Raw genomic sequence first — 72,089 nt, forward strand, 5'->3', positions numbered from 1 at the left:
ATGTCGCGACATAGCCAAGTGATGTCACGACACACCCCTAAAGCTACTCCTAAACCATGCATACTACCTTCGATGTCGCGACATAGGGACTAGGGTGTCACGACATCTGTCCTGTACGGGAATCACTTACGAGCCAGGGGTGTTTTGGTCCACACAATGGAAATTAAAATACGAAAATGTTAGATGAACTAAGGTTGGGGACGATGACAAACCTAACTTTATAAATAGGCTCTCAAAACACTTGTTTAGGGATAGCTTTTTCAGACATTAAGTTTTGCTCTATAATTTCAGTTTGTAGTTTTTAGGCTTAAGTTTATTTTTAGTTTATTTTTTTTGTTCTTCGGAGAACGTGGTTTGTAAATGTGATCAAACACTAGTGGATTTTCTATGTTTCATCCTGAAAATATAAAACAGGATTCTCTAAACTTTACTTTTGATTTGTTATTTATGCTCATCTTTATATTCAAGTTTATTGTGTTTATGAGATCCATGAGGAATTAATCATCTTATAGGGATTAGCGAGTGGAGGTGTGATTAATTAATTCTTATGTAGGGTTTTCTTAACAGATTAGCTATTTGGGAGAGGAAGAACTTACCCTGGGAAGTCATTTATGTGGGAATTAACCTAAAATTGGTATGGTATATCTGTGAACACTTTAGCCCCAGATCGGTTTGGACTATGAGGTCGAGATATAAGTAGTTCTTTCCAACTATTAGTTTAGTGGAAGATCGAGAGATCCTGCTAGAGTAATGGCTAGTTTGATTGAGTAAAAACCTGAAATAGGAATTATTTATGACCACCAAAGCAAGCTAATTACGCATGCCTAGAATTGATTAAAGTCTATAAACTAAGTTTTCTAAAGTACTTTACACTTAGTTTTTTTTTTTATTTCTATTTCATTATTTATAAAAACCCAAAAATACTTGCTTTTATGTTTTATCGTACTGTAACTTATTTAAATTACTAATTAGATTTATTTGTGTTTAGGTTAGAATTAATTTAGTACTCACCTCCCTTGGGTATGATCCTCGGAGTATTCAACTACTTTGTTGTAACAATATTACAACTTGACCCGTATACTTGCAGACATCACTTATTCCATATCATTTATGCAGGATTCACACTCTGGATGTTGGTACGTCTAGAGGCGTTCACCTAGATATTGTGGCATGTATATAAGGGCCTTTTTTTGTACAAATGTTCTAATTAGGAGTTTACGTCTTTATGAAAATGCGATACTAGTTGAATTTAAGTAAGAGGTTTTGTATGTGATCAAATTGGTGTATGTTTTGGCATTGTGTGATCATAGTATGTGTAATGTTTTTAATTGATATGTTTTGGGCATGTTAAAGGTTGCAAGAAAGCTAGTTGGAATAGTTAAGATAGTGAATGATTTGAGAAATTGTATAATGGAATAGTAGGTATGGAATATAATTGAATGCCATGTTTGTTTGATACATGTTGGAGTCATATATGTGTTTGACTCTTAAATTTTAAATTATGGTAAGTTTAAGTTGAAAAATATAACAATTTGGTGTAACTAGTGGCTAAAGGGATGAATATGCTTAAACAATACATGTTGGTTTAATTTTATCTTGAATGTTTGATGTTGTATTTCTATAGACTTGAATTAACATGGTTTAATATGCATTTATTGTGGAAAGTTGCATGAATGGTTATTAGGATTGGATTAAAAGCATGAATTGGTACCAAATGTACATTTTGATTAAAAACAAGAGCCATGTCTCGACGACCAACATTCCACGTCGAAACTTTGGTCGACAGTAGGTGACGTTGTGACGTCGATTTCATGAAGTTACGACGTGACTTACTGTGTTTGCGACATCACGATATGAAAATTGTGAAGTTGCAATGTCGGTTTGAGATTTTTAAAGCTTTACAATTTGGTAATAATTCAAGCTTGGGTTAGCAAAAGAGCTTTCGTAAGCTCGTATGAGACCTACAAATGAATATGTTGCTTAGTATAAACGTTGTTTACACTTAATACATGTGTGAATAATTAAATGTTTTATAATTGACTATAGTTGTTTCGACAACAAATGTAGCATCTTGTAACTCAGACCTGATGATCAGGTCGGGCAAGGGGTGTTACAGTCGCGACATCACTCACTATTGGCCCATGTCACGACGTCAAGGACTCGAGGTCACGACATTTCCCTTGTTTTAGCAAATAATACATTTAACACAAGTTTCTTGCTTTCAATACAACACATATACATTCATACAACTTTTTACAAACCAAAACACAATCAATCTATACCAATCTATGCTAATTCAAGTCTATGAACATATGAAATCAAATATTTAAGATAACACCTAACAAACATTTATTATTTAAGTAGACTCATTCCTTTAACAACCAACTATACCAAATGGTCATATTTTTCAATTCAAGCATACCGTACTTATGCAATTTAGAAGTCAAACACTTAAATGACCCTAACATGAAACAATCAAGGTATACAATATGTTATATCACATGCTTAACAAATCAAATAAACCATTTCCAGACCTATTCTCAACTTAGCTACCCCAAAACAACCTCTAACATGCCAAACCGTACAAGTTTAAGATCATTATTCTTAATAGCATTAAACTTGACCAAATCATGCATCAATTAGGTTATATTCCATGTTAAACATACAAGTTCAACCATCAACTGTTAGAATTATAAAATAAATTAGAAATAAAACGTAATAAACCAGGATCTATCATGTTAAATCATCAAGAATAAATCAAGAATAAAACTAGATGCGTAAGCGTACCTGAATCCATGAATTACTTGAAGTTTTTTTTGGATCTTGGGGATTTGATCTTCCAAATTAGTACACAAGAAATTCAAAGAATATTTTTTCTTTATTTCTTAAGGATGAGATTTTAGAAAAGATATCTTGTGTGTAATTTGGGGACCATAACCCTAATATTTATAACCTTGGCATATTGATTCTAATTCCTAATTAGCCTATCATTAATTAGAATTTGATTAGAACTCAATTACTAAAGTATCTACACATGTTTGACTCATACTTTATTTAATAATTAAAACCCAATAAAACTTTAACCAAATTAGATCACTTTTAATTTGGGTTAACCTATCATGATAGTAAATAATAATAACATGTAATTTTCCTTATTATATATGTGATGTCTATATTGTTCAACAATCTCCCACTTGGACCACATATATATACTAATTATTCTATAATTACATGTCATTATATAACCTTATGAGCTCAAAAATTTAACTATCATACCCAAAAGGTATTCCGAACAATCTTGTCCATTAATTATGCTAACATAGAACCAAGGCGACTTTCGTTACATATATCATAATTAAATCCATCATTGATCACGTATATTAACACAAACAAATGACATATATCAAGTATGATGTGTAGCATGGAAATTACATGCAATATGATCTAAACATGTCTATTTCCAAGTGGTCCTCTTTAAACTTAAGTGAGGTTAGTATCAAAATAACAAATAGAGTGAATAAACTGAATACTTTATTTCTGATCAGAAAATAATCAAATACATAAATGTCTAAAAACAAATATAAAACAAATAAAATATATAAACTCCTACTAAATCATGATATCTTCAAATAATGTAACACCCATATGAGCAGTGTGCTCATGAAAGACCTTGAGTGGTAAACCTTTTGTGAACGGATGTACTATCATAGAGTTTGTCCCAATGTGCTCTATGGATATTTGACCATTTTTCATTTTTTCTTTCACAACTAGGAACTTTATGTCAATATGTTTTGACTTAAATGAACTCCTGTTGTTATTGGGATACAGCACTACTGACTTATTGTCACAAAATAATTTGAGTGGTCTTTCTACATTCTCCAAAATGTGTAGCCCTGTGACAAAGTTCCGCAACCATATTCCAAGATTTGATGCCTCATAGCATGCTACAAACTCTACTGCCATAGTGGATGAAGCTACAAGTGTCTATTTGACACTTTTCCAAGATATAGCTCCTCCAGCTAACAGGTAAATATAGCCTAATGTAGATTTCCTACTATCTTGGCACCCAACGAAATCAAAATCAAAATACCCTATGACCTCTAAAAGATCTGATCTGTTATAAGTAAGCATGTAATCTTTTGTTCTCTGGAAATATCTCATAACACTTTTGACACACGGCCAGCCCCATGGGCGTGTTGTCCAGCCGTATGTCCCTTGCACGTCAAAATTTCAAGTCAGTATGCATGGTAGTAAACACACGGACAGAGACACAGTCGTGTGTCTCAACCATGTGGAGGACACGGCCTCTGGCCACGGGCGTGTTCCTTGGCCCTGTGCCTTAAATTGGATGCTGACATCAGAAATAGGATATCAAGGTTTTTAGACACGGGCTAGGACACGAGCGTGTCATGGCTGTGTGAGGGACACGGGCCAAAGACATGGGCATGTGTCAGGCCATGTGAAAACCCCTGTAGGTTCTAATATAGAATTTAATTCACACGGCTATAGGAAACGGGTGTGTCCTTAGACTTAGGGCGTGTGTGTCACACGGGCCATCAACACGGCCATGTCTTAATGACCACATGGGCGTGTTACCTTTCTACATAGGCGTGTGCCCTGTTTTTCAAGGGTTAATTTTCTAAGTTGGATAAGGACCCGAACTGGTCCCAAATGATTTCCAATGGATGCTTGAGACCTCGTAGGCCCTAGTTAAGAAATTTAAATAAAGTTTGAAAAAGTTTTAAGTTTGATCAAGTCTTAATGATTTCGAAAACGTTGGAATGTATGTATTTATATGAGGTAACGCCTCGTACCTCGTCCCGGCGTAGGACTTGGGTATGAGGTGTTACAATGTTATAGCATGTCACATTTGTATATTGCATTACATTGGGATGGTAGTTGATATTGTTTGGAGGAAGTGTACTGAAAGGCCTCGAGCCTAATTTATTGGCAGCTTAATTGCAAACTACTGTCTAGTGCCGCATTTGATACTTTTTGAAGTGTAAGGATGGGGGGTTGATTTTATCTCCACATAGAGTGTAGGGCTGGACGAAGATGTTGTGTAGAGGCTAGCTGGATAGGATTTTGTGATTGCATATCTGTTACTGTACTGATTACTGATACTGAAATGGGCCAAGGCCTTAATGCATGACTGCTCCTGTACTGAAATGGGCTAAGGCTCTAACTGAAACTCAATCTGGTACTGAAAAGGGCTTAGGCCTAGACTGTAATTGCTTTCTGTATGTTGTTTTATATGGGATTACACATTGAGTTTTTGTAAACTCACCCTTATGTTGTAATCCCCAGACATAGGCAGATCGGAGCGGCTGAAGACTCAGCGGGGCCGCACGATCTATTTCATTTTCTTTAGTACTTAATTATGATGTTGATTTTATTTTAGGGTATTTTACTGTATCATGGCCTTTTTGGATTTTTGTTTTTAATTTAGGATTTTTATTGTTTTGGTTTATAACTGCTAGTACTAGGAAAAATTCGAGTTTTCAAAAGAAACAACGTTTTAACAAAATCCACGAGTACGCAAACGATTTTATAAGCTTCCGCAGTAAATAAACATTTTGAAAACTTTCAACTGATTAGATAACACAATTTTGGAATTAATAAGTAATAATGCAAAGTTTCTAAACGGAAATTGGTTTAAGCAAAGCTACGATTTTTCAAACACACTACCATGTGACATCTCTTGATCTGACCATAACGTCCAAGCTGGGATTGAGGTGTTACATTTAATAGTATCAGAGCCAAGTTGCAAAACTCACCTGTGAATTTGAGTTTTAAAATTTTCTTTTCTAAGAACTATTTTCTAATGATTTGAAATATTTTTACCAAATGTATGGTACATCGAGTCTCCGGCGCCGATCCTGTAAGTCTTCTAAATTGTTATATGTTTAAAAACTGAAAATACTATAGATAAGTATGTACCGAGACTACTATAGATAGATTGGAATGAAAACACTCAAGATTGTATATACTGATACTATAGTAAATCGATAGACATTGATTGACACTACGATGTTTGAAATAAACTTTATACTCCTGATACTGTTTTCATAAAATATCTGTTAATAAACACTGAAATTGTAAACTGATACATAAAACTGTTAATACAAATAAAAAACAATCAATAGACATTGATTGACACTACGATGTTGGAGCTTAATGTGGATGCACAAATTCTTGAATATCAAATGAACGGGTGTTAATCAAGATCACTCAATCAAACCATCTTGGTCGACTATATAACCACTTTTGGTTTCTGTTTAAAACCAGGTTCCTCCTTCTAAGATTAAAAGAAGCAAAAAGGTGCAGATTTTAGCATATATATTACTGGTTTCACTTAAATTTCTAGCAGAGCATCTTACAAATGATAAATGAAGTATCCCATAAAACACATCCAAAACATTGAACAATTCACCGAATAATGTACATATACTGGGGTCTTACCTCTGCACAAGTTCCCGTAAAACCGCTTCGCAGTTTTTGCTCTCAAAAATCAGAAGGTGCCCAGCATCAGGAACTTCATGATAATGAATCCATGGAAGCTTTTCGGAGAGATAACGATTTACTTGAAATGGAATGATTCTGTCTTCATAACCTTGCCAAATATGGACCGAACCCTCATTATTTGGAAAAGGATTAATTAGATCCATGGGATCAAATTCCCATTTTCCATAACTGACCATTATATCTCGATGCAGCGACTCGTAAACACCTTGCTGCTGAATCTTCTCCTGCAGTCAGACATGTCGCTAACCAACATAAGTTGGAGATACTTGCAGTGATAACATGCAAGTTAAATAACTTATGTATTCAATGGTGGAATCAAATGTCCAAGAATAACTCTTTGAAGAAGGGTCTGCAATGCGTGCTTAGGGACTTTAAGAAAAGCATTTAGTGATGCATTAATCTATAGCAGTTTCTTGTTCTTTCTAGTGATGAATCAATTTATAAGAACTTAACAACCTGACCGACACTTGGAGCTTCGGACCACTTCTTCAAGATCTCCAAATCACTTTGGCTGAAAATCGCCATATTTCCAGCCAGAATGCTTAGTGAAGGGAACCATTTCTGGGACATCCACCAGTAGAACAACAAAGGGGTGTAATGCGCAACTCGGAATGACCATTGGTCTTGTGCAAGCAACCTACTGAATGCATCATTTGATAAATTTGCAGGAAGACAAGGCCACCAGTAGTTAACAAAGGGAACTACAAGAGAAGCTCCTGCCAATCTGTAAAAATGAGAAAATCCATTGCCAAAGTAACTTCTTTCGTTTAGTAGAATTAGAAAGCAAGAATTCTGCAAAGTCAAAAGGAAGAAAAAAATAAGAAGCTTATAATCTGTAAACAAATCTAGCAACATGCCTATGAGGTATGTATTTTAAGCAACTGTAAACAGGGTATGCTCCCATTGAGATCCCAATCACATAAAACATAGAACCAATCTGCAACTTGTCAGCTAGTTCTTGAACATCATATGCTTCACTCTTCACTGAGCGTGATGGATTTGGATCACTGTCTCCATAACCTGATCTATCGAAGAAAAGGAAATAGATCCTGAGTTCCTCTACAAGTTCCTGAAAACCAAACCACAATACTGAAGTCACAGTATCTTCTTTTCAAATAAAAAACTTAAGCTTTCTGAAGATAAAAACTAAAATCAAGCAGTTGCTGAAACAACATAATGGGTCATAAACTAGTCATGGCCCACCAAAGCAGGGATCTTCCAGGGATGAAACGGAAGAAGTCTGACCCATACCCTTTCACTAATTAGCAACTCTCAAGTATTACCATATATAGTTTTACACTTACAACACAAGACTTCAAAAAATATATTACTAGACCATGTCCCCTAGAGATGATAGAAGATCAAAACATAAAACCTACTTTATATCTTGATATCGGTTTAAGGTAACAAAGATCATGTCCCCTAGAGATGATAGAAGTGCTCATAAATGTAGTGCATAGTCTGTCGCAATATTGCAAACTACCGGTCATCCTTCCATGTAAAATTTCAGAATTTGTAACAAAGTAAAAACTCCATTAACAAGTTTAGAACAAGTTATGATAAGGTATGCAAAATTGTAAATAACCAAAAGTTCATACTTCAGACGCAGGTAAATTCAGATCTTTGGAGCTGCCAAAGCCATGAATGACAACTATTTTGTACTTAGCCTCTTCCCTGGGAACTCCAGCTTCCCTGTAAGCCAAATGCCTCCCATCACTGAGCTTAATTCTGGGAGAAGTGACAGGAGGTCCATCGGGTGAGCCACATATCTTTGGAGGGGGCGGCTTTAATGCTCGATAAGTCCATCCCAGGAGGCCCACTGTCAAAGCTACCGCTATAGGGGCAATCATTGCTGCAAAGGGAGAAAACACCATAAATCCATCATATCACATAATTCAAGAAAGAGGAAGATTTTTACCCGGTTTCATATTCATCCAAAGCAAGTTGAAAATATAGGGAACGTTGAAAGCGTATGAATAGAGAAAATGGTAAGCAAAACGTGCTTATGGCTCCTGGGGTTCTTCAAAAATTCGTAGGTAACAGTATCACTTTAACAGAATAATAATGGGGAAATCCTCAGCCATTGTTTTGTGCTTCTAAGTTTCTATGTTTTTTTCTTGAGAAAAAAGTAGATGGAATGAAAGCAGGCCACAACATACAGAGCCAAACAGACGGATTGATTTCAAGTTCTGGAAAAAATACAGCCAGCTGGCTATTCACGGAATAAGGGGATCTAAAGGGAAGCTGATTGCTTACGTGCTTAAAACATGGGTGATTTTCAAATTATAAACCCTACATAATCAAGCGAGCCTTTATCCAATAGTATATGTGAAATTTAGATAATGCAACCATGTCCTTAATGCAGACAAATATCTGTCTATTGCAATCCACTTTTTGGGGATCAATGAAACTTCCCTCAGCCAACACTACTAGAACTACAGCAGAACAGGAAGGAAGCAACAGCAGCAGCCAAAGTAGGAAAGTTAGCTACAAATTAAAACCTAATGACTAATTGGTTCAGGACCTGCAGAATTAAGAGAAAGCACAATCATAAATATCCCAATATTTCATATTACAACTTTCAAATAAGATTTATTTCCAGTAGTTCAAGTTCATAACAACCAAATCAAAATTGGAAGTTTCCTAAGTAGCCAGTAACTAACAAATAGGAAACCATTCATATCATTTTACTCATAAATACTCTAAAACAAAGAGTTGATCCGAAATAAATAGATAATATCCAGAAATTCCAAGAAACAATTAGATAGGAAGAGATGAAGAAATAAAAGGAAACTAAAAATCCCAACCTGGAAATGATCTGGATTTGACACTGTTAGCTGTGGTGTGAGCTCTGGCAGATGCAGCTGAGACCTTTTTCTTAATCCGGTCAGGACTTCAAATAATTATAAGAAAGCAAAATCCCATTTGCTGAAAAGGACCCAAGTCCTTACTGTTTTTGATAGTGCCAAATGATATTTGTCATTGCAAGAAACGTGCCATGCGTCCGACAAAAACGAAACTAAAACTACTAGTCTCCAAATCTGTCATTTTGACTGTTGTTTCAAGCTTGGAACTTTGTAGGATTGTGCACCAGTGAGTCAGAGATTTTAAGGATAATAATCATTTTAATTTGTTTAGAAAAATGAGGTGATATTACCCCTACCATTACGTTCTCCGAAATTAATCATGCCAAGGTTGATTTGGTGAAAATTCGAAACTTTATCCTGAGCAAAGTAACTGTTGAAGATATGGGTGATAGATGATTCTGGTTTGTTTTTGTTGCTATAATTTATACTTGGAAGTATATGATTTCCATCCGTAATTTTGTTTTAGAATGTAATATGTTTAATCACTAAATTTTCTATTTAATTGCTGTATTAAAAACTTCAAGTTTGAAAATGCAAGTGTGGATATATCATAATATACTTATATTGATGGTATGATTTTAGATTTATTAATATTTTTCAAATATTTTATAATTATATGTATATAAATATATTTATATGTAAATACAAATTTTAAATTATATTTGATATACCCTTCATGCATAACAATTTGTCAAGCCGTTAATTAATAAAATAAAATAAAATTTAAAGACTTATAAATAAATATTACTAAATTTATTTAAACCTAATTAAAATTAATTAGGATTTTCTTTTCTTCTTTAGATATTTTTGAAGTTATGAATTTACCCAATCGGCTTCCATCGCTACAGAAAGAGGAGACACTTGCTATTTTGATGGAGATAGAAACCTTTTTGAAAATAATGATTTGGATTGGAAAGAAGCCAATAGCACTAATTTCTGTAATATTTTTAGGGATCACTTTAGTATTATAAGATAATTCAATTTTCAAAAATTGCAGGAAGAGGATGAGCTTTTCCTTCCATCTACAATTATCGTCGTCTCTATTTTCAACCGATAAATCTCCTTCAAAGGTAGTCAATGCAGTGCTCCAATTATTGTCGCCATAGCTCCTATCTTTGGCTTCGATTTAGGCTACTGCTTTGTTGCCACCCAAAGCTATCGTTGTTAGTATCAAAATATTGCTCTTTCAAATTTTCACAAATTTCCTTCAAATATATTGCCAATTACCTCACATGTTTCAACTATAAATTATTAATTATTATACTTAGCTACTGTCAATTGGACTTCAATGTGTTGTAGTTAATTTCAACATATTTTCTTTTTAGATTACTGTCTTTGAATGGGAGGAAATAAGGTGAAGGAGTGTTTGGTCTTGAATGAAGTCATGGGAGAGTTAAGAAGAAAAGAAAATTGTAATTAGGTTTAAATAAATTTATTAATATTTATTTTTAATTCCTCTAATTTTCTTTTATTTTGTTAATTAACAAGGTGATAAATTATGGTTTATTGATAATGCATGGGACTCATACACTCACCCTATATCAAATATAATCCTATTTAATATTGTAGATTTTATTTTAGGTTTATTACTTTTATTTTAAATGTAATTAATTATTTTAAGAATTTTATTATTAGATTTAAATATATAATAATACATTACTAAATAAAAATTCATATTGAGGATGAAATGCATTTATATAGAATTTTTATTCGAGATGTGTTGGGTTAAATACAAATTAAGCAACAAATACGAACGAAAATTCGAAAAAATTAGATACAAATATTTACGTACGAAAACCCCTTCGAAAAGAATCAAAACCCACAGGTAAAGAAAATTCCACTAAAATAACAAAAACTGCAGAGGAGTGCAAGATGGAGAAACAAACAAATCTAGAACTCAAAATTACAAAGTTTTCCCGAAATTCCCACAAACTCTCTCTTAATTTTGTTGTTATTATTCAAAACTATCTAGGGTTTTTAAAAGGCCTTTTTAAGGCTAAAATTCATGCGAAAATATGATTAAAATATTCCTAAAATAATCAAAGTTAGACTGGGAAAAGAGAACTGAGTTTAACTAGAAGAAGAACCATGGTTTCGTAGGGAACACGTCATCACATCATGATGTCGTGTTTAGCTCGTAGGGACGCCATGCATTGCGTCGTCGGACGATGAATTCTTCTTGTTGGGACTTCGTGTGTCGTGTCATCAGGACTTCCTCTCTTCCTCGTAACGACTTCAACTCTATTTCATACTAAATGCAAGGCACACTCCATAAATCTCCACCTTAACTCATATTTCCGAAATGTCTTTTTTGTTGAGCCCCGTTAAGGGCCTAACTTGATATTTGTCAAATGTTTACCAAGTTTAAGCAATGCTTGAACTAGGAAATTGGAAGACTTTTTGTCATCATGTTTGCTGGGTTGTTTTCTTTGCCGATTTTATGAATCTAAGCATCTCATTAAACGATCAACTCTCAAACAAAATGGTACCAAATATCCATATGTTTGTTCTTTCGTGATGCCTCTGATCATTGGTGAGATGTATGGCACTTTAACTATCGTAATATACAACAGCTGTCGTTTTTATCAACCAGCTCCCCGATTAGACCTCTTAACCAAATGGCTTCTTTCACAGCCTTTGTGGAAGCCATATTCTACCTCTGTAATTGATGATACCACAGTGGCCTGTAAGGTGGCTTTCCAGCTAATTATGCAATTACCGAAAGCTAACAGATAAGTTGTGAAAGACCTTCTTTTGTATAGGTTTCTAGCATAATTCGAGTCCACATAGCCGACTAGACCTACTAAACATCTTCCGAATTCTAAACAAGTATTGGAAATCCCCCTCAAATATCTAAGTATCCACTTAATAGCTTGTCAGAGTAATTTTTCGAGTTTGGCCATGTACTTATTTACTACATTAATAGTATGTTAAATATCAGGATAAGTGCAAGCCATTGCATACATTAGACTTCCGGCTACATTAGAATAAGGAACCAAAGACATGTATATTTCTTCATCTTTGGTTTGTGGTGAATCTGAAGCCGAAAGTCTGAAGTGTGTAACTAAGGGAATACTAACTGGTTTAGAATATTGCATTCCAAACCACTCGAGAATTCCTTCTATGTATCTCTGTTGTGACAAAAATAGTTTCCTGGAGTGTCTATCTCTCGAAATTTTCATCCCTAAATTTTTTTTGGCTACACCAAGATCTTTCATCTCGAACTTAGAATTGAGCATGGTTTTTAATTGATCAATTTTGGATGGGTGGTTTAACAAGCTGCCAAGTTTTGTTCTTTTGAAGGAATTCCATCTCCTCTTCCATATCAACGAGCCACTTATTGGAATCAAAAGCCCGAACTGCCTCTAAATACTTCTAATGGTAGGCTGAATCAATGCTCTTCGCAACACTTAGAGCATATGCCACTAGATTTCCTTCACAATATTTTTTTTTGTGGTTTTATCTCTCACCTTTTTCTGTATTGGGCTAACTTATAATCTTGAAGGGTCTCTGATTGGGATGGAGAGGCTTCGAAAACCTGCTATTGCTTCAAAAAGGCGTCTGTTTCATGATTTCTATGTGATATTGCAATGTGACGATCCTCCTCGTCAAGACGTTACCTCTGTTCATTGTTATGTTGCAATGTCGAGCTTTATGACATAAAGGCGTCACTTTTTTGTTTTTTTCGGTTCCACCTTGCTTGAAACACTCGGCTTTTATATATTATTTTGACCTGGTGAACCCCTTTTTTGATAGAATCATCGATGTTTCATCAAACGTAAAATCTCTACTAACGATGATCTTACTCATTTCTAGGCACCATAACTTATAATCTTTTATCCCAGCAGCAAAACCCAGAAAAATACGAACCTTTTTTTGACAAAATCATCGATGTTTCATCAAACGTAACATCTCTATTGACGATGATCTTACTCGTTTCTAGGCACCATAACTTATAGCCTTTTACCCCAGTAGCAAAACCCAAAAAAATACACTTCACAACCCTTATTTTCAAGCTTTCCCTGACTAACTTAAGCATAAGCAGTACAATCGAATACCTTATTTTCAAGTAATGTTATGTTCATTCGTTCGGCAACTTTTTTTTGTTGCAAGGCACCTACAATTGTATAGTCTCTCAATTCCTTCTCGTTTGCAAAAAATCGTTGAACTCACTGAATATAACTCGAGGCCATTATCCATTCTTAGTCGCTGTACAAACTTCCCAGTCTACTTTTCAAGTAAGGTCTTCTACTACTTAAAGATCCCTAATACTTCATTCTTGTGTTTCAGGAAATATACCCAAACTTTTCTAGAGTGATCATCAATAAAAGTTAGAAGATATCTGCTATCTCCATTGAAGATGACTGGAGCCGGACCTCATAAATAGAAATGAATGTAGTCAAGGGTCCCTTTAGTATTGTGCATCGCCGAATCGAAGCTAATTTGAGTTGCTTCCCATAAACACAATACTTGCAGAAATCTAACTTTCCAACTCTGAAGCCTGTAAGAAGACTTCTTTTTGTTCAAAACGATCATACCTTTTTCACTCATATGATTGAGTCGCATATGCCACTACTAGGTTGACCCAAAATCTGTAAAAAGTAGATTTTCACATTGTTGCGACACTAAAAGAGTCTTCATCGTAACATGGTCATGATCTCGCCTTTACTTCCATAATTGTTACCAAACTGGACACTATTGAACCTTGCAAAATGTATAGGCTGCCAACTTTCTGTCATCTCATCAAAATAAGAGCTCTAGAAGATACTTTAAGCCGTTTGCTCAATAGCGAACTTGTAACCATTCGAGTATAGAATACCTAAAAAGACGAGATTCTTCTTTAAATCAGGCACATGCTTGACATCTGATAATGTTCGATCTTGTCATTTATCTTAATATGAATGGTACTAATGTTGGTTATTTTGCAGTTTAGTTATTTTCTATAAGCACAACTCCATCTTTAATCGAATTTTACATGAAGAAGCAGTCCCTGTTAGGATACATATGGTAGGAACACCCTAAATCCAAGATCCACTCAGATGTGAACTTAGATCTTTCGATTGTTGACACCAGCAATAAATCATCACCTCTGTCCTCAACTACACTAGCATCGGTTACATCAACTTTCTGCTTCCCTATCTTGTTGTTTTGGGTGGCCCTCTTATTTTTGTTCTATAGTTTATAAGATTCTGACTTAATGTGACCCATCTTTTTGCAATAACCACACTGCTTGTCACAATTTCTTAATTTTGATCTCGCCCTTGATCTTTTTTTGACTTGAATCCTTAGATTGTTATCTTCATCTAGCAACCAAAATCGAGGCTTGCCCATTTGACTTGTTCTTTGAACTTAACTTATTGTTGAGTTTATCTTTTTTTAATAAGTTTCCTTCATGTCCTCAAACGAGAGTCTCTCTCTACCATAAATCAGGATTCCCTTAAAAGTTTTCTATGAAAGGGGTAAAGAACAAAGCAATTACATAGTTTGACCTTCATTGTCTATATTGGTCTCGACATTCTTTAAGTTATTAAAGAGAGTAAAAAATTCACTGATGTTAGCCCTAATAGACTCACCTTCTCCCATACATGTATAATCATTGTTTTAATACCAAGCGATTTGCGAGGGACTTTGTCATATAAAGGGCTTTCAATTTCCTCCATAAAATTGTTGTTGTCTTCTCCATAAGTACCTCTTACAATACATTGTTAGTGAGGCACAACTAAAGTGTTGACAGTGTTGGAAAAAACTTGGTTTGAAAACCCTTTTTTTGCACAGTAAAAAATTAAAATTTTGAAAACCGACCTAATTTGTAATATTTATAACAATAAACCTTAACTGAATTCGTACATGTGTTTTCAACTTAGCAGACATTCTTTATTTCCAGCTTTCAACCAAATGATCTTCTTCACTATTCTTGTACCATGAATTTCTTCGAGTGTGGGTTCGAACCAATTGAATCGAAACACAGATATAGAAAAAAATTTCTATTATTTTGGAGTGAAAACAAAAATTCTCTCTTCTTAATAAAAACCAATAGAATTATTATCCTGAAAAAAGTATATATAATAGTTGAGAATAAATTCTCTTTATTTTTTGGCAGAATAACAATCTCTCAAAGTTGTGTTTATGGCTCTACCGGTTATATTTATTTGTAAGAAGAGAAGATAGAACCCTTGTTGAGTTGTAGTGGTTTATTTCAAATAGAAAAATAACATCCTACTTAGAATAGGACTAGAGTGGATGACACACTTTAGTATTACTATTAGGGTTGTCGCCCCTTTCATGTCTATGAAGGGTTTTTGGGCCTCTTTCACAACGGGTCCAATTACAAGTACTTACTAGGCCTTTTTAACCCAAAACTCTATAATGTAATCCAACCCAATTCAATTTTTCTATTTTCCCAAATAAACTTTAATATTTATATCCTCATTTTTCCCTTAGCAAAATTTTGACAATTTTACCTTGGTAAAATTTTGACCATTTTGCCCCTAGTAAAATTTTAAGAAAATATGTTCAATATTTCACAATTCAACATGTTCACTATGACCGAATGGTTTATTTTCATTTTCAGGATTCAAAACAGTCCAAAATTATAAACTTATCCTTTCGATCATTTTTTAAGTAATCCATATAGGATTGCAAATGGATCATTTCTATTTTCATTTCTATTTTTGGAAATCTACATTTCTTTCCAAATGATTTCATTTCTCTATTTCAGAGAAAACCATAATCATTTTTGAATGTTTCCTATTTCTCTTTTCCTATTACACAATTTATTTATAGTTTCAATGAGCTAGCGGAAGGTTTGATTGGACATATGTAGTTGAGGCTTAAATGATTTATAACTAAGTTTTGATTTTTCACTTATTAATTATAAACTCATTTAGACACGAAATTATTCCACTATAGTATCTTGACTAAGCTCTCCCAAATGGCATACCATTATGAAAACAACTACTAAGTGCTTGTCTGATGACCTTGTCATAAATGTATTACCCTCATAGGATATTCTTGATCTTTTGGGGATAAAATTTGTTCTCCTAATATGATTCTATTTTATTTCATGGTAACTATTACATCTTTCTTCATGAAAAGTCAATCACTATCAAATAGTAATCAAGTCATCCACCACAAAGACGGACGACCCGTGGCAACATTTACTTTTCATCAATCATGTAATGCCAATGAAATGATATCATTTACCCATGTTTTGGGCTATGAATTCTAATATTGTAAATGAAACTACATACTGCAAAAGTTGTACACCTAACAGACCAGCTTTCGGTTCCTTATCTATTTGAACTCAGGCTTTTACTTATATAAAAGTGTAAAAGTAATGCATATAACAACCCGTTTTTAGTCAAATCAGAACAGTGGTTTCATAACCACAAATTTAAGGTTGAAATATTTATTTTATTATTATTTTATTGTTGACAACATGATAATATGTTTGTGTGAAAATTTCGTTTAGAAATTTTATCGTTTGAATGGTCAATTTGATAAAAAAGGACTAAATCGCGTGAAGTGTAAAACTTGTTCTATTAGCTAAAAGTGTCTAATAACTATAAAACCTTAAATTTAAGGTCCATATATTGTAATTAGACCATTAATTAGATAGTGGATGATAATGTCTTGGCATAATTGAAATATTGAATTAATAATAAGGTTAATTTTGTAATTTGGTAATTAAGGTTAATTAAAATAAAACAAAATCATTTTATCACCTATTTTCATCTTCTCCAACCGTTTTCTAGGGAAAAGGAAGCCATTTTTCTCCTTTACATTTGGCCAAGCTTCTTAGTTCAATTGTAAGTTCGTTTTTGTCCCGTTTTTAATGTTTTCTGTGTTTTTGAGATCGTTTTAGCTAAGTTTAGCTAACTAGGGACTATTTTGCAAAACTATTAAAGATTTTGAATGATTCCATTGATGAATACATGTGTATTTTGAAGTTTCTTGATAGATTATGAATGCCTGTTGATAGATATACAAGTTTTGTTAAGTGATTTTTAGTGAAAATGCAAAATAGGGATTAAATTGTGAAATGTGTAAAGTTAGTGGTTTAAATGTGAAATAAATCAAAAATATGGGCTTCTAGGGGTATAATAGTAAATTTTCTAGCATGGGTTAGTCTTGAATTTCATAAATTTGTGATTTTGTGTAATAAGGACTAAATTGTAAAAATGTGAAAGTTTTGGGACTAATGTGTAAAATAGCTCAAATGTATATTTTGGATTGAACTGAAAAAATAGAGGAATAAATAAGCTGATTTTGATTACTTATAGATCAAGAAAAGAGGAATTCAGACTTAGATCGGGGAAAAAGTAGAGTAATTGAATAGTTGGTCTGTTTCATCATTTCCGTACATGAGGTAAGTTCGTATAATTGAACTTAAATGTGTATTTATTTAATTGATGGATGGAATTGAGATTTTATTTATCCTATTAGTTAAATTTGGAGATCTTAAATTAAATGTACGGTTAAATAAGACAAGTTGTTGAATAAGACCATAGCTAGGCTATGGCAATCAAAAAATAATACCATAACCGGGTTATAGCATGTGAATGCAAGACCACGGTACGACCATGTCAATGTATTTGTAAGACCATAGTTGGACTATGGCATCGGAAAATCGATGTACTCGTACCGTAAGCATTTATAAGCCGGAGTGGTTTGGTAAGAGAATTGGTGAGAGATAGATACCTATCGGTACAGGTATGTACGGAAAAATGTTCAAGTAACGAGTTAAAAGAAGTTGAGGACTTATGAGTTACTATGTGGTTAAACTTTATGTTTAACTCATTGATTAATGCTTTAAATGCTATTTATGTTATCTATTTTGAAATGCTAATGAATGATGAGATTATTTCATATTTACATATGAACTTACTAAGCTTTATAGCTTACTTTGTTTATTTTTCATTGTTTTATAGTATTTTAAAGCTAGCTCAGATCCGGGGATCGTTAGGGAATTTATCGCACTATCAGACGTCTATTTTGGTACTTTTGAAGTTATGTATATATGGTATATGACATGTATAGGCTTTGGTCATTTTGGTATGTTTGATAGAAATGTATTTTGGCTATTAGAAGTAGCTTATAAATGTTATGTGGTTTGTTGTAAATATTGCCATATGATATGGTAGATGTTGAATTATGATATCCAAGTGTTTATTATGGTAAGAGGTATTTAGTTGGTTGAGATATATTTGTTGTGGATTGGTTTGGATGATAAATTAGATGATTTATAGTACATGATATATATATGTGAGTTATGACTAATAAAGCAAATTGAGTTGATAGGTATTTGAATAAGTAAATGGCATTGAATTGAGTATTGAAATGGTTGAAATAGATATAGTATGATTTGTATATTGGTTGATGATGTTTGGCTGCATATTTGTGTCTTGAAATGGTACCATTTAAGTTATGTAGGTACATGCAAATTTGGGTGTCAAATTGGCTTGGTAAATAGCCTATTTTTGTTTACACGGGCTGAGACACAGGCGTGTGTCTCAACTGTGTGTGACCACGGTTATGTTACACGACCGTGTGCCCCCTGGTGTTAATTTGAAATCAAGTCAATATGTTCCACACAGCCTCACACACGGGCATGTGACTTGGCCGTGTAGCATAAGTCAGTATACCCTATAGGTTTGGCACGGCCTAGCACAAAGCCTGGCACACGGTCGTGTATGACCATTTTTAAGGCACACGGACTAAGCACACGGGCGTATGTGTTGGCCATGTGACCCAAGTCAGAGAGTTACACGAGGTCGGACGCGGGCTGGGACACGGCCATGTGCTCCCATTTCGAATGTCCATACGGCCTGTGACACATGTGTGTCTGGTGGCCATGTGAGACACACGGTCAAGCCATAAGGGCGTGTGTCCCTTGTTTTTGAGAAAAAATTTCATTATGTTTTAAAAATTTACAATGTTATCGGTTTAGTCCCGAACCACTCCTAATGCATGTTTAGGGTCTTGTAGGCTTGTAATAGGGACCATGTGATTGAAGTTGATTGATGATTGCTTGAAACGTGAAAATTTATACAAAGTTGAATTTTTAATTATTTATAAGTTCGGTAATACTCTGTAACCCTATTCTGGCATTGAATAGGGTAAGGGGCGTTACAACACATACATAGTCTGCCATCCACTCAAGATTTATGTATGCCATACTATGAATGTCACAAGTAAATAAATCCATAAACAGATTCAGAATCTATTCTGCTGGGGTCCTGTCCGATATACTGTCAATCATATTTATATCTCTATCTTTTTTTAGTCATCCGCTTTGATGCCGAAGACAAGGCATCTTCCCAATTAGACTTAATATACCCATATTAGTCGTTCAATCGGTTTGATCATTTCCGATTAGATTAATGATATGTTTAAGATCATCTACTAATACAAGTTGTTTTTTCGTATTACGACTTGACCATGTAATACCACTTAATATTAGTTAACATTAGACAACTAGTGAGAAATATTTGCTTTTATTTTGCATTGCATGCAAAAACCATGTGAGGACAATATTCAAAGTATTAATGAAATTAATGAATAAATTTATTAACTATTCTGTTCAAAAAATTACAAGTGTACTTAGACGAAAATACTACACTTAGGATAATAGATCCAATAGATAGTGCCTTCTCATCAAGCTCCTCCCATTATGTCTGATTCGAATCGGCTGGCTTTTACCCTAGAATGACATTTTTTAGACCGTTCTAAACCAGAATCATTGTCATCCGAATTTTTAACAAACTAAAATTCGTGATCACATCAAACTTCTCATATCGTAACTCGTTGCCATCTCTGAACGGGTTGTAAGCAAAAACTGAACTAAGCGTTGATACTAGTTTGTTGGGTTAAGCTTGAATTAAGCAACAAATATGAAGGAAAAATTGAAAAAATTGGACATAAATATTTACATGGAAAAACTCCTCCAAAGAGGATAAAAAACCACGAGCAAAGAAAACTTTACTAAAATGGAAAAAACTACAGAGGAGTACAAGAGGGAGAAACAAACAAACCCTACACCCGAAATTACAAAGTTTTCCCGAAATTCCCACAAACTCTCTTAATTTTATTATTATCATTCAAAACTATCTAAGGTTGCTAAAAGGCCTATTTATAGGTTGAAATTCATGTGAAAATATGAGTAAAACATCCCTAGAATAATCAAAGTTAGATTGGGAAAAGATAACAAAGTTTAACTTGGATAAGAAACCTGGTTTCGTAGGGAACATTTCGCCTCGTCGTGATATCATGTTTGGTTCGTTAGGATGCCATGCATTGCATCGCCAGGACGACAGGTTCTTCTCGTTAGGACGTTGCATGTCGTGTTGTCAGGACATCGATTATTCCTCATCACAACACCGACTTTGTTTCATTTGAAATGCAAGGCATACTCTGTAAGATGAAAACGTGATTAAAGATTTAGTATTTTTTTTATTTTAAAAGGATGGTATTGATCCCAAAGTATAAGAATGAAATTCATCCTTAATTATTATTAAAGCTTTGGGGACGAAATTCGTAGGAGGATTTTTCATGATTCACCCTAAAACTTTTTAAAAAATATGATTTTAAAATATGTACGTTGAGATCACTCTCTAAATCAAATTTTCAAACCACCACAACAGTTTTAGAGAAGTTTGAACCTTTGTGTAATGGGCCCAATTTCTCCATGGACTAAGAACTTGTGAAGGAAACCGTAGAAGCTTTGGGAAGCCCACTCTATGGTGTTGCCTTTAAGAAGTCCAAGGCTATCACTTGGAACCAAAATGAGGTCAAAATAATTGGAGCCCAACCTGGTAATTGGACAATTACAGACAAAGATGGGGCTTGCTGTGGGAGAAAATTGAGATCTCTACTCTTGGTTAGAATGTGATCGAGAGGTAGGAATTAGGTTTGGCCAATCAAGGAAGGCTTAAAACAATCTTGCTTAAGATTTGAAAGGCTGCCAGATTTTAGGCTCGAAAATGAGAGCGACTCCAACATGCCATTCAGCGTAATAGGTTGAATCCCGACGACCACATCGCTTTTTTTTTTTAATATTTATAAAAAATATAAAACTTTATCAAATAATAATTAAAAAATCATACAACCAAGTTCATTTTGTTAAAATAAACCTAAAAATTCAGAATAAATCATAATGAACAGTTCAATTTTTTAAAAAAAAAAACTCGATTGAATCAAACTAAATCGATATCACTACTATATAATTGATTAATTTTTAATTTTAATTTTTAATTTTTAAAACACTCATCTACTTAAAATTGAATGAAAGGGTTTATATATATTGTTTATAATTTGTTTAAATTTTATTCTTTTGTATATTTCTTTGCTTAATTTTTAAAATTTTAATATATTCTTGGATTTCTATATTTCCATATTTTTATTTTTAATTTCTTTTTTATAATTTTAGATTTTTTAAATTTCTAAATTATGAAATCATAATATCTCATATGTGGAGGAAATAAGTGGCTAGTAGGAGATGAGTGTTGGATCAAATAACACGAAAGAATTTTGAGTTAGTCAAGTTGATAGTTTTATTTTATTATTTTTATTTGATTTGAATCTTTTTTAAATTAAGTCGAATAAAATGAAACTCAAGTTGAGCCAAGTCTAATAAATTTCTTCAAAATTTTAAAAAATCAAATAAATTAAAGAACTGAACTGCTTGACAAAAAATAATTCTAAGTCGTGATCTAAGTAAAAAAAAACTTTGAAGACTAAAATGAAAAAGGAATAATTTTTGGAGCTAAATCAAATAAGGAAAACATTAATTTTAGGCTTAAGGATGTTAAAAGCTATCAAACTTTTTTAAAAAAAGTAATTAAACCCAATTTTTTTTTCGCACTCACTTGAGTACTTGAACTTTCAAAATGCATAAAAAGGCTCTCAAACTTCTTCAAAAAAAGCAATTAAATCCTTACCTTTTCTTTTTCACTCAATTGGGTACTTGAACTTGCAAAATGCATCAAAAGACTTTCAAAATTTTTAAAAAACAATTAAGCCCCTACTTTTATTAAAAATTAGAAAAAACTATAAAAATAATAAATTTTAGAAAATTATTAAAAAATAATAAAATGTAAAATTATTAAAAATAGAATTTTTATAAAAATCATAAAAATGGGGCTTAATTGCTTTTTTTTTTTTGCAAAGGTTTAAGGGCCTTTTTGATGTATTTTGAAAGTTTAAGTACCTAAATGCGTAAAAACAAAGTAAAAGTTTAATTACTTTTTTGAAAAAATTTAAGTTTTTCACCCTTAAACCTTAATTTTATATTAACTATTAAAATATTTGTATAATATATATGCCTATCTATCTATCTCTTTATCAATTTATAGGTAATTTTTTATAACAATTACATATGATAACATTTTAAAGGTGAATGATTCAAAGAAGGGAAAAAGCTTGCTTTCTTTCAACAAATATATTCTCAAAAGAAAGTGTTGGGAAGGCCCCCATCATTCTATTGCATATGCACATCATTAACCAATAATTATCTTAATTAATTATTCTAATTAAATATATAATTAAGTATAAATTTTTACCCAAAGCTAGGCAGAGAATCGTGGAAAGAGCCGGCATAGGTCTCTAAAATTAATAATATCGTACATAAAATATATACATGAATTTATAAAATGAATTTTTGAAGGGGAAGTGGGTATCAAGGGTGGATATGATGCCTGTATCATATGTCAACTTACATCTCTTAAAGTTAATGGTATCAACTAATCTCCTCAAAAAAGTATACTCAACTGATTAAGCTAATTATTAGTATCTTTTGATAGCAATAACAAGTAATTAGTAATTCGCACTTAATCTACAAGATCTTTGTATAAAGCCAGTCAATATAGGTTGGGCATATTGGGAGTATTCGATACTTATTTAGTTTTTTTTTTTCAAGTATGGTGATTATAGTTATAATCATAATTATTTTAATTAACTTTTGTCATAACATAATTGAAATGAACCTAACAAACTAAACAGAAGAACCAAAAAATTAAAGTTATCACTAATCAATTCAGACTAGGTTCTAAACTTAAAAGGACCTCAAAACTAGACATCAAAACTTAAGTTCATTAAACAAAAATGGACCTGTAATGCCCCAAACCCAACCCGATTCATTGGGTTCGGATTTGGGTGTTACCACACAAGACTCACATTACGTACAATGGCAATTTACAATTACCTATTTCTTTAAACATGTACTATGGCATTTTAATCAAAAACTTGTTACAAGAAAACAAGGGTTGTGTTTAATATATATTTAATTACAATAGACTCAAATTAAATCACTACAAAATGAAAATTTATTTATTACAGATTCAAAGGGTATATTCCTAAACTACGCCATAACTCCACTGTATGGATAATAGCCCACTTCGCCATCACCTTGGTGCACTCCTGGCGTTATCCCTCAAGGTAAAGTCTTTTCTTAATTACTTGAAACTAGTTAACAAATCTTGTAAGTACAAGAGTACTTAGTGAGCTTATGAACCATATATTGATGGTTTCTTTGCAATCTTGTATAAATTGCTATGAGTCAACCATATTCTGCATCATTTACTTCGACTAATACCAACACAGTTTTGTCATTCCGTTATACGCCAGTTATTATGCCCTTATCATACTTAATCTTCCATATCTTGTTAACTGAGGAATCCATCCAAACATTTCACAGATCAGTTATCCATAATACTTACTTAATAGAACACACTCTTAGAAACCACTTCCAACAATCCATACCTTAGCCTATACTCTTATTTCTAACAATTTCTTATTGGCATTATCTTGGGCGGATACATATATTTGGAGGATACTTACACAGAATTTCATACTATTGGTTCACACTCAGACATAAGGCTGTAAATGAACCGAGCTTGAACGTACAAACCTTTGTTCATTTTCGTTTGTTTATTTTTAAGCTTGTTCGTGTTCAGTTTGTGTTCATTAAGAATTTCAAATCTTTATTCATGTTCGTTTGTTTAATGTTTATGAACATGTTCATTTAACTTAATTGAACATGTTCATGAACATTAAACAAACATGTTCATGAACATATATTTGAATATGTTCACGAACAATGTTAATAAATAATAAACAAGCAAACAATAAATACATACACATACATATATTGTTCAGATATAAAATAGTCAAATATAAATATTAATAATTATATTATAAATGAAAAAATACAAACCAAGATAGTTTTATTAGTATAACAATAAACGAGTTTTAAGATAATTTTATTAATATATACTAATGAAATTTTTATAAGAAAATATCATTAAAAATAAACAAGTCATAAACGAGTCAATAAATGAGCTTATTAACGAGCTTGTTCGTGAACATAATTGAACCGAACATACCACTATTCGTGTTCATTCGTTTATTAAACGAACATAAAAACATTGTTCATACTTGTTTATTTAGCTTAATAAACGAACATAATCAAACATTATACGAACAGTTCACGAACAGTTCATCGAACGTTTTGTTCATTTTCACCCCAACTTAGACATCCCTAATGCAATTTTGTACACATATCCATACTGATAATTATTACGTATAACATTCAGATGAACTCCACATCATGCTATATCAGAATCTCATAATTCAAAATAGCATTAATTTTAGATAATTTTATTAATATATACTAATGAAATTTTTATAAGAAAATATCATTAAAAAATACACGAGTCATAAACGAGTCAATAAATGAGCTTATTAACGAGCTTGTTCGTGAACATAATTGAACCGAACATACCACTATTCGTGTTCATTCGTTTATTGAACGATCATAAAAACATTGTTCATACTCGTTTATTTAGCTTAATAAACGAACATAATCAAACGTTATACGAACAGTTCACGAACAGTTCATCAAATGTTTTGTTCATTTACACCCCAACTTAGACATCCCTAATGCAATTTTGTACACATATCCATACTGATAATTACTACGTGTAACATTCAGATGAACTCCACATCATGCTATATCAGAATCTCATAATTCAAAATAGCATTAACTTAGATTTAGAATAATTTTAGAAGGAGATGCAATACCACTTACTTTCAATATTTACATTTCATTGTGACAAATACCCTTCTCAACATACAGATACATATTTCTTTTTCATGGAACCCTTACAAATTTATTCAAATCTTATTTTAGAGCATATCAATACATTATATTCGTCATACTTATTACAGAATGACTAGAATTTATTCATATCTTACCATAGAGGCAAACTGTGACATCCCCCAACCTGTATCCCTCACCGGAATCGAGTTGCTGAGCATTACCGGAGTTTATAGATCAAACAGATAGAAATTTCAACATTTCATATAACATAACATTCATGTCAGACACCAATCAAACTCATACATATTGTCCCTTATTTGAGCCTTCGAGGCCCAAAATACGCGTTAGAAACAAGTCGGGAGTAATTCAAAAATTTAGGAAATTTTTCAGAATACATTAAAAATTTTCAAAGCTGCAGGGTTCACACGGCTGTGTGGCCAGGCCGTGTGACTCACATGTCTAGGGGACACGCCTATGTCTTAGGCCGTGTGGGCATTCGAATTAGGGGCACAGGGTTGTGTCCTAGCCTGTGTTCGTGCCTGTATAACTCTCTGACTTGGCTTATATGGCCGAGCCACATGCCCGTGTGCCAAACTGTGTGCCCTTTCGAAATGGCTTCGCACGCCCGTGTGCTAGTTGTGTGTCTCACACCGTCGAGTCACACACCTGTGTGTCTGGCCGTGTGGACTCAAAATGTACCTTAAACAACAAGTTTATCATTCCTTGCAAGCTTGGACACTAAGTAATTTAAAAATCATTTGTTTAACAAGTTCAAAACACAATCAAACACATTCAAATCATTTCAAAACAATCATCCTAGGTGTCTAACCAGTGTACCCTCATTGGTACCATATTTATATCATCAAAACATATCATCAAAGCATTATTCAAGTCCAAATTATAAACATACCTAATTTAATCCATTTTTCCTAGTTTATGAATACTTAAACATCAATTTAACATGCCATAATATAACTTCAAACACAAGCACATATTCATCTGTATATAGCAAACCAATATTAAACTTATAACCTCATTTACAATCAAAACACAAAATAACTGTTATCTAGACACCCTAGGTACATGTCGACACAAAAGATAGACATTACCACATTTGAGTTCAGGATTGTTGTTGGATGTTGGATCGGCGATCAAAAGTTAAGTACCTAACCTGCGCACGAAAATTAAAATCATACGCTGAGTAAAAACTCAGTGGTATTTCTATAATTTGAATATTTAAAGACAAAACAATATAATATACACAATTGAATATTTAAAACCACATTTATTTTTACAATAACATTAACCATTCAATACTCAAAACATAAATACATCATTTTATACCATATTCTTATTCAATTTTCATCACTTGCTATCTAATAGCTTTTCACAATTTGATCCACATATCATTTGAAACAATAACAATATCCAATTCATGAATACATAATTTATGTGTCTCATTTTCATGTTTCAATTCACTATCCCATTTTCAATTCATGTACAATAACATCCAATATCAATCATAGTATTGTTTTATTTATTTACCCCTATTAACACGACTCGAACTCCGACGGATACACGGATCTAACCAACACACCAGTTTGGCACCTAGTGCCTCATCGGATAATTCCAAGTAGTAAATTGACACCCAATGTCTCATCAAATAAATCCGAAGTAGTAAATTGGCACCCAGTGTCTCATCAGTTAAACCAAAGTAAATTGGCATCCAGTGCCTCATTGACTCAAAGTCAAAGAAATTCCTGAACTCTTCCAATCCTATGGCATGCCATCTATATCCGACTCAGTCCGATATAGTTAATAGGGTTTCAATTCACTTTCCAAATACAAAAAATATCCAAATTTCACATTAGCACATTTACTCATATATATTATTCATTTCAATTCAAATAATCAATACATTCATAATATATCACTTCAATCCATTCAATCAACTTTGATTCAATTTAATATCAAAGTGCCAAATACTCACCTCAACACTTACCATATGCATTAAATTGAATTATAACAAATTAACAACTAAGTTTGGATTATAAAAATACAAACCAAGAATTCCGAGCTATTCCCCGTCGACTTTGTCTTTCCCCTTTTTAGCTGAGGATTCCGGTATAAATTTAGCTACGGAATTAAAACAATTAAAATTCATCACTATAACACAATTCAATTCCATATTGAATATTTCAATTTTTACTCAATATTTTCCTAATTTTCAATTTAGTCCCTAAACCAAGACTAACTTTATTTCTCTACAATTAATTCTATATTTTCATACAAATTTCACTTTAAACTAAATTTAACTCCCTATTTTCACTTAAATCCCTAAATTTCAAAATTTTCACAATTTAGTTCTTATTATTCAAAATTTACAATTTTAATCCTTTTCACTTCTACCTTAAAAATCTATCAATTTAATCCCTAATACTAAAATTATTCAACATTAACAACACTTAAAAACTCAATAATTTTTAAAATTTTGACATGGGTCTGGTAATATTTAACACTGAGATTCCAAAACATAAAAAATACAAGAAAAATGTACTAAATTGACTATCCAATTGAATTTGGAAACTTTGAAACTCTAAAGCCCTTCGTCTCCTTCTTTCTCCATTTTCTTTCTTTCCTTTTTTTTTATTTTCTGTTTCGTTTTGGTTTTCTATTTCTATTTCTTTTATTTATTTATTTTATTATTATAATATAATATATATACTTAAATATTAATTAACATATTATAATATATATTTTAACTTAAAATTTTATAATAATTTCACCCTTATGCCGCCTCATTTATAAACTATGGAAAAATTGCTTCCTTAGTCCTTTTAATTTTTTTAATCTATAATTCAACTTTCACCCTTTATGAAATTTAGTCCTTACACTTAATTACTCCTAATTCATGTAAATTCACCTAACCAAAACCTAATTAACTACACAACTAACTCCGTAAATATTTTTAATAAATATTTACGAGTCCGATTTACGTTAACGTAGTCTCAAAAATGCACTTTTTGACACCCATAACTATCAGGTCATTGCACAAACATTCAGATCAATAGCTTACCAGATATTCCTGTCTATTCACGCCACATAGGTTTAACAGAACACGCTGTATAGGCAATCATATAGAGTATGCCACCACGACGCTCCATTCAAAATTTTCCACAAAAGCATTCTTTTCAGAGTTTGCCATAAAGATTATCTTTTTTGGAGTTCGACATAAAGGTTATTCTTTCAGAGTTCTCCACAAAAGCTATTTTTAGTTGTCCTGTTTACAATATGGATTTGCCTAAACTCATATTACGTGAGGTTTGCCCATCATCATCCCGAGACACATAGAGAATTCCATTGGGTACTCACCATTCTTTAGTTCTTATTCAGAGGGTGCAATGGCCATGAAATTTTCCTTCAGAGTTTGTGTTTTCAGTCTCAATGAACTCCATCAGACACCACCACGGTGAACAGACACACTCTCTTGATAGACTTTTTATGCATTGACACAATTTGAATTTAATATTTTATTTCATTAACATACACTCAACTAGAACACACATATCATAGCATGCATTTCAGACATATACATACTCAGCCAAACTTCAACGTTCCAATATGTAACATTTTGGATTTTGGGGTTAGAAGATTTGAGACTTTTGGTTATGAATAGTGACTAGGTCAAGAAGTTGTGTTTATTTTAGCATTTTAGTGTCAGAATGAGCCTGCTGGTTCGGTGGTTGGATGTGTGTTAGTTTATCTCTAGGTTCTGAGTTTGAATCCTCGTGTGTGTTTGTGGTAGTAATTTTATTTTATTTTATTTTATTTTATTTTAGATTTGTTTTTGTTTTTGTTTTTATTTTTTTATTTTAAATTTGTAAATAGAGAATCCCAAAAGGTTGCACGTTTTCTGTTTTCTTCATCCCACGTTTTCTGTTTCTTTTTCTTTGGGTTATTCTTCTTCTGTAAATTTGTTCTTCAGTGCTCTCCAAAAATTCGTAGTCTCTATCGTTTCATTATTTTCTGTCTTGTACTGTTGATTTCGTTCGTTAGGCAAAGATTTTCACATGTTCATTAAGTTGGTTTCGAAGTCAGATTTTGATTAGGTGGTGGTGACGTCTGATCCTTTCAGTAGCTTGGTTCGCAGAATCAAGTGTGCGCTCAGAAATTTTTTTATTCTGGTTTAGAATTTTTTAGTGGATTCTGTAGAGATCCACAATTTCTGTGGAACTCTGAAATTGGTTAATTGATGTTCTATGTTGTTGTCAACTTTATATGAAATCCTACAATTTCTGGTATGGTTCTAGGTTTAAGCAATCGGAGGTCAGTTTGGTGGTTAATTACGCCACTTGCAAGATGCTTCGAGGTGGTTTTGAAACCACATGGGTGGCCATACGGGTGTGTACCAGTTCACACAACCATGTGGAATTGAGGATTAGGGTTTTCGGACGAAATTGGTGCCACACAGTTGTGTGGCTGATATGGGGATTTTTATTGATTTCCACATGGGCGTGTGTTTTAGACACATGACCTTGTCCTGACACACGATCGTGTCCTATTAGCACATGGGCGTGTAAGACTTCCACACGACCGTGTCGGCCCTACACCACATTTTAGCTCAAATGGACATAGAGTTACACAGGTTGTTCACACTGTTATGTTCCTGGGTCACACAGGCGTATGTCATAGTCATATGGCCATGTGCCTCCCTTCACACAGGCGTGTGCCTCCTTCACATGGGCGTGTTGTAATAGCCTATTTTTAGTGAAATCAGAACAGTAGTTTTGGGAGCACAAATCTAAGGTCAAAATAGTTATTTTTATGATTATTTTAATGTCTACAGAATGATAGTATGTTTGTGTGAAATTTTCATTAAAAAATTTTATCATTTGAATGCTTAATTTGATAAAAAGGACTAAATAGCGTAAAGTACAAAAGTGATGTTTTAATAGCTAGAAGTATTAAATGGCTATGAAATTAAATAGTTAAGGTCCTTATGTTGTAAGTAGACCATTAATATATTTATTGGAAAAAGATGGACATAAAATGGATGATATTAAATGGTTTTTAATAAGGTTATTTTTGTAAATTGTAAATACATGTTAATAAATTAATTAAACAACAAATGTTATCATCTTTTATGTTCTTCCACCACTAAATATTACAAGAAGAAAAGCCATTGTTAGGGTTTTATAATCGGCTAAGCTTCCTACCTCAATTATAAGTCCGTTTTTGTCCCGTTTTTAATGATTTCTATGTTTTTGAGATCATTGCAACTAAGTCTAGCTATCCCAGGGACTAATTTGCAAAAATGTTAAAGATTAAGGATATTTCAATTGATGAATAAGCATGTATTTGAGTGATCAATGGTATATTATGAATGTTTGATGATAGTTATACAAGTCTTGTTAAGTGATTTTTAGTGAAAATGCAAATTAGGGATTGAATTAAGCAATGTGGAAAATTTATGGGTAATTTGTAAAATAAATGAAAAATATGGGCTGCTAGGGACCTAATTGAAATTTCGGCTAGCTGGGTTTGGGTGAAATTGCTTGAATTTATGATTTTATGAAATAAGGACTAAATTGTAAAAGATGTGAAATTATTGGAGCAAAAGTGTAAATATGCTTTAATGAGTGTTTTAGACTAAATTGAATAGAAAAATAATTAAATAAGTTGATTTTGATTACATAAAGATCAAGAAAAGCAAAATTTGGATCTAGATCGGGGGAAAGACAAAGTACTCGACTAATCAATCTATTTAGCCATTTTTATGTTCGAGGTAAGTTCGTATGTAATAAGCATTGTTATATTTGTGTTTTAAATGCCCTGATATTGTATAAATTGTGAATTACGAATTTGCAGATAAAGTCGATGAAGATTCGGTGTTGGAATTCGGTTGAACCTTTGGAATAGATTAGGATACAAATGACATGTCATTAGGGAATACATTTGTAACGCCCCCTTTACCCGAGAACGTCGCCGGAGTCGAGCACGAGGCATTACTAAACTTATTTGAGCACTTAAACAAATTCAAACAATTTATATCACACTTTCCAGACAAGCTGTCCAACTGTGTCATAGTTGCTAAATAATTCATATCTCGAGTTATAAAACTCGAAATCCAAATCCGTAAATTTTCTCTGAATTTATACTCATATATCTACTTACCAATTTTTTTCTAGAATTTTGGTCAAGCCAATTAGTACAGTTTATTATTTAAAATCTCCCTGTTTCAGGGTTTGACTACTCTGACCTTTGTGTATTACGAATCAGATATCTCTCTGTACAGAGCTTCAATGACTATGCCGTTTGTCTCTAATAAAACTAGACTCAATAAGGAATCTGTACATATAAAGTATGACTTCTAATTATCTTTGTAAAATTTATGGTGAATTTCCAAAGTCAGAACAGGGGATCCAGAAATTGCTCTGGCCCTGTTTCACAAAAATTTAAACATCTCATAAAATATAGCTCATATACCTGTTTTGCTTCTTCCATATGAAAATAGACTCATCGAGATTCGATTCCATAATTTATTCATTATTTAATTCCATTTTACTATTTTTAGTGATTTTCAAAGTCAAACTACTGCTACTTACCGAAAACTATTTTAGTACAAATATTGTTAACTAGTTTATAACATCTTTACTTCAATTCATTCAAACTCTATACATGCCATATAAATCTTCAAACATAAAACAAAAGCTACCGAATTGATCTCGATAGTGTGCTTTGTTGTGTTGATCCGATCTACCCACTTCACTTCAAGTCAATCTACATAAAATATTAAACACACACAAGTAAGCTTATTGAAGCTTAGTAAGTTCATAGGTTAAAAGTAATGCTTACCAAACATAATATTTCCAAACAATACCAAAACATTTACTAAAGTTTCTGCGATTCACAACCATTGTTATAATAATTCACATAGTTGAGCTCAACAAGAATAACTACTCAATCTCTTTCATTTGGATCACTTTTTTTATTTCTTATAATCAAATTAGGAAACGGCTTACGAAATTGAGTACGTCGTTGCTCAATGCCACGATTCACAACTCAGTATGGTTTTCCTCATTGAAATACCATACCTACATTTTTTTTAACTCGGTATGGGAAATGCCATACCTACATTTCTTAACTCAGTATGGATTTGATAATACCATACCTACATTTCACAGCTCAGTATGGATAATACCATACCTACATTTCACAACTCAGTATGGATGATACCATACCTACATTTCACACTTTGCCATGGAACAACCATGGTCTTATCCGTCAATTCATCACACGTCACGATACGAACGTACTCAATCCTGCGTTTTTCCTAATTTGCATTTCCACATTTATTCTTTCATTAACAAAATCTACACAATCCCACAACAAATTCGTATATAATAACACATTATATACTTCAATCATTCACAAATAAACATCTAATTTCAACCATATGAACTTACCCGGCTAATTTGTAGAATATATTGAAATTTTGGGACTATTCCGCAACTTTTTCTTTTCCTCGTTCTTCTTTGGATTCTTGATCTATAATATAAAATATTTCTACTCATTAGCATTTATTTGATTTCTATTTCACTTCACAATTTATGCTGTTCAAATTTCGAAATTGCACTTTTACCCCAAAATTTACAGCTTTCACAATTTAGTCCCTACTCAATTCACCCATCAATTGAACTAATTTTTCTCAATTAACACTTTATTTTATCATTATAAACTATTTCAAAACCTTTTATATTCTGAATTTCAACAGCAACCTTCAACTCACAACTTTTTCACAATTAGGTCCTAAATATCATTTCCTATCAAAATCACTTAATAAAACCACCTTAATATGAAATTAGAACTTAAATTTCATAATAATTCATCATAAAATTCCCTTATCCATCCAGGGTAACTTCCAATTTCACCCATAAAATCAAAAACTAATGAATTCTACAAGTGGACCTAATTGTAAAAGTCATAAAAACATAAAATTATCAAGAAAAAGCAAGAATTAGACTCACATGATGTAAAAATATGAAAACAAGCTTTCTCCAGACCTTCTATGGCGTTTTGGCTGAGAAATTATGAAGAAAATGTCTAGATTTTTCAATTACATCATTATTTAACTATTAACTTTTATCTATTTCCAATTTTGCCCTTGTTCACATTGTTTTCTTGCTTATTTCATACCCAAACCGTCCAGCCATTAACCTTTGGGTCTAATTGCTCTTTAAATCCATCTTTTAAATACTTAAGCTATTTACTCACAATTTAACAAATTTTGTGCTATTTTCAATTTAATCCTTTTCAATTAATTAGCCATCCAAACGTTAAAATTTTCTAACTAAACTTTAATACTAACTCAATGACACTCCATAAATATTTATAAAATATTTATAGCTCGATTTTCAACTTTGAGGTCTCAATACCTCATTTTTGACCCGTTTGACCTAATAAATTCTTTTAATTCACTAATTTCACCATTTCACAAATTCTTCTAAATTCTTACTTGACTCATAAATATTAAATTACTATCTTGTTCAATCTTATTTGTCGAATTTAGTGATCTCAAATCACCATTTCCGACATCACTTGAAAATTAGGCCGTTACATCTCTCCCCTTTAAAAATTTCGTCCTCGAAATTTGTTACCAAAATAGATTTGGATATCGTGATCTTATTGACTCCTCTGTTTCCCAGTGTTGCCTCCTCCATACCATGTCGATGCCATAATACTTTAACCAATGGTACTCTTTTGTTCCGCAATTCCTTAACTTCACGAGCCAAAATCTTCACCGGTTCTTCGAATAAGTCATATCCGGTTGAAGCTCAATTTCAGATGGGAATTACGTGTGAAGGATCGACCTATACTTGCCTTAGCATAGACACATGAAACACATTATGAATCTTCTCAAGTTCGGAGGTAAAGCCAAACGATAAGCCACAGGACCAACCCTTTCCACAATTTCATATGGCCCTATGAATCTCGGACTTAATTTTCCTTTTACCAAATCGTAACACCCTTTTCCATGGTGAAACTTTTAAAAATACTCGATCACCCATCGCATATTCTATGTCTCTTCGTTTTAAATCCGCATATGACTTCGACGATCTGGCGACTTTTAGACTATCTCGAATAATCCGGACTTTCTTTGGTTTCTCGAATCAAATCAACCCCAACTATTTTTGATTCACTCAATTCGCACCAACACAATGGAGTCTTGCATTTTCTACCATAAAGAGCCTCAAATGGTGTCATTTTATACTAGACCGATAGCTATTGTTGTAAGCAAACTCACCAACGGTAAATACCTTTCCCAACTGTCACCAAACTCGAGTATACAACATCTTAACATATCTTCTAAAATTTGAATCACTCACTCGATTGTCCATCTGTTTGAGGATGAAATGTCAGACTAAAATTCAATCTGGTGCCTAAGGCTTCTTGCAATTTATTCCAAAATCTTGAAGTAAACCTCGGATCCCGATGCGAAATGATAGATATTGGAACTCCATGTAGTCTCACAATCTCGACACATACAATTCGCTAACTTATTAAGTGAAAAATCTATTCGATCGAATAAAGTGTCTTGACTTTGTCAATCTATCAACAATCACCCATATCGAATCTTTCTTTCTGAGTCACAGCAATCGACACAAAATCCATTGAAATATGCTCCCACTTCCATTCGTGAATCATAATGGGTTGTAATAAACCCGTTGGCACTTGATGCTCGCTTTAACTTGTCGGCAAATCAAACATTTTGCAATAAATTCGAAATTTCTCTTTTCATACCGAGCCACCAATATGTCTTTTTCAGATCACCATACATTTTTGTACTACCGGATGAATAGAATACATACTATTATGTGCTTCAGAAAGAATATCATTCTTTAAATCGAATTATTGGGAACACAAATCCTATTATGATAGCGCAATATACCTTCATCATCAATATGAACTCGAATCTAAATTATCCCGAACCATTTGTCGTTTCAAAGACCAATTTTGGATTTTCATTCTGCAGCTTCGAATTTGTTGAAGAAACATTGGTTTTACCTTCAATTCTACTAATACAACACCTTCTTCATTAAGAGCCAAATGAGCATTCATTGCAAGTGCAAACAAGGATGACTTTCGACTCAGTGCATCAGCAACTACATTAGCTTTCCCTGGATGATCGTCAATAACCAAATCATAGTCTTTCAGCAGCTCTAACCAACGTCTCTGTCTTAAGTTCAGTTCCTTCTGAGTCATTAAGTATTTCAAACTTTTGTGATCCGTATACATATAACACTTCTCACCATATAAATAGTGTCTCCAAATTTTAAGGCAAAAACAATTGCACTAACTCAAGATCATGTGTAGGGTAATTCTTTTCATGTGGTTTTAATTGCCGTGAAGCATAAGCCACTACCTTTCCCATTGCATTAACACACAACCCAAACCACTTAAAGATGCATCATCAGACACAACATACGGTATACCGATTACGGTTGAGTTAAGACCGAGCTTCATTAACATTTTCTTTAATCGATCAAAGCTCACGACATTCATCGAACCACATAAACTCAACATTCTTCCGTAATAAACGAGTCATTGGTGAAGCAATCATGGAAAAATTCTTTACAAAACGGCGATAGTATCCTCGCTAATCCCAAAAACTTCGCACTTCGATTACATTCTTCTGGTGTTTTCCAATTCACCACTTCTGAAACTTTACTTGGATCGACACGAATTCCTTCACTGATATAATATGACCCGTAAATCCAACCTCATGAAGCCAAAACTCACATTTACTAAATTTCAGATATAACTGCTTTTTCTCTCAAAGTCGTAGTACAATTCTCAAGTCTTTGTGCATGTTCGGATTCGTCTTTGAATAGACCAATATGTCATCAATAAATACCACCACAAATCTATCCAAATAAGACTAAAAATTCGATTCATTAAATCCATAAATGCAGCAGGGCATTCGTTAAACCAAAAGGCATTACCAAAAATTCGTAGTGACCATACCGAGTTCGAAAGCGCCTTTGGCACATCACACTCTTTAACCTTCAAATGATAATACCCAGATCTAAGGTCTATTTTTGAGAACACCTGCAGACCTTTCAGCTTGATCAAACAAATCATCGATACGAGGTAATGGATATTTATTTTTAATTGTTACCTTATTCAACTGCCTGTAATCAATACACAATCGCAACGAACCATCTTTCTTTTTCACAAATAAGACAGATGCGCCCCAAGGTGATGTACTCGGTCTGATGAACCCTTTATCCAATAACTCTTGCAACTGTGTCTTCAACTCTTTTAACTCAGCTGGTGCCATTCTATACGGTGTTATTGATATTGGAGCTGTACCCGGAATTACATCAATTGTGAATTCAACCTCACGATCTGGGGGTAAACCAGGTAATTCCTCAGGAAACACATCAGTAAACTCATTAACAACTGACAATTGTTCCATCTTCAATTTAGAACCCCGAGTATCAAGAATATAAGCTAGAAATACTTTATTACCTTTCCGAATCAATTTTCGAGCTGTAAAGGCTGAAATAATCCTGACATCATTCTTTTATCCCCAAACTCAATTGAAACTATTTCCCAATCGACATTTTAAATCAATCCGCTTTTCTCTACAATTCACTATGGCATCGTGTTCAATCAACCAATCCATTCCAAGAATAACATCAAATTCTCGGAAAGGTAACAACATTAAATCAACAGAGAATTCACAACCTTGTATTTTCAAAGGACAATTCGACATATTAAATTAACCAACACACTTTGCCCTAGTGGATTAGTGACTTGCAATTCAAGGTCGATGGACTCAACAAATCATTTTCTTTTCGACACTAATGCAAAGGTGCAAATATATGAATGTATAGATCCGGATCAATTAAAGCATACAGAATCATCAAAAGATAGAAATTACCACTATCACATCCGGAGCGAAGCTTCTTCCCTTACCCGAATAGCATATGTACGCAGGTACTCTTGTCTCGATCAGACTCATGATATCTCGTTCCCGAATGAACAGTCCCAAGAGCACTACTTTGACTGAACGTTTACCTTTCGAGGAGTATTTGCTTGCTTCTCCCTTGTGGTCCGCCTGTGGTCTCTTGCGTGTGAGGAGGCCCAGGCCATGTTAATTTCGTACTTTGGCCCATTTTCTCCATTTTTGGCCTGTTTCTCGTTCCTTTCACTCTCCTATGCTCTCCTAAGTATAAAACATGAAATTAAAGCATTAAGAGCATCGAATTCACCAATTCTAATGAGAAATCATCCATAAAACGCATTAAACATGGGGTAAAAATATGCATAATTTACGGTTTATCAAATACCCCCACACTTAAGCATTTACTTGTCCTCAAGCAAAATTCTCAACTCATAATCAAAATAAATGCTTCTCAACTTATAATTTCTATCGATAATATCTCACATTAATCCATAAGTAATCATACATTGAGAATTCAACTTAAAAGAACATAAAAGTTTCAAACATTCCAAGTTGAGTATTTAATCATGCAAACACAGGTGTCTCTCCGCATATAAGTAATTACCTTTGATTCAGAATATCATAGAGTTTCACATCCTCATTAAAGATTCATTCAAATCACTCGAGGTGTTTAAGGACAATAAATGAAGCACTCAATAGTCAATAATGAAACGTCATTACCATAGGCTTGCATGAAAATCAAATCTCCACCACTATAATTTAAGATGATACATCAATCAAAAGGTCTTTAGAGGGTTGTAATGAGGCTTGGTTAGGGGGGTGTGGTCACAAGCTGAAAGAAAGGATTAGAATCGAGATTGAATTGAAAAATTACCTGACTAAAAAAGGATTTTTGTCCCCGACAATCTTACCAGAAAAGTGGTCTCCACTTTTAATCTCATATTCGGTGCCGAAGAACTTGCACTTAGACTGTACCTCCAATACATCTCTTCAATTTCTCATATGATCTAAAAGCTTACAGTCTCAACTCTCAACTGTTCTTAAATTTTCAACCCTTCTCAGTTTCCCATGATATCATGACATAAAACCCAGATCTCAACTTGATTTAATGGAGACCAGAATTCCAAGAAATCCAACAATCAAAGAGACCTGAAATTCCATGAATCTGATAAGTAGGAATTCATTCAATATAGATATGATTTATAGATCTCGCCAAACATTTAACAATAGGATACATCACATTTTCCTCTTTCCGCTATGGAAATAATTCTGATATGGCCTCAAGAATAATCCTTCTCATTTCCATCCCAATATCAACACTGACAAGGATAATTTTGATAGATCCCAAAGCTCGGCTTTAACCCCTTTAACAACTCCGATTTTATGTAACATCGAATGCTCTAAACTATCACATTACCTCACTATCTTGAAACACATCACAATTCATACAACAGTACATTACTGAAAGTCAGGAAGTCTTTGCTCAATGTAGACTAGTCTAGTTCAGACGCTTCGGTTACCAATATTCTCATCTATCCGAACTCTATCAACATGTAATAAACTTTTCAACTTTCACAAGATGGAAACCTTATCATTCGTAGTGACTTAAACTAATATTCAACTCTTTCTAATAAATATAGACTTCTCGTTCAAACTATTTACTCTTTTATCCGTACAAAATGAAATTCTATTATCAGACTTGGGAAAAATAATCCTGACATAATTATCACATGAAATCTTTCAAATAAATAATTTACCATACCGACTGAAACTCGCGCTTTTATCACCTATGCCTTTATTGATGTCAAATCCTTACGTAAATTAGAAAAATCCCAATACTAAAATCACCACATTACCAAGATCAAATTAGAAGTATAGTCATATTTGACATGATTATTACGAGCTGAAGAACCCACTTCGAACATGAGTCGTAATTGACAAATTATGGAACAAAGATAACAAGAAAACCGAATAAAGAAATCCAAGATAGAGAAACGGAATAAAGAAATCCGAATAAAGAGATCCGGGATAAAGAAACCCAAGATACGATACTATGCCGAGAATCGAAAACCAAACTCATAGAGAAAATATGGAATACCCGATAATTCTTCAAAGAAAGAAAGTCCGGAAGAAAACATCATTTAATCCCACCAAATCAAATATAACAAGATCAATATATCTTCCCATACATATATATCGGATGAAGCATCAAGTAGAAGAAAGCAAATCATAATATCATACGTATTCTCTCATCAATTCTTATCGATTTAAATGAAATAGAATACCCGATGAAATAGAGCAATATAAATTATAAACCATCAGACTACCAATGCTTTCATCCAACACCGAATTAGAAGACATTCCCATATAACAAGAATTTCTTCGAAGATCAATAGCCATAGAAATATTTCGAGAACGGGTAAACACATAGAACATCTCAAAAGAGATCTAAATCTGTCCGGTCATAATCGCTGTCACACTCGGATAGTTCACATTTCAAATATCATTTCCCCAACTAGTTCGCCATCACAAATTTCATATTAAACCATTCACTAAAGAAGGTCATTCGAATAAATTTTGATTTACACTTTTCTCGACCTTGCACCGAGTAATTCGATTTACCAAAGAGAATTTCCTTCTCTAACTGGGACAATGCATAATTCCAATAATCTTTATATCAATCCGATACTTTCTCGGCTCGACTTTACTTATCAGCTCATTTTCAATCTCGATCGTACTTATAATTATTCTATCACTGAACTCTTTGGGTTCTCAACCGAAACTGATTCAATACAAATCTCATGAAATTCCATTATAGGTACCACTTCGGTAAGGGGGAGGGGTTGTAGGACCTCTGACTCGACTTTCTTATACATACACATATGACATAACTCCCATCATCATAGCAACATCATCAAAATCATGTCATTCATTCAGGCAATGCAACATTCATGTTGGCTTACACAAATTTTCCTATTGTCCATTTAGACAATATACTTATGCATACATTCTATGTTTTCTAGATAACTTTACTTATCCATTCATTTAATTAAATTAATTCATGCTCATGACATCATATAAGGCCAAACAAACATAGATATTTGCATCACAATCACAACATTCATTTCGTGCATCATCATGTACATATCATTACAATCATATAATTCAGGTCCAACAATTTAACATAGATAAGTTCATTCTATTATAATCCTTTATCTCATAAAATTATATATCATTAGCATTCATCAACATTAGACGTCCAAATCAAGACAAGAACATTTTCATTCGTATCATAATATTATGACTTTTATTCATACCTCTACTACTTTCTATTTATTCCATTCATCTTATCAAGTAAGCCACATACACTACATCATATAAGCATTAAGCAAATATGAATATTTATCACATATGTATCATAAACTTTTATTCATACTTTTCTGAACCGAGACTTATCATAATCATAATTTTATTCAAATACCTTCACATAACATTGAACATGGTCAGCGCAGCTCAGTTGGAGAGTACCCTGTCTAAATAAGACGGTACTCATACGAGTCGGAAGACATCACACTATCACAGATCAGTGGCATGTATAGCTAAACTTTTACACATGCTAGGTTAGTCCGAGAACTGACTAAACCTACTCTGATACCACCAAATGTAACTCCCCATACCCGAGACCGTTTTCGGAGCTGAACACGAGGTGTTAACGGACTTAATTCATTACTTAAACAGCTCATACAATTCATTTTAAAATTTCCAGACAAGCTGGCTAACTGCATCACAGTCTCTTTAAAAATCATATCTCTAGTTTCGAAACTCGAAATCCAATTTGTAAATTTTCCCTGAAACTAGACTCATATATCTATCTAGTAATTTTTTTCTAGAATTTTTGGTCAGGCCAATTAGTATAGTTTATTAGTTAAAGTCTCCCCTATTTCAAGGTTCGACTACTGTGACCTCTGTGTATTACGAATCAGATATCTCCCTGTACAGAGTTTCAATGACTATGTCGTTTGTATCTAATAAAACTAGACTCAATAGTGAATCTGTAAATATAAAGCATGACTTCTAATTATCTTTGTAAAATTTATGGTGAATTTCCAAAGTCATAACAGGGGATCCAGAAATCCCTCTGGCCCTGTTTCACAAAAATTTAAACATCTCATAAAATATAGCTCATATACCTGTTTCGCTTCTTCCATATGAAAATAGACTCATCAAGCTTCGATTCCATAACTTATTCATTATTTAATTCCATTTCTAATATTTTTAGTGATTTTTCAAATTCACGTCACTACTGCTGTCTGAATCTATTTTATGGTAAATTTTACCTATTTCATGGTTTCCACGGATTAGCTAGTAATTTGACATACATAACACCAAATATGATCATGATTAGCCATTCCAATGGCTAATCATTACCAAGCATTTCCATACCAGTCAATAACCATATCATAAGACCATATATACAAAATGATTATAATGCTATACATGCCATACTCAAAATATGCAAGCTATTATGCCAAGATGGTATACGGACAGTGTGAGCATGCCTGCGATCGTTCCTGTTTTCCGAGCTAGCTTGTCAACACTACAAGGAATGAAAAGGAGGAAGTAAGCATAAATGCTTAGTAAGTTCACATGCAAACAGCAAGTAACATAACCATATAAGCAAACATAAAACATCATTTGCATAATCATCACCAAGACATTCATATCACATTTTCATTTATCATCTTACCATATTGTTGTTATATCGAGTTTTCAACCCGAGGGTTAAGTACATACCTGTTCAAAGTATCCATTTCACAACACTTACCAATACGTCCTTTTCATCTTGAGTATTCCTCCATTTGAGTAGAACTTTACCCGTTGAACACATCGGAATATAATTCGGATACATGGAAAGTTTGCACATAAGTGCTACATATGTAATCAAGAAATCATGTAACCCGCCCCTAAGTGAACTCGGACTCAACTCAACGAGCTCGAGCGTTCGCATCCATAAATGAACTCGGACTCAACTCAACGAGTTCCGATGCCTAGTTACATCTCACGAACTCGGACTCAACTCAACGAGTTCGGACATTTGCGTCCATAAGTGAACTCGGACTCAACTCAATGAGTTCGGATGCTCAACCATCCTAGTGACATGTCACTTGTATCCTAATCTATTCCTAAGGTTCAAACGGGCTTTTTCCCTCGATCTCACATTTGCCGCCTTCCATGGAATATCGGAACCGATACTCGGTAGCAATTCATATTTATCAAGTAGTAAACATAATTTACATATTACTCAACATTAACCACAAAGCATAATATTTCACGATAAAAAAATCAGCATATCATCATATCATTTAAATAACATAAAAACACTTAAAATAATAACTATGTTGCCAACATTTACATATGAACTTACCTCGTATGCGAAAATGGCTACTTTTACCATTTCGTCCACAACTTGGTATTTTCCCCATTTTAGCCCAAATTTTAGTTTTCCTTGCTCTATCATTTAAAATATAGTCTAATTAGGACTCACATTATTCAAATTGACCCAAAATCATATTTTGGAAAAATTACAATTTTGCCCCTAAACTTTTGCATATTTACACTTTTGCCCCAAAGCTCGTAAATTAAACTTCAGCCTATTTTCTTATGTTTTATGACATGCTGATAATTTTTCCCTTCTATGACAATATCAAATTCTCACTCTAACATGTACTTATGACTATTAGGTATTTTTACCGATTAAGCCCTTTTGCTAGTTTTCGCTTAAAACCGAGTAGCACAAGTTGTCTAACATAATTTAAAACCTCATATTCTATCATAAAACATAAAAATACACAAATTTCACCTATGGGTATTTTTCCAAATATAAACCCTAGGTTAAATTATTGCTAGCATAAGCTTAATCGAGCTACCGGGACTCCAAAAACGTAAAGAACTTGAAAAACGGGGCTAGAATGGACTTACAATCGAGCTTGGAAGCTTGAAAAACCCTAGCCATGGTTTCTCCTTGCTATATTCGGCCATGGGGTTGAAGATGAGCAAAATTGGCTTTTAATTTTGTATTTTAATTCATTTTACCCCTAAATGACCAAAATGCCCTTACTACTAAACTTTCCAAAAATTCCATCCATGTCCAATTTTTGTCCATAGACTTAGAAATTGGTAAAATTTCTATTTAATACCTCCTAATTAATATTTCAAAACAATTTCATACTAGAAACTTCTAGAATGCAAGTTTTACAAATTATTCGATTTAGTCCTTAATTTCAATTTAAGCACTTTATGCATAAAATTTCTTCACTAAATTTTCACACAATCATGCAATCATATCATAGACCATAAAATAATCATAAAATAATTATTTCTATCTCGAATTTTATGGTCACGAAACCACTATTCCAACTAGGCCCAAAATCAGGATATTACAAACATCATTAAGAATTTTCTCGTAGGCTTCCTCTTCGGTAGATTGGGCGAGACGGTACTGGGGAGGGTAGGTTCCTCGATGCCTCTCAATCATCCTCATGCTAAGCATGCTCGAGATGTCTTGTGGAGACATCTGGCCGATGAGGGTGAAGGATGATTCTTGGGCCGCGGTGTTGAGGAGCCCGAAGTGTCGCGCCAGCCGAGTCATGTAGGGGCCAATGGAGATGATCCCCTTCCTATGCCGTTCTGTCTGGTGCTGAATCGCAAGGGCGATGAAATAGGCAAGGTCGATACGTGCCCTTGCGACATGCACCATAAGAAGTAGACGTCGTAGGTGTTGATGACATCAGTACTCTCTCACCTCCCTGTAATCGTGTGAGCTAAAATAGCGTGTAAGTACCTCAGGGATGGCAGCAGAATTGATGCCTTGGAGTGGCTAGGATTTTAGGAGGCCGTGCTAGGGGCCAAAGTGTTCCAACACTTCGAGGGAGAGAAATGTATGTGGCGATTGAGAGCATATAGTTCATTCTCCTCCTTGAACTCCTCTGTGTATAAGCCTAGTGCCGCACCGAACTCTGGGATGCTTATCTGGCAGACTAACCCACCTAGGCAAAATTGCACCGTGCTAGGATCATTGTAGTTTGTCATTATGGTCTGGAGATGGAACGTTGAGCATAGTTTCATCGTGAGCTCGAGGTATGTTGGTTCAATGATCCCAAAGAATAGCTCCCAAGGGTCAGTGGTTAGGAGGGCCCGAATCACATCAGCCATCTGAACTTGTTCTACGGCAGACCAGTTGATGCAGCGGCCCATAATTAAAGGTCAGGCCTGAAGTATCTGGAAAAGTTCTTCCTAGGGCCGTCGGGGAAACTGTAGAAGAGGGTGACGAATTTTCGCGATTAGACCTGCGGAAGAGGACGCTCCTTTCCTCTTCTTTGAAGCGGGTATGGCGGTTTTCTTTCCTCTTGAAGATGACATTGTGTACCTGCAAGTGGAGACATCAATTCATCTTTTGATGAGTAGTCAATTTATAATATATAAAAGGAAAGCGACTAAATTCGAAAAGGAAAATGCATAACTATATTCAGCCACAATTACTAAATTCAATTAAAATAATAAGTTCAATGACCCATTTCTTTGTGGCATGAGCATGGTAATATAAGCAAGAATGGCAAGGAATGGAATGCAAAATACTATATGAATGAAAAGAGATGCCAACAAAGTATGCATGATTATTTCAACTATCCTAGCCATGAATATTCACTTCTAACTAATTGATTGAAGTGTAGGAATCATGTAATGAGTAAGATTTTAAACATGAGAAAGATGATAAGTTGTTTGATAAATGAAATTTATGTGATTATCAATATGGAAATAACATGAAAAATATAAATTAATATGATAAAAAACATTATAAATCAATGAAATAAAAGAAAAAGGAGTTAACAAACGCTAATGTGAGAGATTGGGCGTCGAGAATGGAGTTGTAGGTGGCGCTCGGGCGTGGTAGGGAGGCCGTGTGGAGTTGCAGTGGCTAGGGTTAGGGTTTTTGAATGGGGAAGAAAGTGAATAGTGCAGGGTATTTATAAATTTTGGGCCATATGTCCCGTGTCCCCCAATTTCAGCCCGTGTGATTCGCGAATTTCAAATTTGGGTACGTCTGACATTTAGTACATGCCCGTGTCGTACGGTCATGTCTAGCTTCGTTCGCTTCTCCCACGCCCGTGTGTGCAAGCCCCACGCCCGTGTTAATTTAACAGGTTAGACCATGGGTGTTCCACACGGGCGTGTCACATGCCCGTGTTGTTTTAGTAGGCTCACCCACGGTTCTTCCACACGGGCGTGTCTTACACCCGTGTTGTTTTGGTAGGCTCGACCATGACAATATCGCATGGCCATGGCATTTTATCGTAGCCCATGTTGGAGAAATCCTTGCCCTTTTTTCACACGGCTTTAAGCACGCCCGTGTGCTTGGCTGTGTCTCTATGAAAACACCTGTATTCAAGATTTCTATTAGTAAGTTAGGAGTTAAATACCAAAATTTAAAGAAATTAATATTGTTAGTGCTCGGGTTACCTCCCGAAAAACACTTATTTATAGTCTAAGCTCGACTTACCTTTTCAGTGAATGGTCATGGTGGTTTGAGGAGTTTATACTCCTCATTCCTGCTACCAATCTCATCAAAATAAGGTTTTAATCGGGTGTTGTTTACCTTAAAAATGCTGAATTGAAAAATACTGAGTACCGTAAGAGGGGTTTCCTTATTCAGTGTGGTAACAACAATGTGGGGATCTGCGACATCTAATAAGACCTTATCACCAACCTTAAGTTGATTTGGAGAAGTATCGAGCTTGTTTTGGTGTAGTTTCGGTTTCTCGGGTGCGTCCACCATTTATCGAGTTCCTCGATTTGTAGTCTTCGATCTTCATGAATAGGTCCTCTACTATTGCTTGAGAACGACTCATGTGCTTCCTTCCGACTTATTTTCTGCAAAATAGGTTTCACCATATTGTTAGGTTCAGTAGAATGGTTTAAATGATCACCTTCAATTCCTGATGTGTTGCTAGAATTGCGAGCTTGAAGGGTGATTGTTTCGTCTCCCACTCGGAGTGTGAGTTCACCTGTGCCAACATCAATGATGGTTTTAGCAGTTGCTAAAAAGGGCCTTCCTAAAATTAAGGGAGTGTTGCTATACTCTTCTATGTCTAGAACAATAAAGTCAACAGGAAATATAAATTTATCTATTTTAACTAGCACGTCTTTAATAATACCTCTAGGGAATCTTATAGTTTTATCTGCTAATTGAATGCTCATCCTAGTCTGTTTGGGTTTCCCGAGACCTAATTGCTTAAACATTTTGTAAGGCATGAAGTTGATACTAGCCCCTAGATCAGCTAATGCATGATTAACGTCTAAACTACCAATTAAGCAAGGAATATTAAAGTTCCCTGGGTCTTTTAGTTTGTTGGGTAGTTTATTTTAGAGAATGGCTGAGCAAACTGCGTTCAGCTCCACATGCGACGCTTCGTCCAACTTCCGCTTATTTGCTAAAAGCTCCTTTAAAAATTTCATTGCGTTTGGCATTTGCAATAGAGCTTCAATAAATGGTAAGTCAATATGTAATTTTTTTAAGAGTTTAAGGAATTTACCAAATTGTTCATCTGAGCGGTGTTTCCTTGTCGCGTTGGGGTATGGCACACGAGGTTTATATTTGACAGTCACTGGTTTGTTTGTATTTTGATCTACTTCACCTTGACCTTTACTTACCTCAGTTTCCTGCCTCGATTCTGGTTTAGGCTCAACGACTCCTTCGTCATCTTGAATATTAATTGTGTTGAGTTGTTCCATTGGGTTACGTTCTGTATTACTTGGCAAACTACCTTGTGGTCGTTCGGAGATTAGTTTGGAAAGCTAGCCTATCTGAGTTTCGAGGTCTTGGATCAACGCTTCTTGATTTTTAAGTGCTGCCTCGGTGTTTTAAAAACGGGTTTCTGACACTGATATGAACTTTGAGAGCATCTCTTCAAGGTTTGGCTTCTTTTCCTGTTGGTAAGGTGGTTGTTGGTAGCCCGGAGGATGTTGTGGTCTTTGATTTCCTTGACCGCCCCACGAGAAATTGGGGTGGTTCCTCTAACCTGCATTATAAGTGTTACTATATGGATTGTTTTGAGGTCGAGGATTATTACCCATGTAGTTTAATTGCTCGTTATCTATGTTGTAGCCATAAAGTTGGTATTCCGAATGGTTTGTTCCACCGCTACTTGCTTCGCACTGCATTACTGGGTGAACCTGTGAAGAATTAAGAAAACCATCAATCTTTTTATTTAAGAGTTCTACCTGATTAGAGAGCATGGTGACCGAATCAACGTTATAAACACCAGTTGTTTTAGTTGGCTTTGTCCTCATAACTTGCCACTAATAGTTATTCAGTGACATCTCCTTTATAAACTCATAGGCATATTTTGGTGTTTTATTGTTGATGGTTCTGCTCGTAGCTGCCTCAATATTTACCGAGTCGAAGGATTCAGACCATTGTGAAATGTTTGTACTTGGAGCCAAAGTCATAACCCATGGTGAGGGCACCTTCTCAGAAGGTCATTGTATCTCTTCCATGCATCGTAGAGTGTTTTTAAATCTATCTGCACAAAAGAAGAGATATCATTACGTAATTTAGCCGTTTTAGCAGGCGAAAAATATTTTAGTAAAAATTTTTTGGTCATTTGTTCTCAAGTAGTAATTGACCCTCGTGGTAACGAGTTCAACCACTGTTTAGCTTTGTTCCTCAATTAAAAGGGAAACAACCGAAGACATATGGCATCATTAGAAGCACCATTAATTTTAAATGTATCGCATAGTTCTAAAAAGTTGGCTAAATGGGCGTTGGGATCCTCATCCTGCAAACCATCAAACTGAGCAAATTACTATATCATTTGAATAGTGTTAGGTTTTAATTCAAAAGTATTTGCAGGTACAGCAGGTCTAACTATACTAGATTCAGTTCCTGTTAAAGAAGGTTTAGCATAATCATACATAGTGCGTGGAACAGGATTTTGATTAACCGCAATCGCAGGAGGTAGTTGATTGCCTTGGTTTTCAGCCATCTCTTCGGTTGAGGGTTGAGTATCGTCTTCTTGCTCATTCTCTGTGTATCTTAAGCTGCGCCGTATTTCTCTTTGGTTTCTACGAACTATACGATCGATTTCTTTGTAAAAAAGTAATGGTTCCGACGGGTTTCTTCTAGTCATAGATTATAAAAACCTGCCAAGAGAAAGAAAAACTAAGTTAATAAATAATAAATTAGATTAAATTGCAAGAAAAATAAATGGCTAAAGTAATAAAAATTTAGCGTTCCTAATATTTCAGCTCCTCGGCAACGGCGCCAAAAACTAGATCGCGTAATTTCGTGATAGGTTTTAAATAGTTATAATTACTCGTTCTTAAACTAACTATTATTGTGATGTAGGTAAGTGTACCTATCGAACAGTAGTATAGTTTTAGCAAGACCGAATTGTCGAACCTAAAGGAACTAAAAGTGCTAGTATGACTGTCTTTTTATTATCTAGCCTAAGAATAAGGAGGTTTTGTTTTAATTAACTAATTATCTAAAATAAGAACGTACAAGGAAAATAATTAGGGAATTGCTTTTGGGGAAAATCGATTGTCTTAAGACAATACCTAAGGAAAAATCCACCTAGACTTTACTTGTTATTCTGGCTCCGAACTAGACGATTTATTCATTCAACTTGTTCCGTAGAGATCCCTAAGTTATGTTATTATCCCTATTCAAGACTAATAACGTCTAATCCCTAGGTTGAATAACAGAGACTTTTCTCTAATTAACACTCTAGGGTTACATTAACTCGATCTATGGATCCCCTTATTAGGTTTCACCCTAATCCGGCAAAATCTTGTCACCTTATGTCCAGGCGCGCAATCAACTCTACTTAATTATGACAAATGTACTCTTAAACAGGATCTATTCCTCCTCTGAATAAGAGCATGTCTTGAATCAGTATCCTGGGATATCAAAATAAGAATTAAGAATAAGTCAAATATTTATCATACGATTCAAAAAATAATAACAAGATTCGTCTTAAGTTTCATTCCCCTTAGGTATTTAGGGGTTTTAGTTCATAACTAAATAAGAAAACATCTCAGAAGAATAAAGAATACAAAACATAAAGAAAACCCAAAACTCCTGAAGGGAAATTGAGGAGAGATCCTCAGTCTTGATGATAAATCCAGCTTCTGAGATGGATCAATCAGCTTCCTTAGAGTAATTTCTTACTCTCCCTTCTCCGCCTCCCCTTATTTCCTTCTCTAAGGTGTATTTATAGGCTTTGGAATGCTTAGAACCCCTCAAAATTAGCCTTTTCCGAATTGGACTCAACTTGGGCTCGGCAGAGACACGTCCGTGGCACACGCCCCTGTTCGATTACTTCAGGTCGTGTTCGAGCCTGCCAAATTGACACGGCCATGTGGTCTGCCCGTGTGAGGAGGTCTAAGCCGTGTTGATTTCGTACTTTGGCCTATTTTCTCCGTTTTTTGGCCCGTTTCTTGTTCCTTTCCCTCTCCTATGCTCTCCTAAGTATAAAACATGAAATTAAAGCATTAAGATCATCGAATTCACCAATTATAATGAGAAATCATCCATAAAATACATTAAACATGGGGTAAAAATATGTATAATTTACGGTTTATCACCATGATATTGGCAATTCAGGCGTGAGATACATTGAGTTGGCTTCGGGCCATGATATTAGCGCTTAGGGTGCAAGACTCTCAAGTATCTAACTTTATTCTGAATGGTTCAACAGGTAAGATGTGAAATGGTGAGAAATAGATACGTGTCGATACAAGTATGTTCGAAAATCTATACGAGCAATGAATCAAAAGAAGTTATGAGTTTATGATCAAGTATGTGGTTAAGTTCATGTTAGCTTGAGATTAATGTATTGTTGCATATTATGTCATTTAAATTGAATTGATAAATGAATAGTGAGACTTTCTTATTATTTTCATACGAGCTTACTAAGATTTATAGCTTACATTGTTTATTTTTCTGTGTTTTATAGTGATATCAAAGCTAGCTCGGATACGGGGATCGTCGGAGACTTCGTCACATTATCCAACTATCACCTTGGTACTTTTGAAACTAAGTTTTGGTCATATGATATATATAGGATTATGGTCATTTTAATATGTAGTTTAGTAATGAGTTTTTCCATTTGAATTGACTTGTAAATGTCTATGTTTTGGTTTGTATATAGCCATGAAAGTTGCCTCAACTTGGTTGATTTGGTTATGTTTTTATATATATATATATATATATATATATATATATATATATGCATATGGCTTATTTTATGTGATTGAGGTTGGCTTTGTGATGTTTATTGATAGTAGGAATTATGGATAACAAATGGTTAATATTTGAGAAGATGTAGGCTTATGAATTTGAGCATAATGATGCGTGTTTGGGAATGTCTAATTAGTTGAAATTTGTATGTGAAATTGGTATAAGTGGATTGGTCTGTTGTGTGACTTGTCTGCATTGTGGATAATGATATTGAGTTTGCATGAATTAGGCTTGATTTAGTTGGTTTGAATGTCTATATATGCTATGAATTGTGCAATTTGGTTTGGTGAAGGTTTGTGCAAGTTTGGGTGACAAATTGGCTTGGTAAATATCCTATTTTTGTCCACACGAGAGAAGACACGGACGTGGGTCATCCGTGTATGATACACAATCATGTATACAGCCGTGTGTCCCCTTGGTGTTGAATTAAAAGTCAAGTTAGTATGCTCCACACAATCTCACAAACAGACGTGTGACTTGACTATGTGGCATAAGTCAGTATACCCTAGCACATGACCTGGCACATGAGAGTGTATGGCTATTTTTAGGGTACACGGGCTAGCCATACGGGCGTGTGTGTTGGACGTGTGACCGAAGTTAGAGAGTTACACAGGGTCAGACATGGGCTGGGACTCGGCCATGTACTTCCATTTCAAATGTCCACACGGCCTATGACACGAGCGTGTCTCTGGCCGTGTGAAACATACGGTTGGGCCACACGGGCATGTGTCCCTTATAGTTTGGAAAATTTTCTAAGTTTTGTAAAAATTTCTTGAGTTATCATTTTAGTCTCGAACCACACCAAATGCATGTTTTAGGCCTCGTAGGCTCGTATTGGGGACAATGTGAATGTTATTGAATGATAATTTGTATGAAATTAGAAAACGTATATGAAATGAAAGTTTAAATTGTTTTGTAAGTCTGGTAATTCTCTGTAACCGTATTCTAGCGTTGAATACGGGTGAAGGGTGTTACATTTATTGGTATCAGAGCTACGGTTTAGTCGATTCTAGAACTAACGTAGCGTATGTAAGAGTCTAGCTATACATTCCATATATAATCTGTGATAATGTGATCAATCCTGACAATTTGAACATGTTTTCATATAGTAAATGGATCTCAAATAGCTATAGCTGATGATCTTGAGAGTAATGCGCCAGCTCTCGCTCAAGGGCAGCACTGTCTGAATCTAAACATCTATCGAGTAGTCACGGAGGAGAGGTTAAAGAAGCCTTTTTCCAAATGATGAACGAGTGGTTCACGAAGTTTGTTCGAACAAATCTGGTTGTTCAACAACCTCCACCCCACCTAATCCCCAACCGGTTCCCTTAGCTCCTCAAGGTGTGGAACTTCTATGATTGAATAATCCGCCAGTTGATAAGATTCAAAAATTCAGGGTTGAAGAGTTCAAAGCTACAATTGATAACAATCTCGAGAGAGCTAAATTTTAACTTGAAAACAGTATTCGGATATTAGATGAACTTTCTTGTACACTGAGTGAATGTTTAAAATATGTTGTATCACTTCTGAGGGACACTGCGTATTAATGGTGAAATAGTTTGGTGTCTGTGTTACCGAGAGAAAGGGTTACTTGAGATTTCTTTCGGACTGAGTTCCGAAAGAAATACATAAGTCTGAGTTTCTCGATCAAAAGCACAAAGAGTTTTTAGAATTGAAACAGGGCCGTATGACTGTGACTAAGTATGAAAGAGAATTTTAAGATCAAGTAAGTATGCTCAGGAGTATGTTTCTACTGAAGAAATCATGTGCAAATGATTCGTTGATGGATTGAATGAGGATATTAAACTTCTAGTCAGAATTTTAGAATTGAAAGAATTTGTTGTCTTTGTTGATAGAGCTTGTAAAGCCGAGGAGCTTAGTAAAGAAAAGAGAAAAGCAGATTCAGAGGCTAAAGACTCGAGAAAAGATCGATGAATAAGCCATATCAATCTTTGTTAAAGAAATCTAGAGATTCATACACTCGTCCAAATGCTTCAATTGGGTATCTGAACAAAGATTGTGGAAAACAATACTCAAGTCTTAAAGCTCAAACAATTTCGGTAACAAGTGTTGGAAATGTGGGAAACAATAAACCCGAGTGTCAACAGTGTGGGAGATGACATTTTGGAGAATGCTGGAATAAGAGTAATAAAACTTGTTTCAGATGTGGTCACCAAATCATTTTATTCAGGATTGTCTTGAGTTAGCTGAGAAAGACAAATTCTAGAATATAAGACCGAGTAACATAACCACTAGAGGGAGGCTATCGAGAAATGCGGGAAATATGACCAGTAGTAGAGGCGTAACAAAAGATTTGACTATTAGATCTGAAGCGAGAGCACCTGCTAGAGCTTATGCTATTCGCGCTCGAAAAGATGTGTTGTCACTTGATGTTATCACCGGTATATTCTCTCTTTATGACACTAATGTGATTGCTTTTATTGATCTTGGATCAACTCATTCGTATGTTTATGAGAATTTAGTGTCTAGTAAGAATTTTCCTGTTAAGTCTACTGAGTTTGTGATTAAAGTATCAAATCCCTTAAGCAAGTATGTTCTAGTTGATAAAGTTTGCAAGAACTATCCTTTAATAACCCGGGGTTACTGTTTTCCTGTGGATTTGATGTTATTACCATTTGATGAATTTGATGTGATTCTGGGTATGGATTGGTTATTTCTGCATATGCTTTCGTGAATTGTAGACGAAAGACTATTGAATTGAAATGTCAAAACAGTGAAATTCTTTGAATTGGATCAGATGAGTTGAGTGGATTGCCAGTTGTGATTTCATCGATGTTAACTCAGAGATATGTGAGAAAAGGTTGTGAAGCTTATCTTGCTTATGTTTTAAATACAAAAGGGTCTAAATCTAAGATTGAATTAGTGCCAGTTGTCTGTGAGTTTTCGGATGTGTTTCTAGAAGAATTATCGGGGTTACCACCGATCAGAGGTGAAATTCTTTGAATTGGATCAGATGAGCCAAGTTGATTGCCAGTTGTGATTTCATCGATGTCAGCTCAGAGATATGTGAGAAAAGGTTGTGAAGCTTATCTTGCTTATCTTTTAGATACAAAAGTGTCAAATCTAAGATTGAACTAGTGCTAGTTGTCTATAAGTTTCCAGATGTCTTTCTAGAAGAATTATCGGGGTTACCACGATCAGAAAGGCTGAATTTGCTGTTGAGTTAGTACTAGGAACTTCACTGATGTCGATAGCTCCGTATAGAATGGCTTCGATAGAATTGAAATAGTTGAAATCTCAATTTCAAGAGTTAACAAATAAAGGTTTCGCACAACCTAGTTTTTCGCCCTGGAGTGCGCCAGTATTGTTTGTAAAGAAGAAAGACGGATCAATGAGAATTTTTATTCACTATAGACAACTCAATAAGGTTACAATAAAGAACAAGTATCTGTTGTCGAGAATAGATGATTTATTTGATTAGTAGTTGTTGATTGGAAACCACTGAGAAATGTATTTGAAGTCAGAAGCTTTCTAGGGTTAGCTAGTTATTATCGATGTTTTGTTAAAGGGTTCTCAATGATTGTTCACCTATGACCAGATTGCTACAAGAAGACATAAAATTTGAATGGTCCGAGAAATGTCAACAAAGTTTCGAACATTTGAAAGCATTGTTAACTGAGGCACCAGTGGTGGTTCAACCTGAGTCGGGTAAAGAGTTTGTGATTTTCAAAGATGCGTTACTGAACGGTTTGGGTTGTGTTTTGATGCAAGAAGGTAAAGTAATAGCTTACGCCTCCAGACAGTTGAAGCCACATGAAAAAAATTATCTGACGCATGATTTAGAGTTGGTCGCTATTGTTTTCGCATTGAAAATTTGGAGACATCATTTGTACAGTAAGAATTGCCATATCTTTACTAATCGTAAGAGCCTGAAATATATAATGACTCAGAAAGATTTGAATTTACGACAACGAAGATGGCTCGAGCTGTTGAAAGATTATGAGTTGGTAATTGATTATCATTCGAGGAAAACAAATGTTGTCACGGATACTTTGAGTAGAAAGTCATTATTTGCTTTAAGAGCGACGAATACTCAGTTATCTTTGTCTGATAATGGTTCAATTCTAGCAGAATTGAAAGCTAAACCAGTTTTTCTTCAGCAAATTTGTGAAGCTCAGAAGTGTGATACTGAGTTATAAGCCAAAAGAATGCAATATGAGTCAACTAGTAATTCAGACTTTCAGATTGGATCTGATGATTATTTAATGTTCCGAGGCAGAATTTGTGTACTAAAGAATTCAGAGCTCATTCAGAAAATTCTGAACGAAGCATACAATGGTTGTCATCTTTTCACCCGGGGAGTACCAAGATGTACAATGGCTTGAAACAGTTGTATTGGTAGTCGGGCATGAAACGAGACATTTCAGAATTTTTATCGAGATTTTTGGTGTATCACCAAGTTAAAGCTGAACATCAAGTACCTTCAGGATTGCTACAACTAGTAATGATACCCGAACGGAAATGGGATAGAGTTGTGATGGATTTCGTATCGAGATTACCTATGTCTCCAAGGAAGAAAGATGCTATTTGGGTTTTCGTTGCTCGACTTATGAAATCAGCATATTTCATTCCAGTACGTATAGATTATTCGTTTGATAAATTGGCTGAATTGTACATCTCAGAGATTATTAGATTGCACGAGGTGTCAGTTTTGATTATTTCGGATAGAAATCCGAGGTTTACATCGTGATTTTGGAAGAAATTGCAAGAAGTTCTGGGTACAAGGTTGAATTTTAGTAAAGTATTTCATCCGCAAACTGACGATCAGTCTGAGAGAGTAATTCAGATTCTCGAAGATATGCGTCATTGTTGTGTTTTAGAATTTGAAGGTAACTGGGAGAATTTTTTGTCATTGGTTGAATTCGCGTACAGCAACAGTTTTCAATCGAGCATAAAGATGGCATCGTATGAAGCACTGATGGTCGCAAATGTTGAATTCCATTGTATTGGACCGAGCTGAGTGAGAAAAAGATTCATGGGTTTGATTTGATCAGAGAGACTGAAGAGAAAGTAAAAGTAATTCGTGACAGTCTAAAAGTAGATTCAGATCGATAGAAATCATACGTAGATTTGAAACGAAAAGACATTGAATTTCAAATCGGTGACAAAGTATTTTTGAAAGTATTTTCATGGAATAAAATTTTTTGATTTGGTCGCAAAGGCAAGCTGAGTCCGCGATTCATCGAGCCGTATGAGGTTATTGAATGAGTATGGCCAGTGGCATATCGTTTAGTGTTACCACCAAAATTAGAGAAGATTTACAATGTGTTTCATGTGTCGATGTTGCGCCGATATAGATCAAATCCATCACATATCATTTCCTGGACTAAGATAGAAATTCAACCTGATATGACATACAACGAAAAATTGATCAGAATTTTAGCTTTAGAGGTTAAAAAGTTGAGAAATAAAAGCATAGATTTAGTGAAAGTACTTTGGCAACGTCACGGTGTCGAAGAAGTCACTGGTAAGATTTTCGGGGACGAAAATCCCTAAGGGGGAAAGTTGTACCAACCCGTTTTTAGTCAAATCGGAACATTGATTTCAAGACCACAAATTTGAGGTCAAAATAATTATTTTATCATCATTTTAATGTCTACAGCATGATAGTATGTTTGTGTGAAATTTTTGTTAAAAAATTTTATCATTTGAATGCTTAATTTGATAAAAATGACTAAATCGCGTAAAGTGCAAAAGTGATGTTTTAATAGCTAAAAGTATTAAATGGCTATGAAATTAAATAGTGGAGGTTCGTATGTTGCAATTAGACCATTAATATATTTTATGACATAAAATGGATGATACATTTAACGAAGATTAAGCGTTGGAAATCTCGGTTGAACCTTAGAAATATATTAGGATACAAATGACATGTCATTAGGGAATACATTGATTTGGCTTCAGGCCATGATATTGACACTTCTGGTGTGAGTTACTTTGATTTAGCTTTGGTCCATGATATTGGCACTTCGGGTGCGAGTTACTTTGATTTGACTTTGGGCCATGATATTGGCACTTCGGGTGGGAGATACATTGAGTTGGCTTTGGGCCATGATATTGGCATTTAGGGTGCAAGACTCCCGAGTATCTGAATTTTATTCCGAATGGTTCAACGGGTATATTGAAGATGTGAAATGGTTTGAAATAGATACGTATCAATATAAGTTTTTCGGAAATCTATACGAGCTTTGAATCAAAAGAAGTTGTGAGTTTATGATCATTTATGTGGTTAAGTTCATGTATTGTTGTATATTATGTCATTTAAATTGAATTGATAAATAATGGCGAGCCTCGCTTATTATTTTCATACGAGCTTACTAAGCTTTATAGTTTACATTGTTTATTTTTTCGTGTTTTATAGTGATATCAAAGCTAGCTCGGATACGGGGATTGTCGGAGACTTCGTCACACTATCCAACTATCACTTTGGTACTTTTGAAACTAAGTTTTGGTCATATGGTATGTATAAGATTATGGTCATTTTAATATGTAGTTTAGTAATGAGTTTTGCCACTTGAATTGGCTTGTAAATGTCTATGTTTTGGTTTGTATATAGCCATGAGAGTTGGCTCAACTTGGTTGGTTTGGTTATGTTTATATATGTCTGCATATGGCTTATGTTATATGATTGAGGTTGGCTTTGTGATGCTGATTGATAGTAGGAATTATGGGTGAAAAATGGTTAATATTTGAGAAGATGTAGGCTTATGAATTTGAGCATAATGATGCATGTTTGGGAATGTCTAATTAGTTGAAATATGTATGTGAAATTGGTATAAATGGATTGGCCTATTTTGTGACTTGTGTGCATTGTGGATAATGATATTGAGTTTGCATGAATTAGGCTTGATTTAGTTGGTTTGAATGCTTATATATGCTATGAATTGTGCAATTTGGTTTGGTGAAGCTTTGTGCAAGTTTGGGTGGAAAATTGGCTTGGTAAAAAGCCTATTTTCGTCTACACGGGCAGAGACACGGGCGTGTGTCTCAGCCATGTGTGATACACAGTCATGTACACGGTTATGTGTCCCTTAGTGCTGAATTAATAATCAAGTCAGTATGCTCCACACGGTCTCACACACGAGTGTGTGACTTGGCCGTGTGGCATAAGTCAGTATACCCTACAGCTTTGGCACGGCCTAGCACACGGCTTGGCACACGAGTGTGTATGGCCATTTTTAGGGTACCCGGGCTAGCCACATGGGCGTGTGTGTTGGCCGTGTAACCCAAGTTAGAGAGTTACATGGGGTCGGACACGGGCTGGGACACGACCATGTGCTTCCATTTCGAATGTCTACACAGGCGTGTCTCTGGTCGTGTGAGACACACGGGCGTGTGTCCCCTGTAGTTTGGAAAATTTTTTAATTTTTGTAAAAATTTCTTGAGTTATCAATTTAGTGCCGAACCACCCCAAATGCATGTTTTAGGCCTCGTAGGCTCATATTAGGGACAATGTGAATGCTATTGAATGATAATTTGTATGAAATTAGAAAACATATGTGAAATAAAGGTTTAAATTGTTTTGTAATTCTGGTAATGCTCTGTAACCCTATTCTAGCATTGAATACGGGTGAGAGGTGTTACATGTGTTGACCCCCACACGGCCTAGGGACTTCTACACGGTTGGGGCACACGGCTGTGTGGCCTTGTTTCGCAAATTATCGTTCTGTGTCAGAATATGACTTATTTGTGTTCCTGTATGTTCCAACCCTCAGCTAGGCTTTAGTAAGGGTGGTTGGGACCATGTTTTGGCTCAGTCTTATGCTATATTGTGATTATTGCACTAATTTAATGATTGTCCAAGTGTTAAGTACCGTTAGTTATGATTCTGTATTTGGTCGATTGAATGTGTATACTCTAATTCTGCTTGACTGATTGTAAGTTGTGTACATTGATTCTGTTTGACTGAGGCATAATTGTTTCCAAGTTGTGTCTATTGATTCTGTTTGCATTCAAGCATTCACATAAAATTTCTAATTCTGTATTATTTTTCTGTATGTCTGTCTTCAAATGGTGTGCATTTTTGCATTTACATTACAATTTTGGGTTTGGTTGCAAAGAGAAGGAAGTTTAATCTGTTATATTTTGGTTGTTTTAACTAAAACTCATCAGTACTGTGGTTTACCGCACTGTACTATGCATATGTCAGCTTTGTTGCATATTATTATCTGAGTGGCCTAGTCCACATATGTAGTGTGTAAGGTTGGATGGGTCTTTCGAGGTCCTATGTGGTGTGAACGGGGGATAGAGAGGTGTCTGGCTAGATGGGTAGGATTATTTTTTGACTTGTTACATCCCATTTGCATTTGTTTACATGTTGTTTGTCTAAATGTAGGGTGCATGTACAACTTTGTATTACTAAAGTACTTAGTCTTATGTGCTTGAGTATTGTGTGTGATTGGAATTTTATAAACGTGGCCTGTGAACTTTGTATTTGTATTTTGTATTTCTGATCGGTTGTTCGGGTAATGTTCTGAGAGCATTCTGGTTTGTTTATTCGTCTTTTTCTTCTTACGTTTAGTTTTGAACTCACATTGATCTCATGTAGCTCACCCCCTTAATTTTCCCTTTTAGGTACTCTTGTAATCTAAAGCTAGACTCGACATGCCGGAGGTCTCGAAAGTGTCACGATTTTAAACAAAATAATTAGTCTTCTCTTTTTAATTTTGAACTGTTTTGGACTGTGTTTACTAAAAAAGGACTGTGGTATAAATTAAATTTTAGAATTCCATAAGTTGAGTTTTGTCTCGGAATGATTTTTTTATTTTGTGGATTTATATTTCTGAACGTTTTAACTTATTTTGAAGTTTTCTGTATTAAATCCTGAAATATTAAACAAAGCTGCATTTGAATGAGATTTTGACAAATCATTTGTGAATGGCTTTCTGATCACTTCAGTGATCAATATGGCCTCCGGGGTTTGGTCTAAACTTCTAGGCCTAGTTTTGAGGCGTTACACAATACTCGTACACCAATCATCACATACTTGAAATTATCATATTCACTACCTATATACATACTATACTTTTCATAGTTTTAGACTTTTAGTTCAATCAATTTCCTACAAGTATCTCTCGATATGAACAATATATATGCAGGAGTCAGCATAGAACTCACCTGATTCTCACTAATGACAATTCAAAACTGTTAGCTTGGAAGGATCAACTCAAGATCGTCGAGAAAGTGGTTGAATTGCCCTTTAAGAAATTGTGGTGGAAGCAACAAAAAATATGTAACAAAAAACACAATGATTTATAGTGGTTTGGCCCCAAATGTCTACTCCACTACTTTAGCTTACCATAACTAAGGATTTTCCAAATTCACTAATTTGGCAACCTTTGAGGACAAGGTTTAACCTTACAATCTCTCTTAAGACTTATACACCAAAATCTTAATATACAGCTCCCTTAAAGTTTCTACCCAAATCTTAAGAACAAACCCTCTCTCAAAGAGAAACAAATAAGCAAACAAAGAAAACAATCCTCACAAGATCAATATGTTTGCCAATTAAGCACAAATACAAAGCAGAACACTTAAGCTAAATGAATACAATGAAAGCTCACAAGTGCTTACAAAAAAATGTATGAAAAGATTAAGCTCTAGGTTCTTTTGATTGATCTTTAAGTTTTTCACATTGTTATTTGATGGTCGCTAAACTAATTAAAAATTCGACTAAGGCAAGCGCACCTATCTAACAGTAGTATAGTTGAGGTGAGACCGGAAATATCGTATCCGCGAGGACTAAAAGTACTAGTAATTACTATCTTTTTTATTATCTAGCCTAAGAATTGAAGAGATGTTTTCTAAACTAAACTTAATTATCTAACTAAGTAAGAATACGACAGAGATAAAAGTTGGAAAATATTCTTTGGAAAACCGATGAAGAATGCAATACCCAAGGAAGAATCTACCTAGATTTCACTTATCACTTTTGAATTAGACGATTTATGCACTTGACTTAATCCATAGAAATCTTTGATTTATGTTAATATCTCTCTTGAGACTAAGAACAACTGACTCTAGGTTGATTAATCGAAATCTCTTTCTAATCAAAACCCCTATTGTCATATTAACTCGATCTATGGATTCCCTTATTAGATTTGACTATAATCAGACAGATTTATGTCGTCCTACCTCTAGGATTGCATGTAACTCTGCTTAATTATGAATGATCTACTCTTAAACAGGGACTTTTTCTCCACTGAATAAGCACATCAAAAACCTATATTAATATCCTAAAATATTAAAGCAAGGGTTAAAACTCACAATTCAGAATAAGAACAAGTATCTATCATATAATTCAAATAGTAATAAGATTCATCTTAGATTTCATCTCCCTTAGGTATTTAGGGAGTTTAGTTCATAATAATAGAAAACATCTCAAAATTGGAAAAACAACAAAACATAAAGAAACCCAAAGAACTTTTAAGGAAATTGAGTGGAGATCTTCAATCTTGAAGTAGATCCTGCTTCCGAGCTGATTCCAATGGCTGTCCTTGAGTATTTCTTGCCTTCTACCCTGCGTCCCCCTTTTATCCTCTTCTAGGGTGTTTATATAGGCTTTGGAATGCTTCAAAACCTCTAAAATTAGCCTTTTCCATGTAGAATTAGACTTGGCCTCGATAGGGACACGGCCGTGTGCCACACCAGTGTGAAGGTCCTCAGGGCGTGTGCAATTCTGACTTGGTTTTTAGTCAACACGGCTTACTCTTTTTACATTCCTATGGGCGTGTTGACCCGTTTGAAATACTAAGATACGCCCATTTGCATCTCAGTATTCCTACGGGCGTGTGGCTTACCCGTGTGTATCACATGGGCGTGTGGTTTACCCGTTTGAAATACTGAGATAAGCCCATTTTGTCCATTTTTGGCCCATTTCTTACTCTTTTTACCTTCCTATGCTCACCTGAGTATAAAAAATAAAATTAAAGGATTAGGAGCATCAAATTCACTAAGTCTTATGATAAATCATCCGAGAATATGCCAAGCATGGGATAAAAATATGTATATATTATGGTTTATCAAATATCTCCACACTTAAGCATTTGCTTGTCCTCAAGAAAAATCCTCAACTCTCAATTAAAATAAATTCTTTTCAACTTATAATTCTCATCAATACTGTATTGAAGTAAACCACAAGTGATCATATATTGAGAATTCAGCTAAACGAACATCAAAGTTTCAAATAATCCAAGTTGAGCATTTTAATCATAAAATCATAGGTATCTCCCTTTATCTAAGTAATCACCTTTAATTCCAAATTGACAAGAGTTAGCATCCTCACTAAAGATTCACTCAAATCATTCAAAGTGTTTAAGGTTCAATAATTAAGCACTCAATAGTCAAACATGAAAAGTTATTACCATAGGCTTGCATGAAAATCAAATCTCTACCACTATAAATGAGATGATACACGAATCAAAAGGTCTTTAACAGGGTTGTAATGGAGCTTGGGTTAAAGGTGTGGATAAAGGCTGGAAAGAGGGTTAGAATCGAGATTAATTTAATAAATTACCAAACTTAGAAAAATAAACCTAATTCTTGAATTACAAACGAGTGCGAAAACCATTCGGAACTAAGGAAGTGAGCTTTTTCTCACTATAATAACTTTAACTTATCCAATCTTTTTATAATATGAAAAAAATATACTTTTTTTTTAAGAATAAGAACAAGTATGGAAAGTAAATAGTAAGGAATAATTTAGCAACTAAAATGAACGAAAATAGTTAGGTAACTAATCAAATCAAATTTTGATAAAAAGGGAGTCAATAAAAAGGGAAGAATTCTTAATGAATCAAAAAGGGTTAATTTGTGGTTTAACATTAAGGGAGAAATCAAGAAACAATGGTTAAGGCTCAAAGGGGTTCACTAAGGGTCAATTATATGGGTAGGCTTTTTATAAGGTAAGTGGGTTAAAACCTAAGTGCCTTTATCATCTCAGTATATCAAACCAAAAGGTATGGTCTTGACATGCATAATCGATGCAAGTTCTAGAATAACAAATCAATGTTGACACACTCATAAAAAAAATCAGTGAACAAAAAGATATATGCTCTAAAAGGTTCAAAGTCTCACGAAAATTATGGGTATTTGATGTCAATCCTGTAAATTTAAAATTTCAAGATAATACCTCAATTCAAGGAAACAACCTAGCAATTTTAATTCTCAAAAGTCAACTTATAATGCTTGATTCTCTAATGCCTTTAAAGTTTAAACAATCAATGCACAATTCCCTATGATTAAATTCAAAACATATTAATAAAAATTATAAATCAATCAGAATTCACTTTAATAATAATATGAGGAAATTATTTGAGAACGAGATAAAAATTCAGGGATTTTCTAATAAACATATAAATAACCTCCCCACACTTAAGACGTTTATTGTCCTCAATGTATGAAGATAGATAATAATAATATAAGCAAAATATCAGAAGAGAGGGAGAGAAGCAAAATTACCCTGTATTTTGAATGAAATCCTTGGAATAGTGAAAGCTAGAGTTGTAGATAATGCTAATAAAAGGCATGATTCTGAGTTACTAATAAGAAAATAAACACAACTTGTGGAAGAGAGTTAAGGGATTACTTGATGATAACCATAAAGATAAACATAGTTCAAAATATAAAACATAAGTCTTAAGAAAAATAAATAAAATAAAAATAAAAATAAAAATAAATGGAGTCAGAGGTACTCATCATCAGATGCGTCAGCGTCACGAGGCGGTGGTGGTGGAGGCAAGATGTGGAAGTGCTGGCAGATCTACAGCAGAGTTGCCTTGATGCTGTCGAACCTCGCAAAACATTGTTGCTCAAAGTGAGTGAGTTGCTTGGATATATCGATCAAAGTGGCAGCAGGAGGTCGATGACTCGGTGGTGGTGGCGGTGGGTGTAGGTCCTCGTGAAGGGGAGGGACATCATCAGTAATGCCCTCTAACTCATCCTGGTCATCAGAGTGAACAAGTCTATACTGAGAGGGGTCGAATCCACGGCGTCGCTCTATTATCCTCATGTGGATCATACTAGAAATTCCCTGAGGAGTCATCTGGCCTACTAATGTGAGTGCCGATGACATCTCTGGAGTTTCGAAGAAGCTGAAGTGTCGAGCAAGACGAGTTATGTAGGGACTAAAAAAGATGGGACCCCTACTATGGCAGTCCGTCTGATGGCGAAAAGTAAGTGCTATGAAGTATGCCAAATCAAAGATGTGACCAGTCACCATGCTCCAAAGATAGTATGCGTCAGTAGTGCTTACAACTCCTGTACTTTCTTTCTCTTGCCAGTCAACGTGTGAGCTAATAAGGCGTGGATGTATAGTAAAGCCAGAGAAAGAGATGTCGCCTTTGAGCAACTCGTGTCATAACGGATCTGACTAGCTATGAGATCGGTCCAATAGCACGAAGGTGAGTGATGGATGTGACGGTGAGGCGGAGAAAGTTATCGGCACCTAAAAACTCATCAGTGTATATGCTTAAAGCTATGCCAAATATGCCTAAAGTTGTGCCAAAATCAGGGACGCTCATATGTCGCACTAAGCCACCAAGTCGGAAAGTGATAGTACCGGTCTCGTCATGGGTATTCATCACATGATGTAGATGGAAAGTAGTGCAAAATTCCAAGGTAAACTCTGAATAGGTGGGCTCGATAATCATAAATAACCGATCCCACGGGGCAGTGGTAATGAAAGCATGGACCTCATCAGCTAGTCCGACTTGCTCCAATGCGGCCAAGGCAATACATTGGCCCACTCCTAACGGTCGTACTCGAATAAGCTGAAACAAGTCGTCCTGTGGGCCTGACGAAAATCGAAGCAGAGGATGACGAGCTTCGGTCGAGGCACTCGAGGAGGTTGCGCCAGGACCCTTCCGCTTTTTCGAAGTGGGAACGACAGTTTTCTTACCTTGTGTGTTTGTTATGGTATTCCTGAAAGTAGAATAGTTCAATATTAACAAAACAGGAATAAATATCACCAATAAAACATATCGAGAAACTTAGGAGGAGACATGTGAATAAGACAAAAGTGTAACTTGAAGGACTCTAGTGTGATAAAACAAAACTGGTGGAAATGTATAATCTAGTCCTATATGCACTAATAGCTAAACATGTAAAAACTAACAGAATATAAATCGAACAGTGTATTAAACTAATTAGCAATAATAATTATAAAAATAAAATCCAATGCAATGAAAACAAATAACCGCTAAAGATCCTAACATTAATAATGACACACTAACTCCACCCAAATATCAAAGGACTTATGCGTAAAACAGTGGGTGAATGAAAATCAAGAAGTATAGTGCAATACCAAATCCAAACTGTTTGGAACTAATATTATAACTATTAAGAATTAACAAAATTAAAATTAATCTGAAATAAAATGGATAAATAAATAAATAATAAAGAAAGAAAGAAAGAAAATGCAAGAACAGACTGTTATGGTGGAGGGGACGGTGGTAGTTGGTTGACGATTAGGAGGTTGCGACGGAGGTGGGAGTGCGGGGTTGACTCGTTGGGTCTGTAAGGGTGTTGGCTCGGGTGAGGGGCTAAAAGTGGGGACGATAGATGTTATGAATTCGAAAGAACAAAGGGGAGAGGTCGACCGTGAGAGACGGGGTGCGCGGGTGGGGTCGTGGGGAGGGGTCAGATGGGACTGAGGGGTGAGGGTTTGGGGAAGAGGTGTTCGAGAGAGGGGTTGAAGGAGAGAGGATTTGGTTTGCGGGCCGAGCGGCAGTGGCTGGTCGATGTAAGGCTGGTGACAGTCGGCGGCTAGGGGTGGGATTTTGGGGGTTAGGAAGAAGAAGAAGACAAAAGTTTTAGGGTTGGGGGGTTTAAAATAGGGGCACGGTATTGTTAAGGCCCCGTGTTGGGCCACACGATCATGTCACACGCCCGTGTGGATCAAGTTTAGCCCGTGTTAATCGCGAATATTGAATGCCCCTTCGTCACACGGCCTGGGATACATCCGTGTGTCCGGGCAGTGTGGTTCACACGGCCATATCATACGGTCGTGCACTATGTTGTTCGCTTTTCCCACGCCTGTGTGGTATCCCATACGCCTGTGTGTACGAACACACTGTCGTGTGCCTTACCCATGTAGCTTCTTAGCTTATTTAAAATTTGAAATTTCAGCTCCAAGTTTCACACGGCTAAGACACGCCTGTGTGTCCAGAACGTGTGGTCCACACGGCCGTGTGACTCGATACTTGGGTATTTTTAGCCTTGTTTCCTCACGGCTAATGACATACTCGTATGTCCAGGCTGTGTGGGTCACTATTCCTACATAAAAATACAAAAAAATAGATAAAATAAACGGGTTAGTGGTGTTAGTGCTGGGTTGCCTCCCGAGAAGTGCTTATTTAAAGTCTAAGCTCGACTTGACCTTGTGGGTATGTTTAGGTAGGTTTGTGGAGTCGTAGCTCCTCTCTATTGTCTTTAAAATCCTCACCGTTATAAAGTTTAAGATAATGTCCATTTACCTTGATAGTGTCTTGAGTTGGGTGACTTACCTCTACAGTGCCATATGGAAAAGCATTTAGTATTGTGAAAGGAGTCGCTCCATTTGTATTAAGATCTGAAGTAGCAATTCGGGGGTCCTTTTCATCTAACAATACTTTGTCCCCGACCTTTACGCTTTGTTTCATCCCTACGATCATTGTAGTGTCGCTTGGATTCATCATGTACTTTTGGTTTCTCCTTGACATATGTTCACCATTCATCTAGTTCATCGATCTAAAGATTTTGTTCTTCATGAGTCGTTCTGTTTTTGTTGCATGGATTAGAATGAGGCTCTATCACGTTCTTTCTAGGGAATTCCTACAAAGAAGTTTGTGCCTTAACATTACTCAAGTTAAAAGAACTTAAACAATCGTCTTAATTACTAGATATATTAGCAGAATCACGAGCTTGAAGTTTAATCGTGTCATCTCCTACACGAAGTATCAATTCACTTGTGCCAACATCGATGATAGTTCTAGTAGTTGCTAAAAAAGGCCTTCCTAAAATTAAAGGTATGTCACTATCCTCATCCATGTCTAAAACAACAAAGTCAACTGGGAATATAAATTTATCAATTTTGACAAGCACGTCTTCAATAATACCCCTAGGAAATCTAATGGTTTTATCTGCTAATTGAATGCTCATCCTAGTTTGTTTGGGTTTCCTAAGACCTAGTTGTTTAAACATTTTGTAGGGCATAACATTAATACTTGCCCCTAAATCAGCTAAAGCATTGTTAACATTCAAACTACCAATTAAGCAAGGAATCGTAAAACTCCCTGGATCTTTCAACTTGTTGGGTAGCTTATTCTGTAGAATGGCTGGGCAAACTGCGTTTAATTCCACATGCGACGCAACATCTAACTTTCGTTTATTAGCCAATAGCTCCTTTAAAAATTTCACTAAGTTGGGCATCTACGAGAGAGCTTCAATGAACGGTAAGTTAATATGCAACTTCTTTAAGAGTTTAAGAAATTGACCAAATTGTTCGTCTGTGTGATCTTTCCTTTTTGCATTAGGATATGGTACACGAGGTTTATATTCTTTGCTTACCGGCTTTTGTGCACCATGATTCATCTCATCCTTACCATTACTTACCACTGCTTCGTGCCTCATTTCAAATTTGGATTCAACTAACCCTTATTCGTTGCGCACAGTGATGGCATGGAGTTGCTTTCTTGGGTTAGTTTCTATGTTACTAGCCATGCTACCTTGTGGTCGTTCAGAAATCAGCTTAGCAAGCTATCCTATTTGAGTTTCAAGCCTTTGAATTGATGCTTGCTAATTCTTATGTGTTGTTTCGGTATTCTGAAAATGAGTTTCTAACACCAAGATAAATTTTGTGAACATCTCTTCAAGGTTTCATTTCTTCTCTTATTGGTAAGGTGGTTGCTGAAAACCTAGAGGATGTTGCAGTTTTTGATTTCCTTGACCACCCCACGAGAAATTGGGATGGTTTCTCCAACCTACATTATAAGTGTTACTATACTGATTATTTTGAGGTTTAGAATTATTACCCATATAGTGGACTTGTTCCTCCTCGGTGCTAGGGTTGAAGGATGGATAATCTGTGTTGTGCATTCCTCCTCCATTTGAATCACACCTCATCACTGGATGTACCTGAGTAGAACCATACAAACTATCAATCTTTTTATTTAAAAGTTCTACTTGGTTAGATAGCATAGTGACTGCGTCGAGGTTGAAAACGCCAACTGCTTTTGTTGGCTTCATTCTCATGACTTGCCACTGATAGTTATTCAGTGGCATCTCTTCAATGAACTCATAAGCCTCTTCAGGTGTTTTGTTATTTAGGGTACCATCGGCAGCTGCATTGATCATTTTCCTAGTTGAGGGGTTCAACCCATTATGAAAAGTTTAAACTTGTAGCCAAAGAGGTGACCCATGGTGAGGGCACCTTCTCAATAGATCTTTTTATCTCTCTCATGCATCATAAAGGGTTTCTAGATCCATTGCACAAAAGAAGAGATATCATTCCTCAATTTAGCCGTTTTAGCAGGCGAAAAATATTTAAGTAAAAATTTTTTGGTCATTTGTTCCCAAGTAGTGATTGATCCTCGTGGTAATGAGTTCAACCACTATTTAGCCTTATTCCTTAATGAAAAGGGAAATAACCGAAGGCGAATGGCATCGTCAGAAACACCATTAATCTTAAAAGTGTTGTAGAATTCCAGAAAATTTGCTAAATGAGTGTTTGGATCCTCGTCCTGCTAACCATCAAACTGAACAAACTGTTGTATCATTTGAATCCTGTTAGGTTTCAGTTCAAAATTATTTGTAGCAACAGTAGATCTAACTATACTTGATTCAGTTCTTATTAAAGTAGGTTTAGCATAATCATACATAGTACGAGGAGCAGGATCCTGATCTACTGGATTTGCAGCAACCACAGGAGGTAACAGATTATTCTGATTATCAGCCATCTCCTCGGTTGTAGTACGGATATCGTCCTCTCGCTCTTTCTCTATGTATTGTAGGCTTCGCCTTATTTGTCTTCGGTTTTTGCGAGCTATACTTTCAATCTCACTGTCAAAAAGTCAAGGTCATGACTGGTTTCTTCTAGTCATATACTATAAAAACCTGCCAGAAGTAAATAAAAGAAAAATTTAGAAAAAAAATTAAGCTAAAAAAACTAAAAGTAAATTGCAATAAAAGTAAAAATGGCTAAAGTAATAACAATTAAGTGTTCCTAATATCTTAGTCCCCGGCAACGGCGCCAAAAACTTGATGGTCGCTAAACTAACTAAAAATTACCTAAGGCAAGCACACCTATCGAACAGTAGTATAGTTGAGGTGAGACCAGAAATATCGTATCTGTGAGGACTAAAAGTACTAGTAATTACTATCTTTTTATTATCTAGCTTAAGAATTGAAGAGATGTTTTCTAAACTAAACTTAATTAACTAACTAACTAAGAACTCGACAGAGATAAAAGTTGGAAAATATTCTTTGGAAAACCGATGAAGAAGATAATACCCAAGGAAGAATCCACCTAGATTTTACTTATCACTTCTGAATTAGATGATTTATTCACTTGCCTTAATCCGTAGAAATCCCTGATTTATGTTAATATCTCTCTCGAGACTAAGAACAACTGACTCTAGGTTGATTAATCGAAATCTCTTTCTAATTAAAACCCCTATTGTCATATTAACTCGATCTATGAATTCCCTTATTAGATTTGACTCTAATCCGACAGATTTATGTCGTCCTATCTCTAGGATTGCATGCAACTCCACTTAATTATGAATAATCTACTCTTAAACAGGGACTTTTGCTCCGCTGAATAAGCACATCAAAAACCTGAATTAATATCCTGGAATATTAAAGCAAGGGTTAAAACTTACAATTAAGAATAAAAACAAGTATTTATCATATAATTCAAATAGTAATAAGATTCATCTTAGGTTTCATCTCCCTTAGGTATTTAGGGAGTTTAGTTCACAATAATGGAAAACATCTCAAAATTGGGAAAACAACAAAACATAAAGAAACCCAAAGAACTTCTTAGAAAATTGAGTGGAGATTTTCAATCTTGAAGTAAATCCTGCTTCTGAGCTGATTCCGATGGTTGTCCTTGAGTATTTCCTGCCTTCTACCCTGTGTCCCCCTTTTGATCCTCTTCTAGGGTGTTTATATAGACTTTGGAATGCTTCAAAACCCTTAAAATTAGCCTTTTCCAAGCAGAATTAGACTTGGGCTCGACAGGGACACGGCCATGTGCCACGCCCATGTGAAGGTCCTCAGGCCGTGTGCAATTCTGACTTGGTTTTTAGTCGACACGACCATGACACACGGGCGTGTGGTTTACTCGTGTGAAAATGCCTAGGCAGGGTGAAATACTGAGATAAGCCCATTTTATTCGTTTTTGGCCCGTTTCTTACTCTTTTCACTTTCCTATGATAAAAAATGAAATTAAAGGATTAGGAGCATCAAATTCACTAAATCTTATGATAAATCATCCTAAAATATGCCAAGCATGGGATAAAAATATGTATATATTATGGTTTATCACTCTTGTTATTGCTAAGCCTTTAGAAGATGATATTTATACCCTCTAATTGATTTCCAACTGTTGTGGTTGTTGTAGAAGTGAATATAGTCGTTGGAGATGAAATACCAAGTCATTAACTTCACCTACAGCAACGAGTATCAATTCCTACTAAAAGGGTAACGATATTTTTTTGTAATTAATGCAGTCAATGACTGTTAGAGTAAGAATATCGATACCTTAGGAAAATATATCGATACCTTAAGAAAAGTATCAATATCGGATCAATACCTACCAGGGTTTGAAAGAAACAGAATGTCAATTTGGTATCGATTATCAAAAGGGTATCGATATCTTATTAAATATCGATACTTAGACAAAAAGTATTAATACTTTTTGTCCTAGAGGAATTCTAACTTGTTTTTCAATGGTTAAAACATATTTGAAAATGTTTGACTCAATTGAAACCATTTCAACTTGATTTTCAAATTGCTCAACTTTTTTATTCAAAAACAGTTTAATTTGTTATATCAAAACATATTATTCAATAAGGCTTAGTTTAACAAAAACTCCAGATCTGGATATTCATATCGAACAAGCAGCAACCACTATTTTCAGAATATAAGAATGTTATTAAGACTCATTCGTATACAATTTACCATCAATTTGAGCAATGAAAACTATTATGCTAAGCCTTATACTTACATCTTACTGTTCATACACCTTTTACAGACTTACTCTTTCAGAATTTAACATACATAATAGTAATACTTACCTATCAATAGAATAGCCACTAATCATAACATAACCTTAGCTTTTAGATTATCGATAAAGAGATATATCAAGACTTAAGGAAGGTATCAGTAATTTCCACTTAACAAAGAGGAAGAGGAAGGAAGAAGAACCCTTTTCATAACACACTTTCACATATAAATATAACTCATCTTGCTTAGTGAAATTTAACAAGTGTCATACGTATCGGAACTTGCCTTTTTATTGACCTACAATTTTTGAGAAAAACAAAAATAAGTTCCTTTCATCAAACTTATCAGGCTAAACTATACAATTGGTTTCTAACCAAATTATTTAAAGTCTAACTAGCACAATATTCCACACAAACCAGGCGTACTATACCTTTGGTGAATACTCATCCTTTATTTCCCTTTTATCCCTTAACACGAACATATCCTTAATATAGCAGAATATCACTAACTCAAGTGGTGGTTACTATACGCCCACACGTATGCATCAAAATGATGATTTGGGCAGATAACACCATGTCAGATAGACTATTTACTGACATACACCCAAAACTTTAGTTCCACCAGAATTGGAATGTTATAGGTTCTCACAACTAAGTCTCTAAAACAAAGTTGGAAAATAAATAGACCACAAAATCAAGTCTTCAAGAAAAAAAATAAACCTCATAGCTAGGCCTTTAAAACAAATCTGAAAAATAAATGGACCTCAAAAATAGACCTCTAAAACAAAAAAAAAAACCTTAAAACTACTCCTCTAAAATGAAATTGGACTTGAAAACTAAACTTGTAAAATGAAATTGGATCCAAATGGACCATAAAACTAAATATCTAAAGTATAAACAAACCTAAATGGACCTGTAACACCCCTAACCCGTATTCATAGCCAGAATAGGGTTACGAGGCATTATCGATCAATCACAACATAAATCATACATTTTGATGTAAACATCAATCAAATATAATCTTAATGTCCCTTATAAGGCTCTACGAGACTTTAAAACATGCTTAGAAGTGGTTCGGGACTAAACATATAACATTTGCAAACTT

At 34.7% G+C, this 72,089-nt stretch overlaps 1 protein-coding gene and 2 non-coding genes across 4 annotated transcripts; 2 read left to right on the forward strand and 1 right to left on the reverse strand.

The window, feature by feature from the left end:
* Positions 1–6,033: 6,033 nt before the first annotated feature.
* LOC108468232 (uncharacterized) lies at positions 6,034–9,786 on the reverse strand. Of its 2 annotated transcripts, XM_017769139.2 has the most exons (6): positions 9,333–9,786; positions 8,124–8,377; positions 7,383–7,594; positions 6,982–7,249; positions 6,463–6,749; positions 6,034–6,298 (listed from the first exon to the last, which is right to left on the reverse strand). In XM_017769139.2, exons 2-6 carry the CDS (start codon positions 8,373–8,375, stop codon positions 6,232–6,234), a joined length of 1,086 nt encoding a protein of 361 aa, XP_017624628.1. In that variant the 5' UTR covers positions 8,376–8,377; positions 9,333–9,786; the 3' UTR covers positions 6,034–6,231. The 2 variants fall into 2 exon arrangements, with proteins under 2 accessions (XP_017624628.1, XP_052887149.1); XM_053031189.1 differs by having other exon boundaries at positions 6,034–6,749; positions 8,124–9,049; positions 9,333–9,629.
* Positions 9,787–47,965: 38,179 nt separating this feature from the next.
* LOC128295703 (small nucleolar RNA R71) lies at positions 47,966–48,072 on the forward strand. Its single transcript, XR_008286262.1, has one exon. It is a non-coding gene; the product is annotated as a small nucleolar RNA R71 (small nucleolar RNA).
* A 20,097-nt stretch (positions 48,073–68,169) lies between these two features.
* LOC128296034 (small nucleolar RNA R71) lies at positions 68,170–68,275 on the forward strand. Its single transcript, XR_008286582.1, has one exon. It is a non-coding gene; the product is annotated as a small nucleolar RNA R71 (small nucleolar RNA).
* Positions 68,276–72,089: the final 3,814 nt, after the last annotated feature.

This window comes from Gossypium arboreum, chromosome 7 (assembly GCF_025698485.1).
Source record: "Gossypium arboreum isolate Shixiya-1 chromosome 7, ASM2569848v2, whole genome shotgun sequence".
Taxonomy (NCBI): Eukaryota; Viridiplantae; Streptophyta; class Magnoliopsida; order Malvales; family Malvaceae; genus Gossypium; species Gossypium arboreum.

What these genes read in the sequence shown, in the direction of transcription:
- LOC108468232 (XM_017769139.2), bottom strand. Translation starts at nt 8,375, where the DNA reads ATGATTGCCCCTATAGCGGTAGCTTTGACAGTGGGCCTCCTGGGATGG. An exon ending in TTAAAATACATACCTCATAG is followed by an intron (nt 7,250 to 7,382) that starts GCATGTTGCTAG and finishes TCATTTTTACAG; the next exon opens with ATTGGCAGGAGCTTCTCTTG. An exon ending in AAGCTCCAAGTGTCGGTCAG is followed by an intron (nt 6,750 to 6,981) that starts GTTGTTAAGTTC and finishes GTCTGACTGCAG; the next exon opens with GAGAAGATTCAGCAGCAAGG.